The sequence below is a fragment of the Helianthus annuus genome, chromosome 5 (assembly GCF_002127325.2).
Source record: "Helianthus annuus cultivar XRQ/B chromosome 5, HanXRQr2.0-SUNRISE, whole genome shotgun sequence".
Lineage (NCBI taxonomy): Eukaryota > Viridiplantae > Streptophyta > Magnoliopsida > Asterales > Asteraceae > Helianthus > Helianthus annuus.
Window position 1 is genome coordinate 98258924 of NC_035437.2, and position 72089 is coordinate 98331012.

Here is a 72089-nt window from a genome sequence, read left to right on the forward strand (position 1 = left end):
CAAATCCATTGCTAGAGCAGCAGATGTTCAAAACAGCTGTCAAAGCTCAACCACTGCTACCTCAACAGTTGTTGACCAAAGTAGCCCTTTAACCCATGTTTCCACATCATCAAACATTGTTGATAGTCCTCAAACAGTGGATAAAAGTCAGCATGTTTCCACACCAATTCCACCTATTCCTCTACCTCCGTTTCAAGCCATTACTGGATCATCAAAGTCACCCGCAGTGGTTAGCTCAGATGATTCACATCTGCAGCCCTCACCATTAAATGCCATTGTTCCATACAAAGGAGATCTTATCTTCTTGAAGTCTCATCCACCTAACCAAATCATTGGCAACATCAGTGAAGGGGTGCTCACAAGAAGTCAATCCCAAAACATCTTTCTTTTTGCTGGTTTTCTATCTCTTCTTCAGCCAGTCAAGTACCAAGAGGCACTGAAAGACAACAGCTGGGTAGAGGCCATGCAAGAGGAGCTCCAACAGTTCAGAAGACAACAAGTATGGGAGCTTGTACCACTGCCAGAGGGTGTGAGTCCTATTGGCACAAAGTGGGTCTTCAAAAATAAAACTGATGAGAGGGGCATTGTTGTCAAGAATAAAGCAAGGCTAGTGGTTCAAGGTTTCAGACAGGAAGATGGCATTGATTATGATGAAACTTTTGCCCCTGTAGCAAGATTGGAAGCTATCAGACTGCCATGGCCTTTGCTGTCAACCACAACATAAAGGTGTTTCCAATGGATATTAAATGTGCATTCCTCTATGGTAAGATTCTAGAAGAGGTATATGTTTGTCAACCTCCTGGTTTTGAGGATCCATTTAATCCAAATCATGTCTACAAGCTAAAAAAAGCTTTGTATGGCTTGAAACAAGCACCTAGAGCCTGGTATGAAACTCTTTCCACCTTTCTACTCTGTATTGGTTTCACAAGAGGTAAAATAGACAAAACACTGTTTTTAAAATGGAGAGGGAAAGACTTGATGATTGTCCAGATTTATGTGGATTACATCATCTTTGGAAGCACATGTTCTAAAATGTGTGAAGAGTTAAGACAACTCATGACAGCTGAGTTTGAGATGAGTGGAATGGGTAAACTCCAGTGCTTTCTTGGTCTCCAAGTAAGGCAACTGCAAAATGGTACTTTCATCCATCAAGGCAAATATGCCAAAGAACTTTTAAAGAAATTTGAGATGGATGATTGCAAGCCATGTAGTACACCAATTGCAACCACAAAAATAGTCATGTCTGGTGAAAAGGATGATTTGGTTGATCAAACTCTTTATAGAAGCATGATTGGGTCTTTATTGTACCTAACTGCATCTAGGCCATACATCATGTTTGCAACATGTGTTTGTGCAAGATCCCAATCAGCCCCTAGAAAGTCAAGCCTAATTGCTGTAAGAAGGATATTCAGATACCTCAAAGGTGCTCCCACACTTGGTATCTTGTATCCAGTTGATGGAAATATGAAGCTTTCAGGTTTCTCAGATAGTGACTTTGCTGGATGTAACACAACAAGGAAGTCCACTTCAGTAGGGTGCCAATTCCTAGGTAGTTGCTTAGTGTCTTGGCAAAGCAAAAAGCAAGCAGCTGTTTCAACATCCACTGCTGAGGAAGAGTATATAGCTGCTGCAAGCTGTACAGCCCAACTTCTTTGGCTTCAAAATCAATTGCTGGATTTTGGTATCACTGCCCTAAAGACACCTCTCATGTTGGACAGTCAGGCAGTAGAAAATATCATCAAAAATCTAGTATCCCATTCAACCACCAAGCACATTGATATCAGACATCACTTTGTGAGGGATTGCTATGAAAAAGGTTTGATTTCTCTGCACCATGTTCCAACTAAAGATCAGCTGGCAGATGTGCTAACAAAAGCATTAGAGACATCCACCTTTGAAAGCTTGATCTCTAGGATTGGCATGCTGAACATGGAATAACATGCAAAATCTTGTTTTTCTATGAATAAAAGCATTAAAATGTTTTCAGAAAATCAAAAATCCATCCTTAAAAATAGCTAAAAATGAAAATTTTCATTAATCCTTAAAAGTCTGCCATAACCACTATTTTTTGTTCAAACGTCTGTTCTGTTAAATGTTGTCCACTACTGAAAGTCAACCTCTATTCTCTCATTTCCTTGTTAATCACTGTTGATCAAACATCAGTGTTTTAACCCACTGATAGGCTATCCACTGATAGTTTTAAAGTCACACACTGTTCTCATTATAACCGTTGCAACCACTGATATTGCTCCATTAGTGGTTTCCATAAACAACTGTCTTCCATTACTCATCAGGGGTTGGTACGTGGACAATACATAGCGGTCAGATCTTTGTAACCGCTGCCACGTCAACATTAACTTTTTCCCTTTATAAAACCCTGATCAAACCCCCAAATAGGGTTTTCACTGTCGAATCGAATTCAAAATTCCTTTCTCAAAACAGTTACCATCCATTTCTCTCAAATCTTTCATCGTCTTCTTCCTCTCGTAATCACCTTCAAATCACCATGGCCCTTCCATTCAAAACTCCACAAATTACCTGGGTCTACTTGAAAAACTCAGTCATACAGAAACTTTCAACTCTGTCATTGATGCTTTGTCGTCTTCAAAGTACAAAACTTTGTTGACCTGTGATGCTCCGATTTTCATGGACACCCAGCAAGAATTCTGGAAAAATGCTAAATTAGAAACTAAGGATAAAAAGCCCTTAGCCATCAATTCTTCAATAAAGGGTGTTCCTGTCAAAATAACACCTCAAACAATTTCAGAGGTCTTTGAACTCGATGATCTTCAAGGTAAAACTTCCTTCCTAAAAACAGAGTATCAAACTGATTTTCTTGAGAGAGGGTATGAAGAGGAAATGAAAAAAGATACTTTACAAAAGGCAGTTTTCCTCCTGCCATGAGGTTTTTGTTTCATACCCTTCTCATGTGTGTCTCAAATAAAACAACTGCCTTCAATGAGATCCCATTGAAGATCCAATACATGGGATATGCTATACTACAAAAAGAAAATTTCAACTATTCCCAGGAGATCTTCAATTATCATGTTATAAATGTTAATAAAAAATCATTTTTGTTATTTCCAAGGTTTTTAAGTTTCTATCTTAATAAGAAATTTTCCAAGGATAATGCTGATGTACTTATCCAAGGTAATCCTTTTTAAATAAATAGCCTTACCTCTGAAACCTTCACAAGGCTATCAAAAACTTCCAAAACACAAACAGAGGTTCCTGAGCAGACTTTAGCAGCTACCACTGCTCCTCAGGTATCTGCTGTTGAGCCCACTGCTCAAGGTGATCACAGCAGCAAAACCACTGCTGTGAAAGCCACACCTAAAACCACCAAAAGACCAAAACAGAAAAATCTCAAAAGCCCCCCGAACCGTCTAAAAAGGTAACTCTGGAAGATGAGATCCCAGAGATTATACCAGTGACAACACCAGAGTCACCAATAACCACTGTTGCTACTTCCTCACAGCAGTTGGTTGAAAGATCTCAACCTGAGCCTCAAACTCCTCCTGCTTCTTCTCAAAATGATCAGGTTGAAAGAACAGGAAAACCAAATTATGATTGACGTGATGTCGTGGTCACGCAAATTTAATCCCAATAACAACTATGTAAATAGTGGCAAGTGGGTATCGAACACAGGGAGTTTGTGGAAAATGTGCTATTTGCGATGCTTCTCTAAGTTAACTAAAATAAACTAATTGCAAGAAAAATGAAATTCACGAGTTGTTTTGATTTGATTGGTTTTAAAAACTAAGATTACTTAACTAATTTGCAAAATGAATATTTGAGGTTGTAAACAATTTGGAAATAAACGGCTATCTTTAGTATCCGGTTTGCTTCAACTTTTGTGTTGACATTCACTAGAAAGAACTACATAGACATAGTTCATGTATAACCAATTGCAGTGATGAAGGGGGACGAAGTACTCAGATTCCGAGAACGTGAGGTTATCACCCGATGATCAATCAACCCTTACCCAAACCTAACTATACCCATGATATCCCGATTGCCAACGGCACCAAGAACGTATGGTTTCTAATTAGTTTAATGTAAGAATCAACACGTTACTAACAAGCAATTATACACCATAACAATCAATTCAAACGAAGAGGAATTGTTATTCTAGAAATATAAATAAAAACACAAAAGTTTACCACAACCTTCAACATAAGATAACCATTCAAAGTATCTAGCCACTCATGGCTTTGACTAACATCACACAAGAAATGGAAATATTGTTCACCACAAAGACAAGACAAGAATTTTAGTGAAAAGATTGTTCCAAGATGATTCTAGTGAAAAGATTATTCAAGAGATGATTTTCCTAGCTTCCAAGTGCTCCTTATATCACCTTCCATTCGTTTTCTTCAAGTAATAACCGACCAAACATGATTACCCTCCATAAATCTCCATAAAATGGTCAATTAATATGTAAGTTACAAAATAGGTTCAGTCGGCGCCGTAAGCTACGGCCCCCTGCCGTAGCTTACGGTGAGCAGTGGCTTCCGGGACTCAACTCAGCGCCGTACGCTACGGCACCATGCCATAGCTTACGGCGACCAGTGTACTTTACGGGGCATATCTCCTGTCTTACGGTGCACACTTTTGGCCTTTATCAAAGTGCCGTAGCCTACGGCAGTGGCCGTAGGTTACGGTGATGAGTGAACTTTTGCTCTTATTTTCTTCATTTCCCTTGGTTTCCACACATCGTGATCATGCCAGCTTCTAGCATCCGTTTAAGCTCCTTAAAACCCGCATCTTGCACATTTTAACACCTGCATTAACATCATCTTGTGATTACCTAATTCACGCAAATAAACGGGTAAAATGTAGAATGTGCATTATGTTAAGCCTTTTAAGGGTTGTCCTACGGACCACTCGTCACATCCCCACACTTACCCGTTGCTTGTCCCAAGCAACCACTTCAAAAACTGTTTTTAACCATAAGCGACCAATCATGCAAACCAAACCAAAGTGCCGTTCTTTTACTAGCTTTTTATCGAACCACAAGCCACACCCCTCACAAAACTCTCGGTGACAAGAAAAATTAGCAAATTATGCTAAACCACTCAATGCGTATATGTGTGTGTGTGCGACAATAAGCTTGTATGAAAATCAAGTTGCCTCCTAACCAATATCTAACATGCTTTTGAATCAAAGGAACTTACGGGTTGTAACGGGGCTAGGTGCAAGGGTAGGAAAAGGAATATATATGTGGTAGCGAAAAACTTAACCGGTCTTTTATTACATCACGAAATAAACAAACAAACAACTTAAACTTATATACAAGACAACTCAATCATCACTTCTTTTTTTTTTTCTTTTTTTTTTCATTTTTTTTTTCAAATATTCAACATAACACTATAACATATCTACATGCTACTAAAACAACTACTACCACTATAAGACCGGGTTAAGTCGGGTAAATTTTTGGGAAACTAGCTAGGGGGTAACAAATGATCGGCTTTTAGGCACAAAATGGGCAATTAAATGTCCAAACCCCCGCCCCTCTCGCAACCATGCTCATATATATAATTTATGAGGTCCAACCCCCCAAATCCCACACTCGCACTCACCTAGACGAGGCATCCTAGAAGTCCCCTATCATCTTCAAAAGCATGTTGACTATAAGATTTAACAAGTATTCACACACAAGTTCTATTAACACACAACACACACCGCCACTCTAACAATGAAATATCAAAAACAATCATGCGTGGCTCAATTCTCACCATGAAAAGATTAGAGATGGGTGTCGGTGTGTCAAATGGAACAATATCAAATTTTCAAATTTTTACACTTTCGCTTGGATTTGCAAAAATTTTTGAATTCTCAAAAATTTCCCCCATCCCCACACTTGGGATACATTGTCCCAATGTATGGTTTTGAAGGAAAGATCGCTTTCAACAAGAACATCCCCAATTGCTTATATTCTCAAACCCAATTTTTTTTTTTTTTTTTTTTTTTAGAAACACCACTAACTCTCACAACCCATCAACATATTAACACAAACACCACCCAACCTCCCAACCGCAACATAAACATAAACACATAGACATATATACAAAAATGTACAAAGGAGCGAAATACGACCTGGCTAGTAATACTTCGGCTGTGGAGGCCCAAAGATGGACGTCATCATATCCGTCCACTCAAACCAAATGCTCCACCGCTACTACTGCTTCCTTGATCACTGCTTGGATTTGCTTGTTGATAACTCATGGCATGCGGGTCCACCCATTGAGAATGGTGTAATGGCGGGGTGGGGTATGACACACTACCATCATAGGGTGGCAATGTGGTGTAGTCCACGATGGGTGGATCTCCTACAACTGGCTGCCTCGCATGCCATTGGTCATGCATGCGTCTTTGACGATCATCCAAGTAACGGTTGTTCGTGTCTTCTTCACGGGCATATCTATGAGCACGGTTCCATTGCTCATTTCTATCGTAACTTCTTTTAATAGCCCTCTCCAAACTAGCACCCGTAAATGTTTGTTGATCAAATAGCACTTGATTTTGTTCACTCCAATTACCGAATGTGGGTGGTCGCCTTTGTTGAATGATTTGACCCATATCCCCCGAATGGGCCCAATACGGGTCATAAGCCTGTTGTGCATAATCAAATGCACTACCCACATACCAGATTGCATGCCGGCTCCTTGAACCCCCGCTTGACCGACACCTCCTCCTTGAACATCTACCGTGAAAGTGTCTTCACGATAATCATCATCCCCACTCACTTCCTCATCCATTGATTCGGGTTCCTCTTCCTCTCCCGGCCTCAACGGTCTCGCATCCACTTTTAAGGCTCTCCACCTTCTACCATCCGTCTTCAATTTATGAAACCTTTCCGATTCTGTGTAGGTCCAATCCGACCCAAGATTATTAAGGTCGAATGGTCTAAACCTCTTGTAGGACCCTTTTTCATCTCCTTTGATTGCCCCGTACTTCTTGAGCAATGCCGTAATCAACCGGCAATGAGGTATAATCTTCTTTTCCCTACTATTCTTGCTCAACCAAATGTTGTTTAGTACCAAAAATCGGAAAGGAACCTTAGGTGACCCACGCATCATCATATACAAGATTGGCACTTCTTGAAACCGTACCTCCATCTTGTCACCTCGCCTTGGCATGACATTGTACATGCACAACGTCAATAACAACTTCGCTTCCATTCTTAAATTTCTTCTATATAATTTCCCATGTGTTGTGCCCGGAAGAAAGAGGTAATCAAGCATGTTTTGCCATTGTGGATGTTTAGCGGGCTCGTGGTAAAGATCCTTAAGACTTGGGTAGATGTACTCATTGGCCGGCCCATCATCAAACTTTGCTACCCGGCGCAAAGAGTCATATGACATCTCTACCTTAACACCATTACACTTTCCAACCAACCGCATCTTATTTGGAGCTTTGAATGGGGGGCATTCAAGTGATGCCACCCACTCTTGAATCTGCGTGTCATACATTTTCTTCTTCTCGCCATCATAACACTTTGTGACCGCCCCCCAACCCAACGCGTTAAACTTTGCTATGATCCCGAATGGGGCAAAATCAGCCTCCCGGATTTCTTTTTCACAAATAAAAGCTTCTCCCCTTTGTTTAAGCTTGTTCATTTGTTCGTGAAATAAATCCGCTCTCCATTCCGCGGGTTGGTCTAACAATGAGCCGGCTGTCCAATCCGGCTTTGGCCCCCTTGGCGGTGCATCCTCCTCCGAGTCCGGGTCACCAATCCGAGCCAATCTTCTCCTTTTTTGTTGTACCGCATCCCCTTGGGAAGAACTTGCAACTCCCTTTCCTTTCCTAGAAGCCATACCTACACACATTCAAAAACAAAGCAAACAATTCAAGTTAGTTATTTTTATCCCATCTTCCCCACACTTGCTTCATGTTATAGGTATAAATGTGCAAAAACCCAAAATTTTTATTTTTTCAAACAAAATTTTGGCATGATGTCCCCTAAAATCAGAATTTTTCCAACAAAGTTTCATAAAACGTCAACACATTTATACCAACAACAATCAATGGTTTACAAAGTTCTATCATCTATCTCATACAAGCAAGTGTGTAAGTAAAAACATAATGGAAACTTACAAACCTCAATGTGATTCAAAGAATGAACAGAAATTGCATACCTTGGTGTTGTAGAAGATGAGAATCACTAAAGCTTGAAGTTCACACAAAAACCCACAAAAAGACCCAAAATTTCGACACCTAGGGCTTGATATTCGGACCAGAAAACGTGATTTTCTTCCAAAAATTTACCCACAATCGGAATGCTTGTGAAATTTTAGTCACAAACGACCCAAAAATCACTGAAATCGGGCTTGTTTTGAGGGATTTATGAAGGTGTGAAGGTTAGGGTTCTTAGGGTTCTTAGAAGTTAGAAGTGAAGAAGAAGAAGAAAAGGTGTGGTTGGGGATTAATGGAAGAAGTGTGTGGTTGGGGTTTTTAGATAATTGTTTTATTATTATTATTAATAAATTTTCGGATTTATAATTTTTTTTTTTATATATACATGAACGACGGACAGATCAAGGCCTCAAAATCCACTCGGTGCCGTAAGCTACGGCCCACCGCCGTAGCATACGGCAATATCTGGGCAAAAATTCTTCGCCGTAGGACAGGGGGCACTTGGCGTAAGCTTCTTTTGTTTTTGATGGTGCCGTAAGCTACGGCCCCCCCACCGTAGCTTACGGCGAGCACTGATCTTAAGGGGGCCTTGAAAAATCTTTTATTCATCATTTTTTTTTATATAATTTATAATTTTAAGGAAAAACGTAAAATATTACCCTACCCCCCGTTAAAAACCCGTGTTGTCCTCAACACTATGTTCGGGAAATTCGTAAAAATTTCCCCACACTTGTTTCGAACACCGGTTTAAACGGAACTTATTCAAACACACTAAGGGGCTGTTTGGTAGCCTCTGAATGGTCATTAAGAGGCTACCTCTTAATGGAACCATTAAGAATTTTACCAATGAGAATGTAGAAAAATGTGACATGCGATGATTTACCATTCAGAGGTTACCTCTTAACCATTCAGACTTGAGGTTACCTCTTATTCATTCAGAGGTTTTAATCCATTAAGAGGTAGCATCTGAATGGTCATTAAGAGGCTACCAAACAGCCCCTAAATTAAATTTAATATTTACAAGTACCAAACCTGGGCCTCTTTCACATTTCCTCGTCATCCACCGGGCATAAAATGTAGCCCACTTTATCTAGCTCGAGATTGTTGATATCATTACCTTCCAAGTACGGTTTGAGCCGATGCCCGTTCACCGTTTGTTGCTTGTTTGTTCGTTCGTCTTGAATATCAACATCACCGAACCTTCCCACTCGTCGGACAACGTAAGGACCCATCCATTTGCTTTTGAGTTTCCCCGCAAACAGTTTCAACCTTGAATTGTACAACCACACCTTTTGACCCACTTCAAAGTTCTTTTTCTTTATCTTCGCATCATGAACCTTTTTCAGTTTGTCTTTATATGCAGATGCACACTCATAGGCTTGATCCCTTATTTCCTCTATTTCATTCAATTGAAGCTTTCTCGCCCGACCCGCTTCATCGTAGTTTGCGTTTACCGTTTTAATTGCCCAATACGCCCGGTGTGCCAACTCCATAGGCAAATGACATCCTTTCCCATAAACCATCCGATAAGGAGTGGTATCAAGTGGAGTTTTGTAAGCCGTTCGGTAGGCCCACAACGCATCGTCAAGCTTGCTTGACCAATCCTTCCGATCCGTTCTCACCGTCTTCATTAAAATCTCTTTAATTTGCCGGTTAGAAACTTCGACTTGACCACTCGTTTGCGGGTGGTATGGTGTAGCAACGCGGTGGTTCACATTGTATCTCTTGAGCAACTTTCCAAAATTGAAATTCTTGAAGTGCGACCCACCATCACTTATTATCACCATAGGCACACCAAAACGAGCAAAAATGTTAGATTGCACAAACTTACATACAACGGAGTGATCATTGGTCCTCGTGGCAATAGCTTCAATCCACTTCGACACGTAATCGACCGCCACCAAGATGTATAAAAACCCATTTGAGTTTGGGAAAGGACCCATGAAGTCAATTCCCCAAACATCAAATACTTCTACTACCAAAATCGGGTGTAACGGCATTTCATCACGTTTCGAAATACTTCCCATTCTTTGACAATTGATGCAATTCCGGGCATACTCACAAGAATCCTTGAAAATCGTAGGCCAATAAAACCCACTAGCTAACACCCGATAACCCGTCTTGTTCCCACTAAAATGCCCACCACACGCCGATGAATGAGCATGAATCAAAATCTCTAGAACTTCCGTTTCGGGAACACATCTTCGTATCACTTGATCGGCCCCGATTTTGAACAAGTCGGGTTCGTCCCATATGTATTGCTTCACTTGACTAAGAAATTGTTGTCGTCTCTTCCTAGTCCAATGATTTGGCATTGCACCCTTAGCCAAATAATTAACGTAATGGGCATACCAAGGTGCAACATAAGTAGAGACGGCCAACAAGTGCTCATCGGGAAACCGTTCATTGATTTCACTTGGGTCATCAACACCTTCCAAAGGAATTCGGGACAAATGATCCGCAACAACATTTTCACATCCCTTTTTATCCCGAATCTCAAGATCGAATTCTTGTAGCAAAAGCACCCAACGAATCAACCGGGGCTTCGCATCCTTCTTTTCCATCAAATATCGGACCGCGCTATGATCCGAATACACTATTACCTTGCTCCCCCAAATGTAAGATCTAAACTTGTCTAAGGCATACACCACCGCTAATAATTCTTTTTCGGTTGTGGTGTAGTTGAGCTGCGCCTCGGACAAAGTTTTGCTTGCATAGTATATCACCACCGGCTTCTTATCGACCCTTTGACCCAAAACCGCTCCAATGGTCGTGTCACTAGCATCACACATAATCTAGAACGGCTTTGACCAATCCGGTGGTTGCAAAATAGGAGCCTTCACCAACTGTTCCTTCAAAACATGAAACGCTTGCAAACATTCGTCAGTAAAATCAAAAGGAACATCTTTTAATAACAAGTTACATAAAGGTTTTGTAATTACACTAAAACCTTTAATAAACCTTCGATAAAATCCCGCGTGTCCCAAAAAAGATCTCACCCCCTTAACATTCTTTGGTGGGGGGGGGGTAAAGATGAGATTACCCGAATTTTTGCTTTATCTACCTCCATTCCCCGGTCCGAAATGACATGCCCCAAAACAATACCCTCTTGAACCATAAAATGGCTCTTTTCCCAACTTAGTACCAAGTTTGTCTCAACACACCTTTTTAAAACTTTTTCTAATTCATTAAGACAAGAGTCAAAACTTGGACCAAAAATGGAAAAATCGTCCATAAACACTTCAAGAGATTCCCCAACCATGTCCGAAAATATACTCATCATACATCTTTGGAACGTGGCGGGGGCATTACATAGTCCAAATGGCATTCGCCGAAAAGCAAATGTACCATATGGACATGTAAACGTGGTTTTGTGTTGGTCGTCCGGGTGAATAGCAATTTGGTTATATCCCGAATACCCATCCAAAAAACAATAATATTTTTGACCGGAAAGTTTCTCAATTATTTGGTCAATGAAGGGTAACGGGAAATGGTCTTTTGAGGTAGCCGCGTTTAATTTCCGATAATCAATACACACTCGCCACCAGGTTACCGGGCGGGTGGCGATTTGCTCACCTTGTTCATCTTTCACTACTTGGATGCCGGATTTTTTAGGCACTACCTGTGTCGGACTTACCCATGCACTATCCGAAATGGGGTAAATGATCCCCGCATCCAACCACTTGATGACTTCTTTCTTCACCACCTCTCTCAAATTCGGATTTAACCTTCTTTGTGTTTCACGGGTCGGCTTTGCATCCTCACTTGTAATAATCTTGTGCATCACAATGGATGGACTAATGCCTTTTAAATCGGCTATCGTCCACCCAATTGCCGCCTTATGAGCCTTCAACACCCGCATCAATTCTTCCTCTTGAGCTACCTCCAAGTTGGAAGCAATGATTACCGGTAAAGTGTCATTCTCCCCCAAAAATGCATACTTTAGGTGCTTTGGTAGCTCCTTCAACTCCACACTTGGTGGACTTTCCAAAGAAGGCTTGGTGCCCGAATCGATTTCCACCGGTAATGTATCCGTTTGGTAAGTCCATGGTGGACTTCCTTCCTTCACCGCGAGAACTTCTTGCTCTTTCTCTTCAACCTCTAACTCGCATGTGTGAACCTGCAAAGACATATCACAAACACAAGAACCCAAAATTTCTTCTTCGAACACCTTCGGGTCATAACCATCTATAAAATCTGCTAAGAAACACTCATCACCATACACATTAGTACCGTTAGTAAAAACATTCAACCTCATTTTTCTATTACCGAATGTCATGTCAACTGTGCCATAACGACAATCAATAATAGCATGTGCGGTGTTCAAAAATGGCCGACCCAAAATAACATTTTGTTGTTGAATTGGGTCCGCGGATGAGTAATCTAGCACAAGGAAATCAACGGGATAATAAAATTCATCAACTTTAACTATAACATCCCGTACGATACCCCGGGGAAGTTTATGAGACAAGTCGGCTAATACAACCGTTGTCTCAACCCGCTTCAATGGACCAAAATCATATTGGTCATATAACCCCCCCGGTAGGATACTTACTCCGGCTCCAAGATCCAATAACGCCCTCGTGGTTTGAAAATTTCCAACTTGAATATTTATTAAGGGCGTTCCCGGATCTTGTAACTTAGGAGGAAGGTCTCCTTTCAATACCGCACTTACCCGCTCCGTCAAATCTACCAATTTAGGCACTTTTTGTTGCCTCTTTTGAGTACACAATTCCTTTAGAAATTTGGCGTAAGCGGGTACCTGTTTAATAGCTTCAAGTAAAGGAAGATTAATTTTAACCTGTTTGAAGACCTCCCACATTTCCTCTTTTTGAGGACCCCGTTTTGAAATAAAATTTTTTCTACCCGGGTCTAATAAAGCCGAAGGAAACGTTACTTCACTAGACCCCTCACCCTCATTTACTTTTTCTTTAATAATTTCGGGTTTTTCAAAATTGGGTTTTTTAGAAGAAACAACGGGTGGTTCGTTTTCCTCCTCACTTTCTTGACCCGTTATATCCTCAACCACCCCTTCAACCAAATCCGGTGAAGGATTGGTTTTATACTCTTTCCCACTTCTCAAAACACTCACATGATGAATATTAACATTGTTACCTCTTGACGTACCATGGGATGGATTTACCTTAGTGTCGCTTGGTAATTGACCTTTACCCTTCTTCAATTCGGACACTTCGGTTGCAAGTTGACCCATTTGAGTGGTCAAAGTTTGGATTGCTTTGTCTCGCGCCTCATCCTTTTGTATGCGTGCGTCATCCATTTGGTTCCTCTTTTGCATCTCCGCTTGCATACTCTTCAACATTTCCATCATTTCATTTCCACCCGAAGACCCCCCTTGTTCTTGACCCGCTTGGTATTGCCTTTGGTATCCTTGGTTGTTCCCACCTCTATATCCACCTTGATTATTGTAAGGTTGGCGCGAACCATAATTTCCTTGGTTACCTTGAAAGTTCGGGTTTGATTGATTCGAAGGGTTCCCATACCGAAAATTTGGATGATTTCTCAACCCGGGGTGATAAGTGTTAGAATTCATATTGTAATTTCTACCACCCCCTCCTTGACCTTGAATGGCATGAACTTCTTCAAATTGCCCTTCCACCATTCCTTGGCAATTTTCCGCCGCATGACCTATTTCATTACACAATGCACAAACATCATAAATTTTATTAGAAGTTTGTATGTTACCATCATCAACCGCATGCACTTGTGTTCGGGTAACGGCCGGTCGTGCTCTCCTTGAAGCTTGAGCCTTTCTCTTTGAGGTGATCGCCATTTGTTCCAAAAATTCCCAATCCTCATGCTCATAATTTGTGCCAAATGTTCCATTTGTAATGGACATTAAATCTCGTGCATCTTCGGCACACAACCCTTCATGAAAAGCGTTCATTAACTCCCAAAGCTCAATCCCATGGTGTGGACAATTTTTAATCATCATGTTCAAACGCTCGAAAGCTTCATGGAACATTTCGCCTTGTTGTTGCTGAAAGCTCCTCAACCCTTTTCTTGCATCATTGGTCTTTTGGGCGGTATAGAATTCGTCTAAGAATGTTTGTTGCATCTCCGCCCAAGTATAAATAGATGCCGAAGGCAAAGTGTAGAACCACTTCTTTGCCTTGTCCTCCAAAGAAAATTGAAATAGTACCAACTTGATATCATCGGCCGAAAATCCTTGACTCCCAAGAGTGTTGCAAATTGAGTCATACGCCTCCAAATGGAAATAAGGCTCCTCCGTTGCTAACCCCTTGTATTTCGGCAAACTTTGTAAAGAATTGGTTCTTACTTCAAAAGTTCTCCCTTGGTTGTTATGAGGAATAACCACCGGTGAAGGATTGTGCGTTATCACCGGTCTAAAATGTGCTTCAATTCCCCTTGCATTTTCCCTAAGATGCCTCCTTGGCACACCAAATCGACCTCTTGGACGAACTTGACCCATTGGCCTTTGCATGGGCCCTTGTGGTACCATTGGTTGTTGAATTGGCCTTTGAATTTGCGGTTGCACCTGTTGTGGTCGAACTTGTTGCAAAGGAACCGGACGTTGCATTTGCGGCCCTTGTGGCCTTGGCCTAATATGTTGAGGTATGAGTTGTTGTTGTTGAACCCCACCAACATTTGGAATCACTTGTACTTGGCCTTGCGTATAACCGTACTCCCCTTGCTCTCCATCACCCCCATAACCATATCCTTCTTCATCAAAACCTTCAAATTCCTCATAACCTTCATCATACCCATCTCCTTGAATTCCCGATGATTGCCCAAATGGAATAGTCGAGTATTGGAAACCCGATTGATTTGGTGGTCGATACGGTGTAGCATCGACAATAGACGAAATTGGTGCCATAGTATGGCTCGAATATGATGGACCCGCACCCGGAAAAAAATGGGATAATGGTGGTATAGTAGTGGAAGGGTTAAATGTGACGGTTGGTTCTTCTTGGGTAGTAATGGGTTGTGTGGTGTTGGTTGGTGTAACCTGTTGAAGTATGGTGGGTTCGGTAGTATTTGGTGGAATAGTAGTATTTGGTGAGGGTTGAGTGGATGTTGGTATGAATGATGAGGTAAATTCACCCGTAGTGGGTGGTGGTGGTGGATCCATAATGTATCGAAGTGGTGTAATCGGTGTAATTGGTGTTGTTGGTGAACTATTGATTGTATTTTCCCTTAGCAAAATTTTGTTTGCTCGCAAAGTTCGCTCGATTTCCGGATCAAACGCCAATGGTGATAGCTTGTGAGAGCTCCTAGTACGCATGCACCTGTAAATACCTGCACACTAACACACCTCGCGTAAACCAGAAAAATAACAAACTTAAAGCAAAGACAAAAGTAACACACGTTGCGCACTACTCCCCGGCAACGGCGCCAAAATTTGACGTGATGTCGTGGTCACGCAAATTTAATCCCAATAACAACTATGTAAATAGTGGCAAGTGGGTATCGAACACAGGGAGTTTGTGGAAAATGTGCTATTTGCGATGCTTCTCTAAGTTAACTAAAATAAACTAATTGCAAGAAAAATGAAATTCACGAGTTGTTTTGATTTGATTGGTTTTAAAAACTAAGATTACTTAACTAATTTGCAAAATGAAGATTTGAGGTTGTAAACAATTTGGAAATAAACGGCTATCTTTAGTATCCGGTTTGCTTCAACTTTTGTGTTGACATTCACTAGAAAGAACTACATAGACATAGTTCATGTATAACCAATTGCAGTGATGAAGGGGGACGAAGTACTCAGATTCCGAGAACGTGAGGTTATCACCCGATGATCAATCAACCCTTACCCAAACCTAACTATACCCATGATATCCCGATTGCCAACGGCACCAAGAACGTATGGTTTCTAATTAGTTTAATGTAAGAATCAACACGTTACTAACAAGCAATTATACACCATAACAATCAATTCAAACGAAGAGGAATTGTTATTCTAGAAATATAAATAAAAACACAAAAGTTTACCACAACCTTCAACATAAGATAACCATTCAAAGTATCTAGCCACTCATGGCTTTGACTAACATCACACAAGAAATGGAAATATTGTTCACCACAAAGACAAGACAAGAATTTTAGTGAAAAGATTGTTCCAAGATGATTCTAGTGAAAAGATTATTCAAGAGATGATTTTCCTAGCTTCCAAGTGCTCCTTATATCACCTTCCATTCGTTTTCTTCAAGTAATAACCGACCAAACATGATTACCCTCCATAAATCTCCATAAAATGGTCAATTAATATGTAAGTTAAAAAATAGGTTCAGTCGGCGCCGTATGCTACGGCCCCCTGCCGTAGCTTACGGTGAGCAGTGGCTTCCGGGACTCAACTCAGCGCCGTACGCTACGGCACCATGCCGTAGCTTACGGCGACCAGTGTACTTTACGGGGCATATCTCCTGTCTTACGGTGCACACTTTTGGCCTTTATCAAAGTGCCGTAGCCTACGGCAGTGGCCGTAGGTTACGGTGATGAGTGAACTTTTGCTCTTATTTTCTTCATTTCCCTTGGTTTCCACACATCGTGATCATGCCAGCTTCTAGCATCCGTTTAAGCTCCTTAAAACCCGCATCTTGCACATTTTAACACCTGCATTAACATCATCTTGTGATTACCTAATTCAAGCAAATAAACGGGTAAAATGTAGAATGTGCATTATGTTAAGCCTTTTAAGGGTTGTCCTACGGACCACCCGTCAATGATGCTCTGGAATCACTTGATTCCATCATCCACAGCCCACTGCCCGGGGCAAATTCTTTTTCCACTCCTACCCTCACTGCACAAATTCCACCTACCATATTACCTCTATTGGATGCAGTTGATTTAGCCCAGACACAAATCAGTTCTTCTCAATCACCTATCACTGAGAATATGCCACAACAAGTGACTGAGTCTAGTGTCTCAATCTCTGTTAACCCACCAATAGTTGAGGAGGTTACACTGCAGTACTTCCTGTCAGTAGTTCAAGTGGAGCAGCTACTACAAGTGTTGAACCCACTGGTTTACATTTGGGCAGTAGTTTCATAAGTGAGACTCCCTTGAAGGCAATTTCTTCTTGGGGTAGCACCCTAACCACTGGTGTCTATCCTGTATTCAATGGTGAGCTTAGAATGGTAACGCTTACTGAAGGAAGAAGTCCCTAGTACCAAGAAAAAGGGGCATCAGTGGATGATTTTTGGGAATATTTCCCTAAGTCAACCACTGATACAACCACCTCTGGTGGGAAATTAGATGATCCCATTAATTTGGGTGATGGTGTAAAATATCAAGAATTGACGGAGAGGGTTGACAAATTGGATACATCTGTTGCAGAAATAAAAGATATGCTGCAACAGTTGTTAAAAGCTCAAAAGGCACCACCCACTGCTGCAACATCATCAACAGCTGCTCCATCTTTTTTTTAACAAAAAAGACAATATGCTGATCAGCAACATGAAATTCAAGTTCAAACGATCAGAAATTTAATGGAAGCTAGGTTTAAGGAAACACAAGCCGACATCAAGGCAATCAAGGCCCATCTGTTGCAAACCACTGGCTTTGCTCCTCCTACAATAGTTTTTGTTGATAATCCTCCACCCAATGATGCCAAAAAGGGGGAGAAAATGAAGCAGTTAAAGAAAAAGAGATATGAAGATGGTCTGTACATTGCACCAGATAATTCTAGTATGCTTGCAGATCTCCCTAGGCCAGATGGTTCCAAAAAGGTTGATGTAACCTTAAATGCTTTTGCTGATGAAAAAGCAAGGCTGAAAAAGGATATGGAGGCAAAGGGTAAATCAAGATTTGAGCAGGAGAAGAAAGTTTTTATAGAGATGGAAGAACAGGGTATTTCTGAGCCCAAGGATGAAGAAAGTCCTAAGCCTAAAAGAAAACAGCGCACTAGAAAAGTGAGGCAACCCAAATCTATACCTTCTAGACTCACAAAACACACTCCCCAAACTCCTAAAAGCTCCTCACATCAAACTTCCAAACCAACAGATGTTAGAACACCTGTTGTATCAACAATTGTTGGTACTTCAGCTGTTTCAACAGATGTTACCCAAACAACTGCCACCACTACCACTTCAACACACACTCAATCCACTACCTTACCAAAAATCACATCACCACCAAAAACATCCTCATTACCACCAACACCACCTGCCAAAAAGCAGAAGACATCAGATGACACATCATCTGTTGTAATGACAACAGTGGTTGAAACACTAGTTGTTTCAACAGCTGTTAGTCAGCCACCTACCACTCAAATCACCACCACTAAACCCACCAAAACACCACCAACCTCTCGTAAACCTAAAAGGAGAAGGATAATTTTGAATGATGAACCTGCACCACCTCCAACATCTTCACAATCACTGACCCTTGTTACCATTCCAAACCCTGTTCCGCTCTCTTCAACACAAGTTCAAAAACCAATCACTGGCATTGTTCCTGCAGGAGTCCAGTATCCATTAGAGCTTCTAGCAGTTAGAGAGGAGATCAAATCCTTCTACTCTGAAGATGACCCTGCTAAAAGGAACCTGCCATCTCTTCAAGGATATCCTAAGCCTAATAACATAGAAGAATATCTGAAATTAAAGGCTTAACAAGCAGAGGATATCTCTAAAAGAAATTCACAGGGAAAATCTGACAAGGAGATTCAAAGATACTATCAATACCTGCTCACTCAAGTCAGTACTTTGGAAAGGTTTTCAAAAGATCTTTGTCAGAAATTATCAGAAAGAGATGATGTAAGCCTAAGAAAAGATTACATTGAACACATTATGGCATTCAAGAAATACAAGGGTGACAAGGCTCAATATAAAGAATGGACCCTTGGTGAGCTCAAAGAGGAGTTAGAAAGAATTGAAAAGATGAACAAAGACAAAGTAAAACACACTCCTCCTGTTTGGTCAAAGTACAAGAAAAATGTACCAGAAAAGACTTTAAAGCTGAAGAGAATGAAAGAGGAATTGATAACAGCTGATTTTGGGTCAAGGAATCAGGTCACAAGATGGTCAGAAGATAAAGTCATGGTCAGTTACAAAAAGTTGGAAGAATTGAGAAAGAAAAATCCAAATGTTCCTCAAAAGTCTGATTATCCTGAAGTAGTGGTTCCAGTTAAACCACAAAAACTACAAATCAGGAGATCCACTGCTCCACCTACTGCAATCCTTTATCAAAGAAGGAAATAAAAGCAGATGGAGGCAGAAACAACAGAAGATGTAGCACAAGGGGATTACATTATAAAAATTGTCCTGCAACAGATGATAGCAGAAAATCCTGAATTGGCTAAAGTTGCAAACACTGCCCAACCAGTCATCACCAGGCCACAATCTCCAAACTCATCTGCAATAAAACTATCCCAAGAAACCCACTGGATTCTAAAATACTAAAGTGGAAATCTGACAAACAGACCCACGTATTGACTTTCTCAAATCCAGTGGTGAGGTGAAGAACATATCAAGGGAACAAGCACTGGGCCTGGGTGTTGAAGATCTGCAAGATCTCCTTGATCTTACACTGTGCAGGGATAAGGATCATACAGATTCCTTGAACTTTGAACTACAATTCAAAGGGCAAGTCAGGAAACAGTTGATGAGGCATAAAAATCCACAATAATGAAGGGTTTTGGCATCATCTGTTCCAGGGGGAAATTGTTGGGATTGAACCCTATCAAAGGAACAGTTGATTAAAGCCAAAACTGGATCAGATCAGTGGATTCAGAATAAGAAGATGTTTGTATTCAATCTTGCCCCTTAGAAGTGGCCCTAACAACTGATGTCGTCTATCTACTGTCCATCTACAACAACTGCTGATCACTCAACACCTGATGAAGACCTAAAGACTGTTGAAGACAAACACTGATGCTCAATCTACTGTCATAATTCAAGTACTACTAAGAAGACAAAGCACTGCTAGGAGTATAATAGTGGAATGGGATGCAGTAGTTTAGCTTATCTTTGTATTGTATTGTAATCAGTAGTTTGTAATAGCAGTAGTTGTATTAGATCAGTAGTTACAGGTTGTTAGGAGGTTAGATGTCACTTTCATGGTGACGTCAGCAAAGATGCCACAGTGGTTTGCTTCATACTATAAATAGAACAGTACCCTGTACTGTTCTATTAGCTCTTTCATCCCAAGTCATTCTGTACGAACAAACTCTGTAAGCTCAGGCTGAGGGGGAGATTGTAATACATGCATGCATTTGTAATTGAAGATTGAAATAAATTTAATCATTCGGTTCAATGTTAAACATGTGTGTTGAAAGCATTTCTTCCATTTGATTGTGTAAAAGTTTATTTCCATCTATTTCCACTGCAATTACTTATTCATATTCATAATTATAAAACAAAAACACAATCATAAGAAACTCAGATCCTAACACTTTTAATTCAAGAAGTCCTTGGCTACTTATGTGACCAAGTCTTGTGTGTAATAATAAAGCTATAGAGTTACCATGTTCAGTTGCAACAGATGTTGAACCATAGATAATAACTTTGCCATCCAACAAATAAGTATTATTCTCTTTTCTGGTTCCTCATAACATCACCATGGACCCCTTTACAATTATGGGTTTGCCATTGACTCACATGTTAACCACTTTTCTCAAAAGTCCCAAAAGTCATAAGAGTTCTTTTGAGATCAGGAAAATATCTCACATCTGTGAGATCAAACTCAATTCAGTTATCCAATTTCAATGAAATTGTTCCATGACCAAGATTCTAACATAATCTATCATCACCAAGTTTAATTGATCAAAGATCTTCCATCTTCAAGATTTTGAAAAACTCCTTCACTGGTGTGATATGAAAAGAACACCCTAAATCCATAACCCACTTTTCATTCAATCCTTGACTTATTACACACGATACATCAGAACCCTAATAGACTCTCCTTTCTTCCTTTTCATTTCTGGACAATCTCTCTTCAAATGCTTATGAGAATTTCACAAGAAAAACCTTCTCTTAAACTTTGACTCGGTTCTAGGCTATTTCTTTTGATTGAAACTCCTCTGGTCAGCCCCTTACGAACAATCCATCTCCACCTTCTTCTTTGAATCTATTATCTTCTTTTATTCTATTGAATTAAGAGTTGTTAACACTTCTTTCATGGTTAGTTTCCCTCCCATACATAAGTGTATCCACAAAATGCTCATAAAAAGATAGTAAGGATGTAAGGAAGATAATTGCTTGATCTTCATCATCTAACTCCACTTCAATGTTTTCAAGATCCAACATTAATTTATTGAATTCATTATTGTGGTTTTCAATAGACTTTCCAAAAAGTCATATGAAAGGTATAGAGTTTCTTCTTCAAATACAAATGATTGGCTAATGGTGTATAGAACCTCTAACTTTTCCCAAACACTAGTTGTAGATGATTCTTTTGACACTTCTCTCAATAGTTTATCACCATGACTAAATATGATTGCATTGTGATCCTTTTCGAGTATATCTTCCTTTTCTATCTTAGTAAGATCGCCAAGAAAGTTTACTTCACCCAACAAAGCATCACTAATGCTTTGATGAACTAGTAGCTCACTCATTATCACTCTCCACAAATTGAAATCGTGTCTTTCATCGAATTTTTTTTGTTTAAACTTAGCAGACACCATCTTGATCTTTAGTTTCAGAATTCATGAACAAATTTATGTGAACTGAGCCAACAAGGCTCTAATACCAATTGTTAATCAAACACCAAAGAAACAGACTGAAATTAGTACAACTTAATGACTATATATTGAATCAAAACCATAACAATCATACATAGTCGAAATTGAAAGAGAATTGTAGGATCGTTTTCGGCCCTGATTAAGTCGGTCAGAAGAATTCCTATCCAAAACAAGAGGCGGAAACTAATGTCTTGGTGCAATTACAGCTGGATTCACTTTAAACTGTTGTTGTATTGATTACTGAAGCAATTACAAGCTCTGACAACACTTCGGCAGCACTTCGTGGCTCACCGGAAGAAAACACCTTAAACTATGTCTTTGATTTCGCTCATGATACCCTTTATATAGGGTTCTGATTTCGCTCCTACATACCATGTCCATAAGAGCGAAATCATATGGTTACCATATGAGCGAAATTAGTTCTTTGACACATGGGCGAAATCAGGTTTATGAGATTTTGCTCCAAATGACAACATGTCATTTGGGGCGAAATCACTATCTAATACAAATCTCTTGGATTTCGTGCCCGGTTCTATCCTAAACAACGCAAGACTCGATACAAGACGTAGTCGACAAAAGGATGCACCAACAAACTCCCCTCGGATGTTGACAGAGTCTTCGGTGTCGAGTCTTCAGTTGTCAACTTTCAGTCTTTATCAGTCTTCGATCATTCTCTGAAGTATTTGTTATTGCAAGAATCCTCATTCTCTCTCTTTATCATCAACAAACTCTTCTCCCTCGGATGTTGAATCTTTAAACTTTATCAGCATCAGCAAATCCAGAATCAATACTGGCTTTCCCTGCTTTATCAACATTGTCTTCAGACTCCCCCTCTCAATCTGCTGGGATTGTCTGGAATTCACGATTTCAAGATTCATTTCAAGATCGTTCCCAGGCTCTCTTTTTGGTTCAGTATCGTCACCTGACTCAAATTACCTTCACAATCTCTACCCAACATATAAGTTTCTTTAAAAGATTAAACCTTTAAACTTTAAGAAACTATCGTAAGAAGCATTTAATAGTAATTTTCCGTTCAGGATCTTTTCTTAGCTCTTATCATGCAAACTTAACAACTTCACATAATCTCTTCCAAACCTGTTCTTCATGTTTAGCACTTGGAATTTCAAAAATTAGCTTCTCAACACCAGTTGTCAAAAATCTTTTTGGATTTTCTGAAAGAAAATAAATGTAGAAACGGAATATTTACAGACAATATTTTTGTGCGTTCGTGCAAGAGGATCATATCAGTTTTTGAGACAAATCACTAACACCGTTAAGCTAGATTTCATTTTAAGCTCTAAACAATTCACCTAGATTGTCAGTATGTTTGTCCACCTAAATTTTCACACAAAGTTCAACTGTTTCGAGATATGCGATTAATGTCTTAATGACTTAAACTTATTCGTGTGTCCTACTACTTGAATATACTCCCGTATCCAGATCCCAATATTCAGTCTTACAGGTGAGTATACCACAAATGATATCTGTAAAGGGGTTAAATGCGAGGGCCATGAGAGCTCAGGTCGATACTTCCGTATACGCAAAGAGATGACGGCTTCGACTTTCGGTGTGTCCCCTTTAGAGGATCTTTTTATTACAACAGCAGCGACTATCAATTTTATTGTTTCATCAGCTTGCTGAGGGTGATGCTATGTTTCAAGCATTTGCGAAAAGCATTATCCGGGGACTAGGTCAGTATTTCTATACAGCAGAAGTCCCGGGATAATACCCCAGATATCACTGAGCATAAAGACCTAGTATCTCAGAATACGGGACCTTTCAAACAAGATTTCAGGGTTACCTATATATCCAAGAAGTTGTTAACCCACAGAATAAGCAAGTTTGTATTTAGGTTTATATCTCGTTACAGTTTACTAAATGTGTAAAAACCTACTGACACATCCACAGTGAAATTGTTTATCACATTTTATCTTTACATATCTTTAGCGTGTAATGATAGTCCACTGATGTACTATCATTTCCTCTTTTATGCAGCAAAAACTCATTTTTCAGTTTTATCATGTTTTTTGGCTTTTTCAAATTTTCTAATGTTTTTGGATTTTCTGAAAATTTCTTACTCCCCCTAAAATACAAAAACATCTAAAGAAAATTGAAAACAAACTGTATAGAACATGACAACTGATATCGAATCGCCTCAATTCTCCATTCGCTTGGCATAAACAATAAGAACTCCCCCTCACAACAAACTACTTTCCCATTAAGATTTCAAAACACTTAAGTTTGTTTTAATCAGAATGGTTTTTCCGGAAAATAAGTTTTGTTGATTTTACCACTTGTAAAATTTTGGGGACCAAATCATCACTTTGTTTGCCAATATTTTGAATGATAGTTAACTCAAGTTCAATTTAATGACCTTGAATAACCACTTGTAGTATCAACCTGATTCAAATTCTGAACCACTTGTATCAATCACAAACATACCACTCAAACCTGCTTTTCAACCAATTACCATCTGTTGGTTGAATTCTCAAGGTGCCGATTCCTACTCCACGCTTACAAACCTGAGAGTTCCGGCAATTCCTTCTTTCAAAACAAATTTTGTAAGTATTTTAAAGACTGATGCCGATTCATGCTCCACGATTACCAACTTGGGAGCTCCAGCAAGTCAGGTTTTTACTCTTTGAAAAATATATCCACCCAAGCCTGACCTTCCTTGGGTGTAACAACATTTTCTTCTTCATCTTTTCTTTCAACAGACTTGTGAACACGTCTTTTAGAAGCATAAAAGTCTTTGACACTTTTGGCCTTACCATTGACCATTTGCCCAAAGATACGTTTCACATTTCCATTGAAAGTCTTTTCAACATCAAATTTCTTCTTGTCAGAATAAAATTGATTTGAAATTTCTACTTTTCCAACTTTCTTCATAAAATTTTCAGCACGCAAGGTGGAAAATTTTCATTATTCATAGTTGAAACTGATCTTTCAACCTTTCTTTCAACACATGGCTCCTCTGATTTTGTGGAATCAGATTCATCACCAGAATTATTACCTGAACCTTTCACAACCCATTTTTGATTTGATATATTTTCTTTTCTTTTCAAAGCACTCTTTGAACATTCTCCCTTCTCAAAGGTTGAATTTTCAAAGCCAGTAAACTTTCGGGTTGAAAGTTCAGTTTTCTCGACAACTTTCTCTTTCAATTTACCAGAAACTTCCTGTTTTGGTTTGAATGTCTTCGGACAATTCCTAGCAACGTGACCAACAGTTTTACACTGAAAACAGGTTCTCTTTTCAATCTTTTTCTGAACATCATTCTTCTTCAACTCTTCTTGCTTCTTGGCAAGGAATTCTCGATTTGTCTGTTTTCTGAATATTTGTTCTTTCTCAGCCTCTGATGTTTTCCCCGAAACAAACACAATTTTTGGTTTATAAATTTTTTCATTTTTATAATTTTTCGGTTGAATAAAATCAAGACCTTTCTTTTCGAAATTACGATTATGGTTTGGTTTCTTTTGGAAACTGTAACCACAATTGTAACCCATTTTCTTGTTAATTCTTTGTTGTTCTCTTGAATGTATTGTTTAGGTTTTCCAATAAGATTTAAATCTTTTATTTCAGAAATATTAATCTCTGTAATTTTGAAAACCTTTTGAATCATTTCGAATCTGACACTTCTTATTTGAAAAGCTTTATCAGAATATAATTTGTCAGAATCTTTCAAAGTATATGCCACTTTGAATGATTCATCATTCAAATTAGATTTTGATAGCAAAAACTCTTTATCATAAACCCGTTTGTCCTTTTTTATTGTTGACTTTGACGTATCGGACCCAGACTTTGACTTGGATTTGGACTCAGGTTTTGACTCCTCTATGTCATCTTTATCTAACACCTGATCGACCACACTTTTTATCAACTTTGACTCATGATCAGTGTCGGATGACGTGTATGTGACATCAATATTTTCTGGCAAATTATCCAACGGTCCAGACTCCCATTGTAAGTTATTGCTTTTTCGACTCTTTCGGAATTTGGATTTCGAGGTGAATATCCATTTTCGATCGGGGGCGGACATTTGTGATAGACAACACTTGGTTTCTTACCAGAAATCTTCACTTTATCTCTATCTTCTGTCACGGATTCCTCTTCTTCCGAAACCTCCATTCCTTCAAACGTCTTCAATTCCTCCACGATCGGATAAATCCTGTCAACAACAAAAGTAGAACATGAGTAACTTTCTAATAACTTGTTGACTCTTTCAGTTTCGATTCTTTGTGTTTCCAGCTTTAGTTCCAGCTCAGCACACTTCTTTATATGAAAATTGACATTATCAAGTTGTCCTATGTAAGCTCTCTTCAGTGTATTCATTGCCACTGCTTGTTCACCATTTGAATCAGTATACTTGTTGATTTCTCTGTTCATTGTATCATAGGATTCTTTTAATCTGTTTATATTGTGCAGCAACTCATTGTTCTGCTTGATTAAAGAATCACAGTTCATGCACTTTTCAGGAACTTTGACAGGTTCTGCATCAAATTTGACTTAAAATTCAGGAACATCCTTGACTGTTCTGTTTGATCGTAAAAATTCAGCTCTTCTCTTTTTCTCGGCTTCAGCTTCAACTTTTAATCTCTCTTCCTCTTCTTCAAGCTTTCTCCGTTTTTCCTCTGTAGCTTCCATGACTTTTCTGCACTTTTCTACCCATTTCAGATCGTAGGCATTTGCAATGAAAGCTTTAACATTTGAAGTGTCTTTGGACATCTCTTTGGCCATGAGTTCTTGATCTGGGCAAAAATTGTCCCAACAGAAACCTTCAGCCAATTTTTCATCATCTTGTTCTGCCAAACACACTTTGCTGTTTGTTGGAAGATATTTATCCCAGCTAAAATTATCATATTTGCCCTGATTAACTAGACACGCTCTTTTTGAACCTTCAATAACATCTCTCCCGTGTGCAGTTTGTGCCTGATGTGATGCTTGTGGTGTGATTTGATGATAAATCGCCTTTTTGTGATAATCGTTGTTTCCGAAAGGATTCTGAGCTCTACTTGCTTCTCGATTAGTGCACTCTCTCTTGAAATGCCCCTTTTCCCTACAACGAAAACACGTAACTTTACTCTTATCAAAACCTAAAGGTGAAACATGAGCCTCACAAAAATCATCTCGGCCTGTAATTTGTTTAAACTTTTCGGCTCGTCTCAAAACACTGGCTATGCACCATTTAATATCCATAAGTTCCATTTCTTCAGCATCAATTTGATCGTAATCCTCTTTCGTGAGCATTGGATTACCGATCTTTCCGGCCACAAAACTACTATAGGATTCTAACACCATTCCCAACAAAGACATTTGATTTTTAGCAACTTCTTCAGAATAATCTTGATCACTCTCAAGATTTAATACAATATTGCATTGTAGTTTTCTTCCATTCTTTGTTGCAGAAATGTTTGGATCGAATGATGAAAATCTTGTGCTGCTTGATCCCTGAGATTTCTTTTCAGAGGAGTCTTTCACACTGAAAGCAGTTTCAATTTTTGGAGAATGATTTGTTATTCCAGTAACACCACTCTTGTAGTACAAGCTGATGTCCTGTTCTCCATCATAGTTCTTCATCCTGGCGATCTTCCTCTACTCCATCTTTTGAGCTTCCAGATGTTTGATGAAATCTCCCAGTGTCATACTTTTATAGTCTTTTCTGTTGGATCTCAGCATCATCAGAAACGTTCCCCAGATTTCATGAGGTAGCGCATCTGCAAGTTTTTCAATCAATTCATCAGTATCTTTTTTAATACCAAGTTTTGACATATTTCTCACCAAGTTACAATATCTCTCGATAATTTGCTTGGTGTTCTCGGATTTCAAACCACGAAACAGATCAAATTCTTTCTTCATGAGAGACATTTTGTTTTGTGCATATCATCACTTCCAACTAATTTTGCTTCCAATTCTGTCCAAATTGAATAAGCAGTTCCATCATGTTGAAGCAGTATCGGGATATCTTCTTTTATCGCTTGCTGAAGCAGACTCACCATCAATTTCTCATCCCTATATTTCTTTTTATCTTCAGTACTCATTTCTCTAATTGTTAACTGAGTATTATTTCTTGTGGGCCTAACATACGGCTCTTCAGTGTGTTCCCAAGCATCCAAATGATACGCCTCAACCCAGTTTCCAAACCGTTCAGACCATGCATTATAATCATCAATATCCATGAGCTTAGGTGGTTTTTGAGATGTCCCGGTTTCGTTTTCTAGTAAAGCATTCTGTGTGATTGAAATCGGACTAACAAAGGCATTATAGAATTCGTTATCCATTGTTCAAATGTCCAAAAATTCACAAATTTCCAAGCTTAGGCAAAATTAGGGTTTTGATCGAAATTCCAAAGTGACCTTAGAGCGAAATTAAGCTTGATGGTCACAAGAGCGAAATCAGGTTTGATGGTCACAAGAGCGAAATCAACAATTAGTCTTATAAGTGAAATCACCTAGTTTCTTTTGAGCGAAATCAATCCTTAAACCCTTTGAGCAAAATCAACACTTAACCTTGGAGCGAAATCAGACATAGCTTGGAGCGAAATCTGATGTAAGATGACTGTATGAGCGAAATCAAGTGTGAACTCTGAGCGAAATCAGCATGATGTCACCATTTTCACGAGTCACTATGAGCGAAATTTCAAAAATACTAAGATTTAGGTCGATTTTAACTTTGAAACTTTCAAGGGTTTATTAATGTATGATTACGAGTGCTGTGTGTGAAATTGAGCTGGTTTTACAGTGAAAAATTTTCAACAAATGATAAAGAAGGTGTAGAAAAACAGAATATGCAGCTGAAATAGCAAGAACTCTTCCTCCTGAGCTCTGATACCACTTGTAGGATCGTTTTCGGCCCTGATTGAGTCGGTCAGAAGAATTCTTATCCAAAACAAGAGGCGAAACTAATGTCTTGGTGCAATTACAGCTGGATTCACTTTAAACTATTGTTGTATTGATTACTGAAACAATTACAAGCTCTGACAACACTTCGGCAGCACTTCGTGGCTCACCGAAAGAAAACACCTTAAACTATGTCTCTGATTTCGCTCATGATACCCTTTATATAGGGTTCTGATTTCGCTCCTACATACCATGTCCATAAGAAGCGAAATCATATGGTTACCATAGGAGCGAAATTAGTTCTTTGACACATGGGCGAAATCAGGTTTATGAGATTTCGCTCCAAATGACAACATGTCATTTGGGGCGAAATCACTATCTAATACAAATCTCTTGGATTTCGTGCCCGGTTCTATCCTAAACAACGCAAGACTTGATATAAGACGTAGTCGACAGACGGATGAACCAACAAGAATTACAAGTGATAACCTAATCAATTTGATCTAAATAGCTATACAAGCAAAAGCCCCAAATCTGTTCATCCAACTAACATTTAACAAACTCTACTTCTAATGTGACACTTCTAGTCCCTAAAGAAAGGAACATTATTCACTTGCAGCTAAAACATATAAACTCTACAGAAATGACTAGTAGGTCCCCCAGCTTTCACTGTGTTGACTATGAACCAATTTTGATTTTATTTTTAACACATACTATAATATTTTATTTGTTAGATTCGGCACCCAGCAAGGACCTTAACATAACATATGATTTATAATAATGCAACCCTCATATGAAAAAAAAAAAAAAAAAAAAAAAAAAAAAAAAAAAAAAAAAACTATCAAATTATACAACTCTATTCCACATGGAAATTAAATCAACGTCACTGAAAATCATGTACATCTTGACATTATCAAAATTAAATTAGGTTATGCTTAAAGTAGTTAAAAATAAATACAGGTATTTAGTTATAAATTATTGTATCCCTTACATCGTTGTAGGTGGATCATGGATCCAACGTAGTTCAATATCAACTTCACCGGTTTCAACATTTCGTAATCGAAGAGAGAGTTGTTGAACAACCTCTTTATCTTTCCATATAATGCAACTTTCTTCTGCAAGATAGTTTGTCCTCACAGGTGGTATCCTCTTTAGAACGGTCCCATTTGGATGCCTCTCTAAACGAGGTAACTTCAGCGCATCCACAAATGATTTTATTTCAAATTCTGCATCTCCCATCGGGTCATCTTTTGATAGCATATCATGGTCATACACGGTCTGCAATCAAAACCACTATAAAAAGTTACATATTTTTGTCTAAATTATATATTAGTTACCATAAAAGTTTAGGTTTTTCATTTGTTTATATTATTTATAAGCTACTCATTTTTTTGTAACGGGGAGCCATACTATTTGTGGAGCATATTTTTATATCACAATACTTATACTTATAATCAATATTTCAATTACTGTAACTTATATATATATATATATATAGAGAGAGAGAGAAACTTAAAACTACAAAATTCCCTTAACATGCGAAGCGTACGTGACCACAAAATAACGTGTGTAATTATGAAAATAATATGCGGAATTAGGTTATACTCATGCGTGATTTCTGTTTTTACCACATGCGTGATTTCTCTGTTTTGCACATGCGTGATTTTATGTTTACCCTATGCGTGATTAGGGTTTGAATTTTATAACGTGCGTAATTTAGTCACGTATGTTTCGTTCGTTAAGGAACTATTGTACGATAACCTTCCCATATATATATATATATATATATATATATATATATATAGGGTAAGGTTTTTGCGAGAACCACCTTTATTGCGAGAACCGCGAGAACCAATGTGAACACAAACTAAAAAAACCTAAACCCCCCACCCCCCCAAGCTAAATGCTAAAAACTAAAACCCCCAAAAAACCTAAAAAAACTTAACCCCCCCCCCCCACAAGCTAAAATGCTAAAAACTAAACCCCCAAAAAACCTAAAAAATCTAAAAAAATCAAAAAAAAAATCTAAATTTTTATTAATATTTTTTATGTTAAAATCGCAACTTTTAGTAGCCAAAAAAAAATTTTAAATTTTCTTTTTTTGGCTACTAAAAGTAGCGATTTTTTTTTATAAAAAATATTAAAAAAAAATTTGTGTGTTTTTTTAGCTATTTTTAGGCATTTTTTGTTGTATTCACATTGGTTCTCACGGTTCTCGCAATAAAGGGTGGTTCCTAACGGATCTTTGTCATATATATATATATATATATATATATATATATATATATATATATATATATATATATATATATAGCAGATGGATCATGAGAAAACTAGTTTAAATGAGAAAACCAAAAAACTAACTAAAAATGCCTAAAAAATATACCAAATTTTTTTTTACAATTTTTTATAAAAAAATCGCTATTTTTTATGTATGGAAAAAATTTAAAAAAAAATTGTTGTAGTGCACATGTGCACTAATACGGATATAATGCACATGTGCAGTACAAGTTTTTTTTTTGAAAATTTTTTTATATATAAAAAATGGCGATTCTTTTATAAAAATTAGTAAAAAAATAAAATTTTGGTATGTTTTTTAGCTTTTTTTAGGCTTTTTCCAGGCTTTTTTTAGTTAGTTTTCTAGTTTTCTCATTTAGATATAGTGTTTTCATGATCCTCTTCCTATATATATATATATTTCGGGAAAACGTCTAAAAGTGTGAAAACGGTGAGAACGATTTTGGTGTTGACATGTGGCGTTGATGCTAGCTTACACTAAGGGTAATATTGTCACAAAGCTCATGCACATGCCACTCACATGCATATTCCACCATCTTTTTTAAACTCCCGTAACTTTTCTATACGTGATTATATAAAAAAAATACACCACAAAATTGAGTGTTTTATTATCTTTCTAACGAGTATACTATTGCAATAGTTTTGAAATTAAAAAAATAACATGAACTAGGTGTTCAAATAAAAACGCCATAAAAACACGAAGTTCAAAAAACTCTATGAAAAATACCTAGTTGAAAACGCTATAAAACACCTGGTTTAAAAAAACACCATAAAAACTCAGTTGAAAGAAAATGCCATAAAAACACCTAGTTCAGAAAAACGCTATGAAAATACTCAGTTGAAAACGACATAAAACACCTAGTTCAGAAAAATACACCATGAAAAACTCAGTAAAAAACGTCATAAAAACACTTAGTTCAGAAAACGCCATAAAAACTGGTTGAAAAACGCCATAAAAACACCCACTTTAGAAAAACGCCATAAAAACCTAGTTGAAAACGCCGTAAAAAACAAAGTTTAAAACGCCATAATAAAACCCACCCTTCGTTTTTTTCGAAAAAAATATACTAATAGTATACCCACTGGAAAGATAAAAAAACGTTGAACTTTATGGTGTGATTTTTTTGAAAAAATAATCGCGTATAAAAAGGTTATTGGCGTTTAAATATGTCGGGGGGGGGGGATGACGACATGTGATTAGCATTTGCACCCTTGTTTGGATCTTCCTATTTTACCCCTCTGGGTAGTTCCAAGGCCCCTAGTATTAACAAAAATGCCATCGCATCAATCTCAGCCACAAACCACTAAGATCTTGTGGCTGAGAATCGTTGTCACCGTTTTCACACTTTAAGGCGTTTTCTCCCGATCCTGTTCCTGTATATAATAGATATTAGAGAGAGAATGTGGAGATGTTGAAAACTTAAGGGATGCAGTCAATGTCAATTAAGCATAGATGTACTAAGGCATTGATGCACACGTTTGACCCAATTGCATCTTCATGGGCTAATTGACCTGTTACGTGTAGAATCATAAAGTAATAGGAGTTCTCTCCATACAGTTTTTCACTTTGAATCCGAATGGCAAAAACCTTTTCATTAGTAATCCATGTGCAAGATGTTGATTGGATCTCTATATCTATGAATCTCCCAAAAAAGAAGCTTGGGTTTTGACATCTAAGATTCTCATAACGATGTTTTCAGTTTCAATTATGAAATCACTATGCTTAGCTCAAATCTGTATTCAGCTAATTGACTTTGAAATCTTGAAATCTCTCCCATAAAGTTACTTCTCCATCTCACTTTCAACCTACATTTCATTTTCAATTTCTCTAGCTGGCTAAGTCTTGATTGGTTTTTGAATTTTTGGAATCTTAGAACCCTAGATGATTTCAATTTGTTTCAGAGAGATTTGTTGCTGAGAGATCAAGACCACAATAAGAGCTTAGTTCAAGTTACACTGTGAGGTATAGTTTTGTTTTGTTTTGTTTTCTTTCTGAATTCATATAAGGTTAAACCTTGATTATTGGTTTTTGAATTTGTGGAATCTTAGAATCCTAAATGATTTCATTTTGTTTCAGGGAGATTTTTTGCTGAAAGATCAAGACCACAATAGGAGTTTAGTTCAGGTTACACCGTGAGGTATAGTTTTGATTTCTTTTTGAATTCATGTATGATGCTTTCTAATTCGTGCTATAATTTCTGCATATATTAAATCCTGTTTGTATGTTTTCATTTCCAAAATCTGTACTCAATATATTGTTCTTTGTAGACCCGGCTTATGGGCCGACCAAGCTAGGTAGGTGCCCAAGGCCCAAAGATGTTAGGGGCCCGACAGATATTTATAACTTTATTATGTTATGTATATAAAACAAGTCCAAACGCTGAACATTATGTCCTAAAGCTGAAGTAAAAGGTCAAAATTCCAATTGCAGTTTATCCCTTGTACGTGTGGGGCCTGTGTGCTAAAAAAACCTTCCAAACTGTCGTGCAATCGTAGTTCGTATTACTGAAGTTTCGGTGTTTTTTTGACGTTTTTCATCATCATTATCCGATCATCTATATTCTAAAACGTAGTTAAAGAATATTCAAGATTTCATCCTTGAGGTATGTAATTTTCAATTGTAAAATCGATTAATAGAATGTATTTTTCATTTTTATTTTTAGATTTATATAATTAGTCAATTACATGAAACCTTGAATCTTTGTTGTTTAGATTTATTGATTTAGAACTAGATGAAACTGTGAATCTTTAATGTTTGAAATTAAATGATTGAATCTTTTGAGACTTTAATGTATAATTGTTTATTGAGTAAACTGCTATTTTGGTCCCTGTGGTTTGGCCAGTTTTGCCACTTTAGTCCAAATCTCAAACTTATTACATCTGGGTCCCCGTGGTTTGCATTTTGTTGCCATTTTAGTCCAAATCTCAAAATGTCTGAATTTTTACTGATTTAATGACCTTTTTTGTCCTTTTCTAAAGGGGTAGTTTGGGCATTAAATTTTCATTAATGTATTTCAATAATTGAAAAAACACATAATATTAAAAAACCCCTTATTATATTACCAGACAATAAAGCATCCCTTCTTTACCACCGTTCACCATATAAAGCTTCCCTTTGCATCCAACTGCATCAATGGCTTCTCTACTAAAATTCACATCTATCCAAGATCCCATCTTTTTCCAAACCCCATTTGCATCTTGGCCTTTTTTATCAAAACGATTCGGTTCCCGGAACACCCATTTGTCAACGGACCGAGCAACGGTCTGGGTGAAGTGTGAGCCTATCCCACTCGCGACAACCACGGCGGCGCGTGAGGCTCCCGTGGCGACCAAAATGCCTCCATTTTAGTCCAAACCATGCAACTCATCAGATCTGTAAATAGGGGGTGGTTGACGATGACTGATTATGATGATGATGACTGATGATGATGATGGACGGTGATTATGATGATGATATAAGGGGGTGGTTGACGACGGCAGTGGAGGTGGTTATGGTGTGGCTCGGGTTTGAGATGGGGGCGGTGGTGGCAGATGGGGGCGGTGGTGGCAGATGGGGGCGGTAGTGGTGGTGCTATAGAGAGAAGGGGGTAAACGAGGAAGGAGTTGATCTGGGTTATGATGGCGGTGGTGAGCTTTGTTCAGAAATCGAATCCGATTTTGTTCAGAAATTAGATGTGAGCTTTGGAGAGATTAATGAGAAGGAGAATGGTAATTCATCTTGTATTTTTTGTCTATTTGTTTTTGTTCAGAAATCGTTTGTTGATTTTGTTCAGAAATTGAATCGGATTCAATTTACATTAGGTGTTGAATCCTTTTAGTTTCTGTGATTTTGAAGCACTTATGTAGTGAATCTATCAGTTGTTTGTTTGTTCTAGAGAGAGAAGAAACGTGGTGGCTGGCGATTCTTAAACAGGTTGACGGTTAGGGTTTGGAGGTGGATGATGCGGCGGTGGGTGAATGGGTGGTGATGGTGGAAACAGGTGGTTGTGGAAGGAGGTTATGGTGGTGGTGGTGCTAGAGAGAGGAGAGAGAGAGGGAGGAGGTGGCAGTGGTGGTGCTATAGAGAGAGAGAAGAGAGAGAGAGCTGTTTATTTTTGGGATGATGATGATCAGTTTATAATAAAACATAAATGACCAAAATACCCCTGCACTAAAGGACAAAATAAGCAGCTTTTAACAGTCAAAATAGGGGTTTTTTGAGATTTGAACTAAAATGGCAACAAAATGCAAACCACAGGGACTCAGATGTAATAAGTTTGAGATTTGGAGTAAAGTGGCAAAACTGGCCAAACCACAGGGACCAAAATGGCAGTTTACTCTTGTTTATTTTTTAGGTTTAGAGTTAGATGAAAATGACTAGTTTTAAACTTTGATTTTCTTTTCTTTCTTTCTTTTTTTTTTATCTAGAAATTATGCCACCCATTCCTAAATACAAACACCTATCCGGTAGTCAAAAACGTAAAAAGAAGAAGCCACAGGAAGAAAAAGCAAAGGACGAGAAAGCGCGTATACTCACTTTTTTCTCAAAACTACCACAAAGTTCTAGTACTAATGTTGATGAAGATAATGTAGATGTTCACGTGGGTGAAGATAATGCGGGTGTTAACGTGGATGAAGCTAATTTGGGTAAATATGATGTTAATGTTAGCGTGGATGAAGCTAATGCGGGTGAAGATGGTGTTAATGTTAATGTAGATGAAGCTAATGTGGGTGAAAATGATGCTAGTGTTAGTCCTAGTATTGATATTTTTTACCCTAGAAATTGGGATAGGCTTAATCCTAACTTGATAAATGAATTGGTTATGAAAGGTCCGAAAAGAGATTTGACTATTGATAAGGGTCCCTGGATATTGTTGGAAGACGATTTTCTAAATTCATATATAATAGAATTCTATCAATCATGGAGACGTATGATAGACAATGGCTTGTGTATTCGAAAGAGCTTGACAAAGTCTTTTGTTTTTGTTGTAAACTTTTTAGACAAGGGTATAAGAAAGGTGGGTTGGATAATGAAGGTTATTCGGATTGGATACATGCTTCATAGGTTCTTAAAGACCATGAAGTTAGCTTTGAACATCTCAAGCATATGCATCAATGGTTTGAATTGCGTCAAAGGTTGGAGAGCAATGAAACAATTGACAAAGAAGCATATGAGCATTTCAAAAAAAGAAAAATAATATTGGAAAGAAGTGATTTTTAGGATTATTGCTCTTATGAAATTTCTTGCTAAATTTGGCTTAGCTTTTCGTGGGTCAAATGAGAAGTTGTATCAAAAGAGCAATGGAAACTTTTTGGGATTGGTTGAGACGTTGGAAGAGTTTGATCTGATTATAAAAGAACACATGCGACGTATTTTGAATGATGAACTCCATATACACTATCTTGGGCACAATATCCAAAACGAGTTGATACAATTATTAGCTGATCAAGTTAAAACAGAAATCATCATAAGGATAAAACAAGCAAAGTAGTACTCCATCATACTCGATTGCACGCCTGATATAAGTCACCAAGAGCAAATGTCCATAATTGTGAGGTATGTGAATTTAAACTCTAATTATATGACAGTTGAGGAATCATTCTTAGGTTTTTTGGTTGTTGATGATACCACCGGTAAGGGACTTTTTGATGTTATATCTAAGGAATTGGAGTCTTTAGGTTTTGATATTGTTGATATGCATGGTCCAGGCTATAATAATGGGCGAACACGAAAGGAAAACATAGTGGAGTTCAAAGTAGATTTCTAGAAAAAAAAAACCCTAGAGCTTTGTACAGTGCTTGTGGTTGTCATAGTCTCCATCTTGTGTTGTGTGACATGGCAAACACGATTACTAAGTCTAGGGTATATTTCAGAACAGTACAACGGATATATACTATCTTTGCCAATTCTATTAATAGGTGGCAAATTTTGAAAAACAATGTTAAAGAATTGACTCTTAAATCATTGTCTGTCACTCGTTAAGAAAGTCGTGTAGATAGTATTAATGTGACAACCCTCACTAAACCAGGTATCCGTACGATTTAATTAATAATTAATTGCTGCTTAATTACTGTGCTTAACTGAAATTGCTGACGAACTGCTACTTGATTTCTAGTACTTGTATATTCCTGCATCATACTTTAATTACCGTCACTACATTATTTACACGTTGAACCTTAGTGACAAACATGATACGCTAAAGCACAGTAGCATTAGAATGGATAACCTATTGAACATGCTGATAAAGCCAGCATCAGGCAGACACTGCCTCTAAGGGCCTGTATGAGCCAGAAATATTTACTACACCCATAGTGAGTGTAGGGATACAAGGGTTGTAGAACTGCGTCTCTAGGAATAAGATATAATGACTGGATGTGCCTAAAACGTACTCTAAGCACAAGCCACAGCACTTTTATTAACATACTAGCTTCTGGCTAACTAATAAAGTGCCAAAACATAAGGAAAATATTCCTGACACTTTGTAGAATAAGTTGTGTCACTAAAAGTATTATTTACGACACTTAAAAGCTTACTTAAGCACTTTAACGGATTACTATCCAACCGAACAACCGGACTATACCCGGAACATAAAAATATTGACAATAATACTATTGGTCTTTTTCTGAGCCAGTTAGGGTCCCTGAATACCCTAACACCCGCGTTAAAGCACAACATGTGACTAACCGAGTTAACCCCTAATCTAACCTAGTTAAATAAACTAAACACCAACCAACTTGTTGGAATCGAACTAGACCCCCCCCCCCCATGACCGATTTCGGTCCCAGTGTAACTAAGCTTGTACCAAGTTTGATTATTTTAAACACATATGTTGGATATCTAGGTGACATTAAACCCAATGGATTAAGGACTTGATAATGCCTATAAGTATCATCATCTACACAAGAGTTCTTACACTCCACATTCACCAACACACCTCTCCCTCTCTTGTTCCCAACTCTCGGCCGAACCCCCTCCCCCTTCTACATCCATTTTCGGCTTTTGATCCATACATTCCAAGCACATACAAGTCTTTCGGGTCACGCATAAGGAGTCTTGGAGCTAACGGAAGGCGAAGGACCTCGTTATCTTGCTTTTATCCACCACATTTTCGCATAGATTCTTCCCTAGCCCCGAGCTAGAGGTATAACACTTAAAACTCATACTCGAATCATTCTAAGGTGGTTAATAAGATTTGTAACGGTTAAAACTCGGAAACTTGCATTTTGAATCTTTAAAGTCTACTAAAATATGAATATTGTTGGATAAAAGCTTAATACTTGTGTAAAAGTTGTAGTATTTGAAAGTTGTGAATATTGAGGCCCGATCTACGTTGTGGTAGCTCGGATCATCGTTTAACCCGACTTTGTTAAGATCATAGATCTTGACATAAGCTTGTTTCTATCGGTACAAGGGTTAAAAGGTGAAACTCTACCACACGAGAAACATGAACTTGTGTAAAAGTATTTTTACTTGTAAAATAGTGTTTAAAACTAGCGGATCTACGTATCTGCAAGTGGTATTTTCAAAGGACCAAGTGTCGAGAAAATCATGTTTTCTAAAAGACGGATAACACACTAACAAGTGTGATTTTTACAAACCACAAGTGTATAAACACTTGTGAAATGAAAGATCCGACAAAATAAAAATCTTTGTGAAAGATGACGGGAAGTTGTAAAGATGGATTTATTCTAAAAACGAGGTTTTTACAAGATTGAGTTACTTTATACAAAGATCCACAAAATATAACGGGATCTACACTATAGTTTTCGGAAAAACCATAAGTTCATGTGATTATGCGATTTACATGCTTGTCGACTAGTTTGATGTGTCGGGAAATTATTTGATTGAATAAAGAAGTGGTTGAAATGATTTTGTAAAAGAAAATGATACGCTTGAAAGCGTGGCCACCTCCAGTTACAGAGGAAACTCTGGCGAAATTTTTCTAAAACCTAACACTTAGAATTATTTACAAGTGTTAGAATTATTTTTGATATGTTTTCAAAATATATTTCGCCATGACTTTATTTACAAATATTCGGAGGTGGGATTTTCACAAAATTAAACGTGATAAATATATATTTGGTAAATATAATTTTTCACAACACTGTTTATGATTATTTTGTGAAAATACACAAATATTATTTTTAGAGTAAAAATAATATTTACAAACGTTGACGAATCCAAAATAATACAAACGCTTTCATGATAAACATATAAGTTACAACGGTAATTATTATTACCACACGATTACTAAAACGTAACTTACGCATTATACGGAAATGACTATGAACGTATATTTTATTAACATATTATTTTTTGGGGAAAGATTATGTGAAATGGAAATATAATATTTTTGAGAAAAATATTTATATTTGGAATGAAGATATATTAAGTGAGACTTAATATTATAAATTGAACGCACATGTATTAAATCCCCCATCTTTGGGAAGGAGATTAACTACCAAGTACATGCAAAATATAAACACGAAATAGTTGTCTAACTATTTCCCAAAAACCTAAACTATAAAGCTAAGGCACGGCCATCCGTCTAATAGAATTAGTACATGTAGGTCGTCGCACAGCTGACATTCGGAGTACTTGGTAGAGACGCACTGACTGTGAGTTCATGTCCCCCTTTTCTCTTAACTGTTTTCAGTTTTCTAAACTGCGGGGGTGAAATACATGTTACAATGTTTATGATTACTTTATACATGGTATGGTTAGCGTAAGGAGGGTTACTTTTTAGATCATGTGAATGGGTAGGCGGAAACTTGAGGTCATTAATCCTCAGGGTAGGACCGAGGGGCAGGAGCGATAGATCTATTTGGGTGTAGCGAGCCCAGTCCCAGGCCCAGCATAACGGACCTCGGGATGACTTTGTACCCGACGCATAAATCTGCTAGGTTTGAGCCTTCCTACTTGCATTTCACACATATCAATGGCCTTGCAAACCATTGGTGATCTCTTTTTCCTTATTTGCTACATACCAAGATTTTTGATAAATACAAAGGTTTATTTACTCACTTACACATGAACTCGCTCAACATTATTGTTGATTTTTCAACTTACATGTATTTCAGGGAATTAAAAGATCTGGCACGGTATGGCACGTTTTCCCGCTGCACTAGTTTCCAAGGTCATCCGGGGTTTAGGGAATGTGACTCTTTCCTGGACAAGTCACAGTCCTTAAACTGTGTGTATGTTATGTTTAAGTTGTTTTGGTTGGGAAACAATGTTATGGGTATTAGAGTGTTGTTCCGTTTAAACAATGATACTATGTTTGGTTTTAAAATTTAATGGATGATCCTTGCATGTTTTAATTCATATAGCTTTGTTATGATTAAGCTATGGTATTAAGAAGTCACACCAAATTAACCACGCTTCCGCAAAGCCAGGGTGTGACAATTAAGCCAATTAGAATTAAACTTGTAGAAAACTTGTAGAAGTAAGAAAAACTTTGAACTAAGTTAGTGACTTGGATAAAGATCCTAAAATTCAAAGCGAAGCTAAATCACTTGAAAAGCATGAGTTTGTGACTATGAATTTTTGGTACAAATTGTCATTTGGTATGAAATATTATCAAATGTGAATGTGGTGAGCAAAAAGTTGAAATCAAAGGATGTGATTCTTGATGTTTCTATTGATGAAGTGGACAAATTGATTAAATACTTCAAAAATTATATAGAAGTGGGGTTTTCTAAGGCGATGGATGAAGCAATAGAAATTGCCAATGAATTAGGTATTAATGTGAAATTCCCTAAAAAAATGTGTGATACGTAGGAAAAAACGGTTTGATGAGAATTCAAGTGTATAAGAAGTTATATTTTCACTCGATGATGATTTTAAAGTCAACTACTTTCTATGTATTGTTGATCAAGCTATAAGTTCTCCTGAAACAAGATTCGATCAATACCAAAAATTCAAAAAAAAAAATATTTGGGTTTTGGTTTCCTAAAAAGTTGAATCACTTGATGAAAAAGATCTTAAGGCTCGTTGTTATCGTCTTCAAGATGCATTAACAAATAAAGAAGAATTGGACGTTGATGCTAAAGAACTTCATTTGGAGTTGAAGTTGATTAGGACCTTCTTACCGAGTTATATTGTTAGCCGTATTGATGCTTTAAATGATATCATGCGGCTCGGTCATTGTCCTAATGCTATAAATGCGTATCATGTGCTTTTGACATTTCCGGTAACAATTGCATCAGCAGAGAGAAGCTTTTCTGAATTGAAGTTGTTGAAGTCTTATTTGCGATTGTCAGTGTCTCAAGAAAGACTTAATGGATTGGCGATGATATCTCTTGAAAACAAAATATTAGAAGGTATGGAATATAAAGACTTGATCGAGAGCTCTGCTTCCAAAAACGCTAGAAGAGCCTCACGATTTGCTTAAGTAAGTTAGTTTGATCATCTAGCTACACTAGTATTATTTTGTTTATTTTATAACAAGCAATTACCGTTGTATCGTGGTTTTTGGAGCTTCTAAAAACACTAGGAGAGCCTCACGATTTGCTTAAGTAAGTTAGTTTGATCATCTAGCTACACTAGTATTATTTTGTTTATTTTATAACAAGCAATTATCGTTGTATCGTAGTTTTTGGATACATAAATAAAATGATAAGTTTATATTATATAAAGGGAGCCCAACTTTTTTGTCTCGCACAAGGTCCAAAAGTATTTTATTATTCTCGGGGACGGCTCTGATACTAAGTGTAAACTTTTAGATAGGTATTGTCCAAAATTTATAAGAGAAGTAGTTTGCAGGTTTTGTTATATACATTACACTTGTATATATCTCTCTTCATTGTTTGTAGTGTGTGTTCGTGTTGTTTATTTTTGTGCTAAGGTTATTACTTTCCTTACACAGATTTTGTCTTAAAATCGATTCGTAGTTTAGAAAGTCGTACTTTCCTTACATTCTATTGCACTACAGTCGCATAAGTTATATAAAAGCACCGAGTAAAGATCTCGTTACATTTATGGGGTTTGTCCATAACTCGTCAAGTCCAAAACTGAAATGTCCAACTCTTGAATCATTGTCGTTCCTTGCACTAACTATATTAGATATTTCTACCAAGAAGAATAGCATTTTAGTCATTTTGCTTTAGAGACTAGTTATGTATTAAACTATTTTGAAACGTAGAGGGCTGGTTTATGCAATTTACTTAAAATATAATATTATAAGTTGAGAACCATTCTTCAAATCATTCATATTAAAGCCACTATTTATATGATATAGAAAAAAAAAGAGAAAAAAAGCACTATCACATTGAAATGGAAATACAATTGAGAAAATATAAAGAAACTAAAGTACACCTCTATATTTAGAGGTTTATATTCATCTATCTATATTTTTATTGTGTGTATAAGAAAAAGAAAAAATGATAAAATAAGTGTTTGTGACTAAGAAATAGATAGAGACAAAGAATTGGATGTGTGATTTTTTTTTAAAAAAATTAATGAAATTTAGAGAAAAGTTTGTTCTTATATAGATGGGGATAAAGGCTTCAACGTGAATGCACTCCAACTCCCAGTGGCGGATCTAGAAAAGACGTCAAAGAACAACGTTTCAAAATTTTCTTTTCTATATGGGCAGCGAAATCGAAAAAACCTCAAATTTTCCCAAAATTTACACCACCTCTGGAGTGTCAAGGGGTAGTATAAAGCTACATCCGCCCCAGCCAACTCCTATTAATTTACACATCTTTAAATCCCAGATTTCTAAAACGTACAACAATGGTTCTTTTGTTATGAACACCAATTCGGCCATGGCACTAAAAAACGACTAACGCCATGTTCCCAAGTTTACTAATCTAAAGAAGTGAAAGGAAGTGGAAAATATTAGTGTTTTAGAGTTTTTTTTAATGGGATGAAGTTAAAGAAGTGGAAGGAAGATCTTCGATCATAACATTCCTTTCAAAACAGAAGGTAGTGGAAGGAAGACAAATATAAGGTTTTACTATTTACCATTATACCCTCTCATTTAACCTATTATACAACTCGACAAGAGTATATTCATAAAGTTATGCATTGATTTTCTCTTCTTTTCAACTCATGAACACATAAAATCTTTAATTTCTTTTGCTTTTCTTTGAACTCGGGAATACAAAATGAAATTATAAATGCTTAAAGTGTTAACATTTTAGTTACATATGCTTATGTTATGTACACAACACCCGTTATATTAATTTGTTCATATATTATTATAACGTTTTATTTTTTCCTACAAATTTGTTAGGTTTTATGTAGGTAACATTTTCTTAGAAAGAACTTGCACATGTTTTGGTTTGTATAAATAAATGAAATATGTTCGTATTTTATTTCAAGATATATGAATAAACATTGCAATTTAAAAATTTTCTTATATTTTACAAATTTTTATGATTGAAAAAAGTAATTATTCATATATTCTTCGCCTCTTCTCGTATTAATTACTCATATGTGTGTGTTTGTGTGTGAGTCCGTATGTGAAGGGTGAAAATCAAATGGAAAAATTGACACGATTGTGATATTGATACTAACTTGACACAATCTCAATCCATACACACATGTCAAGTACTTACTAGTTTAATTGGGAGATTAGCATCCTCTACGGAAAGAGTCAAGTCTTCATCCCACACAGGGTTGACATCCTTGTTGACAACTCGTGTCTTTTGTTTCTGCAGCAAGTAATTGACATTAGGTTAATCAAGGAGAGGATTTATATGCGTGAATTATGTTAATAAGGGTAAAACAATATGAACGTAGCATACTCATAGCGAGAGAAAAATTGTCTTATTGCATGAAATGTGAGAAAGTGTAGATTTCAATAGCTATTCTAATCTACCATTCGATGTACTTAAAAAACTTTTAGTTTGTTTCCAACAATGTAGTTTTACACCTACAAATGTTAATTTTGATCTAATAAAACATATACTGCATCTTATATCTGTGGGTGAACCCTTGTGACACTACACGAAAATAAATAGTTTTTGATTGTTATATTTAACATGTTTGCCGTGTTTAGGTTAATTAATTTGTTGTTTAACCTATTAGTTATAACCCACCAACACGATTAACACATTTGTTACTTGATGCTACTTGTTAAACCGTCGACCTAGTTGCCACATTTAGATAAATGAGAGCTGAGTGGAAAGATTTTAGCTATGACCACTCGTTATGCACTAATGTACTCATTAGGGGTGTTCAATTCAGAGGTTGAACACAATACATGAGGGGACAAGACTAGAAACCTAACTAAAATGATGGATTTATTGAATCCAAGACCAGACTGTAGGGGCGTTAGTCAATCTTGGGTTGATCCACTAGTCCAAAAAGAACAGTTTTCGGACCCAAACGTTGTGATGGAAAGGTTTTCAAGTCTTTTTAACCATCAAGGACTTCAACAAGTATCATTACCATATACATATGTTTATGACTAATTTAGTTATAACCTGTTCTCAAATAAATGAATATTCAGATGGCGATAAAAATGCAAATTTGTTTTTAAGATGAGAAAATGGTCATAATGTGTTGTTTTTTGCATACAATGATTGAAAAACATGAAACAATCTTAAAATTAGAAGCAGATTACCTGATCACCCATCTTGATGACAACGTAAGGATCACTGTCTGTAATATCACGAACCGCAAGACTAAGGCCTCTCTTGATTTTAACTTTCAAATGACCCAACAAATTGTCACCTCCTCCTCCTCCTTTTCCGCTACCGCAACGGCCACCACTACAACAACGTGCTTTTGGTGATGCCATGTCTATCTTCCAAAACAGCTCTTGGTTTCAGACTTCCTGTTAATGAATGAAATTTGTTGGTGTGGAGAAATGCATGGCTTGAAATTCTCCATCTCCATTAAAAACTCTTAGCAAAAGACTTTTTAATTTTGATTATATTTTTAGATACTTTATAAAAAACATACATAGTTACGAAAAACTTCATTTTCGTAATCATCATGTTAAATAAAGGAATTCGTTTTTATGTATATAACAAAAACACAAATTAAGTTAACCGGCGAGAAGAATAAAAAAAGCACAATTTAAGATTCACGAAATTAATTCGATTTTTAGTTAATCAAATGTTTAACCATTTTTAGAACCGGATCGAACAACGAACATGTCGTCTTATGGGTCCATTGGTTGGGTGCTTCAACCGGTTTAATTGGGTTTAAGAACTAGATGTTGTTATAAATGACACACAGTTGCAAAACTCACTAGGTGCTCCCTGGTCGGTCAACTGGGAAGTTGCGTGTATGTCACACCCTGACTTTTGCGGAAGCATATGATGTGTGACTGGTTTAATATCATTGCATTCAATCATAATAAACAACTATATGATCAAAACGATGTTCATCCATTCATAAAATTTGAGTATTACAAACACTTGTCATTTAAGTTTTAAAACACAACCTTCGACTAGGTTATAGACCAACAAAAGTGGATGATATCTAAACTTGAAGTCTATTTCTAGATATGACACCCGCACCCATGATCCATCCTGTCACCTGAAATACATGTAATTTTGGAAAAACATCAACAAAAGTTGAGCGAGTTCATGCGTTTTGTGTGAGTACTGTATTCTTGTAAATCTTTAAGAGACTCCTTTGTAAACAGGTATGAAAAGCATGTATGAACATGAATGTTTTACAAGGATTTTAAGGCATGTGAGGACATAGGGAGCACTCGTAATGAGTGGACTTATACACTTGTCGATTTTCCTCGACTGTGTCGATTAACCTCGACTGTGTCAATTTCCCTTGACTATGTCGATTACCCTCGACTGTGTCGATTACCCTTGACTGTGTCGATTACCCTCGACTGTGTCGATTACCCTCGACTGTGTCGATTAACCTCGACTGTGTCGATTAACCTCGACTGGGACTCCGAAGCACTACTTGGTACTAGTTGTGACCATGAGTGGGGTTCGGCCGTACCCGTTAGATCTAACCCTCGTCCCTAATTAAGTATTAATGGCATTTCAATATCTTGTCTATGCTCACATGATCTAGTATTTCATAGGCCTTTCATAGGCATTTCATAGGCATTTCATACCGTTTAAGCATTCGTAACATGTATTTCACCCCCAAGAGTTATAAAACCAAAAACAGTTAAGAAAAGGGGGAGCATGAACCACTGTTTTGCGTCTTCAGTACTCGTAACTCAAATTTCGTTAGCAAACACGTCTACCTACAATGTGCTAGGGTCTATTAGACGAGCGGTTCGTGCCTTGCCTTATTATTCATGTTTTGAGTTACGTTTCCTTTATGTCTTTAACATTATCCAAAGTCATAATACTTTTCAAGTATTTATTTTCGTATTTCCTTCCCAAGGTTGGGAGCATTTCATGCATGTATTCTCGTATTCTTGTATTTGTAGTTTTTGAAATAATATATTTTCAAGTCTTACTTTAGAAAATATATTTAAACTCGTTTTGTCAAAACAATGTATTCCGAGAAAATATATATTTTTATCTCCCAAAAATAATATATTTTCTTCTTGTTGAAAATATAACATAACTTGGTAAGATGTACAAAAATCATATTTTCACTTCTTGTATCCAAAATAATATTTTCCAAAAATAATATTTTCCAAAAATATATTTGTAAGAGTATTTTCCGGAATATTTTAGAAGTTTACGTTTTATTGTTCGGTTTCGCAATACCAAGTGTGTAACTTATATTTTATTCCTTGTGATTTCTGGTAATATTTTAGATTATAAATTTCATGGTATTGGTTAAGTTATATTATTTTACTCTAAAACAATATAGCTATTCCACAAAGTATACAAATATTCACACAAGTGTCTTTAGTATAAAATATATATTCTAAATATATATTTATCCATTTTTATTCACAAAAACCAACCTCCAATACTTGCATTTTTGTAACAAAACCTATGGCAAAATTTATATGGGAAAACCAAAGTTAAAACACACTTGTAAATACTTGTTATAAAATATTTCTTTAAGTGTTTGTATTTTTAGAAGATTTCGGCATAGTTTCCTTTGAAAATGGAGGTGTCATGCTATTTAGCATATCATTTTCTTTTCAAAAATCATTCAAACAATCAACAACAAATCACTAATCATCTTGTACTTACCAAGTGCAAAAACTATTCCATTTACAATATAACATGAACTTGATCTTTCACAAAAACGCGTAGTAACTTGGTAAAGTGTTTAGTAGCCTTAGTTACCCTCCAAAATATATTTACTACTTGGTAAACTTCTTTCTTGAAGATTTAAGATGTTTACAACTTGTAAACATATTTTACAAAAATGTTTCTTTATTAAACCTTCTTGTTTCTCTAGTGTTTATACACTTGTTTTTCCACTAAAAATGGTGCAAGTTTAGTAAAAACCATGATCTTTCAAAAATCACCTTCATAAACTTGGTTCTTTTAGAAAAATCATTCACAAATCTTGGATCTACAAGTTTACTAGTTCACTTTGTTTATTACTTTTCAAGAAATCATGTTGTTTATCAAGTTCATGTCCATATGTGAAGATGATTATCTTGTGTTGTTACATAATCATCTTCCTACTTGCTAGATTATGTGTTAAACCACCATCTAGCAAGCTTCATGTGATGATTAACATCATCATCTCAAGAAATCAACAAACAAATATCATTCATGCACTAAACAACATCATTTCAACAAGATTTCATCATATCTCATCTTATGTTTCAAGATTCAAGTGTATGTCTTTTAGTGTTCTTGTGTTAATCAACATGCTATAACTTTTAACCACTAAAAATATGAAGTAACAAGTGTTAAAAGAATCTTACTACTAGCTTCAAGCTAGGGAAGAACAATGGTGAAGATGAAGTGGATAAAAGCAAACAAAGGAGGTCCTTCAAGATCCGAGAGTTCCACACTTCCTTAGACACCTTGTAACACCTTGAGGTAACCTTGGATTGTATGAATGATGATTGAAAATGGTGGTGGTGGTGTTGCCTATTCTCGGCTGAGAGAGGGAGAGGGAAGGAGAGGGTGGTGAGTTTGGTGTTGTGAAGATTATGGTCCATCTAGCTCTCTTATAACCACTCTTGATCTATTGTCCAAAGGTTTCTATGTCCAAAAAGTACAATGCATATCTAATCAAATCATAGAGAAGGATCATGGAAGATTTAGAAAGATTATGTAATATCTTGGGTGTGGGGGCCACTTGGGCCGATTACTAGCATGGGGGGGGGGGGTAAATGTAATTTGAAATGGTAAGTTTGATAATTAGAAGGGGTTATGTGTAACAGTCTAGTGTTTTAGTGTAAGATGCTTTATGTAGTAGGTTAAAGTGTTCGGGAACCACAACTAGCTCAGAAAAAGTAAAACAATGCTTCTAGCAATATTTTGGTGTTCCGGATAATGTCCGGTTGTTTGATTAGATACCGGTTCGTTAAAGTGTCTAGTTATTCTGTATAGTTTTTTTTATGTAACTTTTTGTGACACTTTTAATTCCCGACACTTAGGAAAGCATACAGGACCATTTTGCCATATTTTTGCATGTTACTAGCATGTTAAAATGCTGATTTTTGATGATTAATGCAGAATTCTGCACTTTGAGTGGGTTTTAGGCACTTTCCGGCACTTAAACTATCACCTAGTGATGCAGTTTTCTGGTCCTTACTTGCCTACCCACTATACTAGTGTAATATGTAGTCTCTGGCTCTTTCTGGGCCTCAGACTACTGTCTGTCTATGTACTGAACTTCGTCAGCATTTTTAGTTTGTCTGGTATTGGTGCCAATTCTGTTTTGTGTATCATTTTAGTGTACGGAATGTACGGAAAAGTGACAGTTATCAAAGTCTCCCCCGTTAAAAGAATTTCGTCCCAAAATTCAAGCAATGCCATCGGTCGCAGGGGAGTTGCGATTCAAATATGGTCACTTAGGTTCAAGATTTGTCTTCATGTTCCCATGTAACTCTGGGTCTGTAACACCTCGTAAAATCATATCCAATAAAATAAAGACACGTGTCATGTAATGCAAACGTGTTATAAACACGGATCCAGATAAAGATGTGCGGTAGGATTTAAAAGTGTCGACATGTTAATTTATACCTCTGAGCGACCTATTAATAAATCCCTAACCATGATATAGTTAAATCAACATCTAAATTATGTAAATAAATCTGGTTGTCTTAAATAACAAATTGATTATAACCTAAGACACGGATCCAATGTAAGTTCTCGGTGTATTCGACATTTTAAAACCTCCCACAAGATCCAAAATGTGTAAATACATGCAAAGCATGCAAAGTCTGAGCACTTGGTCCCCACTTGGTCCCTCTACTGAAAAGGCAAGCATAAGATTCGGAATTGTAAGAAATGCATGGTCAAAGCTTGGAAGTTTGCAAATTTTTGGATTCTGGTCATCGGATACGGACCGTATGGCCCTGGGCTTACGGTCCGTAAGCTCTACAACTGGGCGACAAAATTCAGGTCGGTTACGGACCGCAAGGTCAAAGGCTTACCGTCCGTAAAGAGGCGCTTACGGTGTCACACCCCGATTTCCACACGTTTCACCGGTGGGCCCGGTGGGGGATTACCGTGACGTAGTTGGCAACAATATAGTCAAACCACAATTTATTTAAATGCACAGCGGAAGCATAAAGATAGATATATTTCAACCAACAAAAGTAATATCCAAGCATCACAAGTAGTCGAAATAATCCACAGGGGATCAAAATAAAATAGGAAAATAATGTTCAATAGATAGTGGCATCCAGGCTTGCGAGACTCTAACGATGCTAAGGAGTGGCCAGCCTATTTCGTGTAGAACCTACATTTAATCTTTTTGAGGAAAATACGTCAGTTTACACTGGTAAATACATTCAACCGACACTTTTTAAAAAAGTTTAATAAAATTGATTTGAATGCACGAGGCACAAACTTTTATAACTTGGGATAATTAATCAAATTTAATCTTCTAAAGAATTACATGTCGTTATGCGTTCAGTCGCCCGGTTCATGCCGGGTTTAAGGTTAATTGACACACCACATAGTACAAAACCGCGGCGGGAATACCAACGGTTATACCTTTATAAGTATGAACACATTGTCGGGTGTACGCCTACACCCGTGTGTCAAGGTCGTGGCAATTTCGTAAAATGATGCCAAGGATATCCGGGACATGGTCATTAAACTCCCAAAGGCGTAAAACAAACAAAACCAATTTTTAAGCGGGTCACATTGATAATACCCAACTACTAATGAGTTAGGGTCAATTGCCCGACCAAGCGGTATTTTATATACCGTACCCCAAGCCCGTATAAGAGAAAAATAAGTTAAAAGTATTTACCTAAGCAAGTAATAATCACAACAATCAAATGCAAGTATCTTTTACTGGTCTCCTATTCTGGAACGAAGGTTTAATAACCTATTAGAAACTTAACGGGTCTTTAATTTAGCCTAAGCTTAGACCGGTTAGTTTTCAAAGGATAAATACGGTTTAATCTCATGAAAGGCGAAAACCGGGAATGGAATGTGGTTTGAACCCAACAAGTTTGGAGACTTGTATATTATGGGTAAACTAAACACATTCTGGATTTTGAGGTAAAAACGACAAGGTTGGACCCGTTTCGGCTAATTTATGCAAACTAGTTACATAAACCGGACCGAACGCGTAAATGGCGTGACGGGTAACCGTAAGAGTCTTGCACAGGTTTCCTAAGTTAATATGCTCAAAAGAGGTTGTGATATCAGTAGGATACCTTCCATTATGCCCATAACGAGTTTAATCCCAATATACGCCCCGAAGGGGTAATTTGGTCATTTTAAAGGTTATAAAAGAGATTTCCTGGTTCTACAGGAAATCAGAGTTTTCTGAACAGGTTATAAAGTTCAAAATACTTTATTTATCATATGAAATCAGTAGCAATTGGATTCGGGTCAAAATACCATGTAGAACTCATTCTATGTTCGAAAAGGGTATATTCGGTATTTACCGAATCAACGCCATAACTGTAGGTTATGAGCAGGTTAAAAATAATTAAAAATCTTTAAAAATCCCAAAATATTATTTTACATCAGGGTGTAAAAGTTTTGTTGTCGAAATTTGGGTTTAGATAGGCTTTATGCTAATTGCGCCGTTTAATTACAAAAGTTTTCTTAATTGCGCTAATTAGCATAACTCCTATTCTAGACCTCGGATTGAAATGAAATTTTAGGGACATATTTAGAAATCAGTAACAAAGATTTTTGCTCTCTCACATTTCCAAAATTCTCGTTTTACGAACAAAAGGGCATTATGGTCAACTTTAAGCATATAACGGAAATGTGCAAAAGACTCGGACAAACAACGAACCAGCCACAGCCACAGAGGGTTATACCATCATGTAACCTGGTCCTAAGAGAGTCCTAAGGCATATCTAAAACATACTAAATCGGGTCAGAACTGAAGTCAAAGCAAAAGTCAAAGTTTTGCGACTTTCGGTTCCGGACCGGGTCAAAACAGTAAATGGTCGGATCAAACAAGCATAGACCAGTTATAATACTTATTATCAAGTTATATGAGTAATAAAACAGGTTACAAGCCATCTACATTGTTAATTATGCATTAAATCGAAAATTAGCATTCTGTTGACTTTTTCTAAGCAACTTTGACCCGTCATTTGAACTAGTTAGAGTGGGAATCAGAGGTGCCCTTTTAGGGGTTTAATGCCCACATAATTACCAACATATAACTACCTTGGATTTGACTAATCACTGGACCATTTGTGATTAATCGTTAAGTCAATCGTTAATTACGACGGATTGACTTTTAATCAACAACTAAGCGAAAACTTAACTAAGAAGGGTTAGGCACACTTACTGAAGTCTAGAGAACGACCAGAGATGCTTAGAGAGGACTCTTGTGCTCTAGAAAGCTCCAGGAGTGAAGAAATGAGGTGTGATCACTTTTACAACATGAGTGGCCTTTTATAGCAATCTTGGATGAATTAGATCATGACAACAAGGTCTACAAGGGTTCCTAGATCACCAACAAGTGTCCCTGAGTGCTAGGGGTCGTTTAGGGGGCGCCCATGCTGCTCATAATGGCTCCTAAGTCGGTTAAAACAGCAAACAGTGCTTCTGTCCGCATTTTCTGTATCTGGGAGGCTGACGCGGCCCGCATCAATGATCCTCCAACTCTTACGCGGCCCGCTTGAATCTTCCTGTCAGAGCCCATATCTTCTACTGTCAGCACGGCCCGCGTAAAGCCCTTTGCAACCTTTATGCGGCCCGCCTGAGACCTGCTGTAAGATTTTCAAATCTTTTTCAATTATTACCGTCGGCTCTTGGCGTTTCGAAGGGGTAACTTTGCATTTTGGGCCTTTCTTATTTACGTATAAGGGCCTCGGAACTTTCACCCAACTTATTAACCCTCGGTTAATTTATGATTACCCGAAAAGTCATAACTTTCAATGTTTGACGCTTTTAACCCTTCTTAAACGAATTTGGTCGTAACCTTCTCATATTATAACGGAACGTGATGAAATTTATATCGCGTATTCTAGTGAGTACAATTTACCGTTACAAAGCCTTGGGTATGCCTAAGGGTCACTCAGAGGTATAACTTAAACATGTTGACACATTTGGCCCCTGTAGTTTGTAATTCCTCACTTTCTTCCACATTTCGTTCCGTATGATCCATGATTCATTCGTTTGAAGGTACGAGCATCATTAAGGGTTACTGTGAAGTATATTTATCCCTTGTTGACGTTTTGAACTCTTGAATTCACATACTTTCTATGTTTGTCAACTTTAGTTCCTCTATAGTAATTATTGCCACGTGCAGACTTATGACACGTGTCAACATATTATAGGACGCAAATTTTCGAGGTGTTACATCCTCACCCCCTTAAAAGAAATCTCGACCTCGAGATTTATTGAAACAAATGAGGGTACTTTTCTTTCATCGTGGACTCTACGTCCCACGTGTACTCAGGACCTCTTCGGGCATCCCATTTTACCTTTACAATCGGTATATACTTCCTTCGAAGCTTCTTAAGCTGTCGATCCTCGATCGACACCGGTTTTTCAACAAACTTCAAGCTTTCATCGATGTGTATATCTGTATGCGGTATAACCAGTGATTCATCAGCGAAACACTTCTTTAGATTACAGATGTGGAACACATTGTGGATACCACTGAGCTCTTCCGGTAAGTTTAACTTATAGGCAACCGATCCGACACGTTCGATTACCTCGAATGGTCCAATGTATCTCGGGCTCAACTTGCCTTTCTTACCGAATCGCATCACTCCTTTCCAGGGTGATACTTTAAGCAATACCTTGTCACCTACTTCGAAGTTAAAAGGTTTACGCTTCAAATCTGCATAGCACTTCTGCCTATCTCGGGCAGCTTTCAATCGGTCACGGATCTGGACAATCTTGTCCGTCATTTCAAAAATTATATCAGGTCCTGTCATCTGGACATCTCCAACTTCTGCCCAACAAACGGGCGATCTACACTTTCTACCATACAAGGCTTCGAAAGGAGCAGCTTTAATGCTCGTATGGTAGCTATTGTTATATGAGAACTCGACTAATGGTAGGTGGTTATCCCAACTACCACCTAAATCGATCACGCATGCACAAAGCATGTCTTCCAACGTTTGGATTGTACGCTCACTCTGACCGTCCGTCTGAGGGTGGTAAGTCGTACTGAAGTTTAACTGCGTGCCCAAAGATTGTTGGAAACTTTTCCAAAAGTGTGACGTGTACCTGGTATCCCTGTCAGAGATAATAGACACAGGCACTCCATGAAGGGATACAATCTTATCTACGAACAACTGGGCTAACATATCGGAGCTATGAATCTCCTTAATGGGTAGGAAATGTGCAGACTTAGTCAGTCTATCAACTATTACCCATATTGTATCGTTTCCCTTCCTTGTCTTTGGCAACTTGGTGATGAAATCCATCGTCACCATTTCCCACTTTCACTCGGGAAGTTCAGGCTGTTGCAGCAAGCCTGACGGCTTTTGATGTTCAGCTTTTACTTGCGCACAAGTCAAACACTTTGCCACATAGGTGGCTATAGACTTCTTCAAGCCTATCCACCAGAAGTTTGCCTTCAAATCCTGGTACATCTTGTCCGCTCCAGGATGAACGGAATATCTGGAACTATGGGCTTCCTGAAGGATAACGTCCAAACAGGAACCCATATCCTTCCATTTAATCTCAGAATTCCATCTTTGCCATAGGATAACTGTTCTTCAGTTACTCCTAGCTTTTCGTTAGGATAGTTAGCTTCTGACACAGCTTCCTTCTGTGCAGCTAACAATCTTTCATTCAGGCTGTTCTTGATTTCAATGCTCTTGGCATTGATCCTTATTGGTTTCACTCTTTCTTTTCTGCTCAAGGCATCTGCGACTACGTTGGCTTTGCCTGGATGGTATCTTATTTCGCAGTCATAATCGTTCAGAGTTTCCATCCAACGTCGCTGCCTCATATTCAAATCTTTCTGATTGAACAGGTGATGGAGGCTCTTGTGATCAGAATAGATCACGAATTTAATGCCATACAAATAGTGCCTCCATAGTTTTAGTGCAAATACAATGGCACCCAACTCCAAGTCATGGGTGGTGTAATTCTTTTCATGCACTTTTAATTGCCGTGAAGCATAGGCAATGACCTTGCCCTTCTGCATAAGCACACATCCCATCCCGGTGTGTGATGCATCACAGTATACTACGAATTCTTCCATTCCGTCTGGCAATGTCAACACAGGAGCATTGCTCAGCTTCTGCTTAAGGATATCAAAAGCTTCTTGCTGTTTAGGGCCCCAATTAAACTTTATATTCTTTCTAGTTAGAGAAGTTAGGGGTGCATCAATTCTTGAGAAATTTTCGATGAAGCGCCTGTAGTATCCCGCTAGCCCTAAGAAGCTGCGAATCTCCGTAGGCATCTTCGGCTCCTGCCAATTCATGACGGCTTCAACCTTGGCGGGATCCACTTGGATACCACGCTCACTGACTACATGTCCAAGGAATTGAACTTCTCGTAGCCAAAATTCACATTTAGAGAATTTGGCATAAAGCTTTTCTTGGTGAAGCAATTTAAGAATACCTCGAAGATTTTTCTCGTGGTCAGCTTGACTTTTTGAGTATATGAGGATGTCATCGATGAAGACAATGACAAATTTATCCAAATAAGGCTTACAAACGCTATTCATGAGATCCATGAACGCGGCAGGTGCATTAGTGAGCCCAAAAGGGATCACTAGGAACTCAAAATGACCATAACGAGTCCTAAATGCTATTTTGTGCACATCTTCGTCCTTGACCTTCAATTAATGGTAGCCTGACCTTAGATCAATATTGGAAAAGTAGCTTGCTCCTTGCAACTGATCGAACAAATCATCGATCCTGGGCAAAGGATACCTATTCTTGATAGTAACTTTATTAAGCTCACGGTAATCGATGCATAGATGCATCGAACCATCTTTCTTTTTGACGAACAAAATTGGTGCTCCCCATGGAGATGAACTAGGTCTAACAAAATCTTTGGCTAGCAGATCATCTAGCTGCGTTCTCAATTCTTTCATTTCTGTCGGTGCCAATCTATAAGGTGCTCCTGCAATAGGCACTGCTCCTGGAATGATGTCGATACTGAATTCCACTTGCCTATCTGGTGGCAAACCAGGCAGTTATTCCGGGAAAACTTCAGGGTAGTCAGAGATGACTGGGATGTCTTCAATCTTGGGTTTCTCCTCACCATTGGTCACCTGTGCCATATAAATGACACATCCCTTCTTCAAACATCTGGATGCCTTTAGCATAGACACTTGCGCAGGCAATCCATGCCGAGTATCTCCCTGAATGGTAAGTGGTTCTCCAGACGGAGTCTTGATCACCACTTGTTTCTTGTTGCACACAATCTGAGCTTGGTTATGCGATAACCAATCCATACCCAACACTATATCGAAACCAGCTTGCTTGAAGGGTAACAGGGATAAAGGAAATGAGTGGTTCCTAATGGATATAACACATCTATCTAACATAGTTGAGACTGTTTCCATAGTCCCATCAGCTAACTCTACCTCATAATTCACCTTTAAGGCTTTAACAGGTAATTTTAACAACTCACAAAACTTACTATCCACAAAGGATTTATCTGCCCCAGAATCAAATAATACTCTTGCGAATACATCATTAATGAGAAACGTACCGGTTATAACGTTGTCGTTCTGGATAGCCTCTTGAATATTCATCTGAAAGACCCTGACATTGGTCTTTTTCCCTTCTTCAGCCTTCTTTACCAGCTTTGGGCAGTTAGTCTTGATGTGCCCTTTTTCATTGCAACTATAACAAGTTACATCCTTTAATTTCTTGCACTCAAGAGTCCTATGCTTAGAGGACTTGCAAATCCCACATGCCTTCGGCTGGGATTTCTGTTCATACCTGCACCTCCCGAAATGGTGCTTCTTGCAAACATTGCACTTGGGCTTATCGCTCGACTGTTGGTCATTCTTCTTGTTCTCAGACCCCTTCTTGTGATCACGGTTCCCTCGATGCTTCTTGCTTGACCTACGTGAATTATCATCTTCACGTTTCCTCTTCTCAGTGTCAGCATTCCTCAATGATCTCTGTCTCACTGCATCCAGTGTGAGAGACAGAGATATATCTGCCACGGATCTAAATGTAGCGGGCCGAGAGGCCTTCACGCTAGCTTTGATTTCTGGGGCCAGACCCCCAATGAAACGCGCGATCCGTTTGGGTTCCGGGGTCACAAGGTACGGAACCAATCTGGACAGGGTGTTGAAACTTGTGAGATATGCCTGGCAATCCAAGTTCTTCATGACCAGTGATAGGAAATCAGATTCTATCTTCTCGACCTCATGTTGAGGGCAGTAGTTTTCTTTAATGAGAGCAACAAATTGCTCCCATGTCATGCTGTACAAAACAGCCTTTCCTGAGGCTTGAACCAATGACCTCCACTACGCTAGAGCTTCACCCTTAAATGACTGGGATACAAACTTCACCACATCCCTCTCAGCACAACCACTAATGTCCACAACAGTGTCCATTTCGTCCAGCCAGGTTATGCAATCCACAGTGCCTTTTTCCCCAGTAAAATCTCGGGGCTTGCAGGAAACAAAATACTTATATGTGCAACCCTTGGCGCGAGGTACATTATCGAACACTATCTTTTTAGGACGGACACTATTCTCATTTGATGAGTGACGATCATCATCCTTCTTAGGTTTAGAGGGTGGTTTGCTATGAGATTGAGAATGGGTTCTTGGTTTAGAGTTTGGTGCAGATCGGGTCCTACTTCGAGACTCGCTATACTCTTCATACTGCCGCTCTAAGGCTTCTTTAACAGCGTTGTCTACTAACGCTTTTAATTCAGCAGTCGTTATATTAACTTGGGCGTTATTGTTCTCATTCTCGATTGGATGACTGTTATTTTCGTCCGAGTCAGCCATTGAAATCTTGATCTGCTATAAAAGATAATAACAGAAGTCTTATTTGGGAGTTTATTATGGAATTACCCTTATTGGGAAATTCATCAACCAAGGTAGACATAGACCATATCTTGTTAATTTGCTACTCACATTCATCTAGGATTTTAATATAACTTATCCTAATTACAAATAATATTGTTAGTGGCACAGAAGCCTAGTCACAGGGACATTTTATATTATAAGCCAGGATTTCGGAGAATCAAGGCATGCAGGTTTGAACATAGTTCCATACCTTTCTGATAGGGAGTCATAAACTACAGCTGTCTTTTGTCTTATATGACAATGAGTATAGCCCGTACGCACTACATCACTAATGGATGTTTGATAAGTAATCATCTTACTTGATGATGTAAACCCATCATTTATAAATCATTAATTTAGGTTTTGGAATCCTTAGAAGGATCCTTGTGCGAAATGACACATGTGATTTTAATGAATCACGTCTGCCAGGAGGGTTAACACGTTTACAGAGGTTAACCAGAATCTGAATCTTTTAATCAGGTCTTACCATCTTGGCCGGGTCTTATAATGACACCAGGCTAGGTTTCACCATTAAGATTCTTTATTTAACAACTGGTAGGCAGATTAATTTAAAAGGAATGATTTTCGATTTATTTATTTCATATAATTATGCATATATTGACAGAGATGAAATTTATAAACTTAACATTCCAATACATATAAAAAGTTACACACTGCCCTAAACGGGACTTTTAAAAGACGAAATACCTACGCAGAGGTTATACAGAAAACAAGTCCTCGCAGGGACCAAATACTAGGATAGATGTCCTCGCAGGGACTGAAGGGCAAGTCCACGCAGGGACTAAATACACAATAAATGTCCACGTAGGGAATAAAACAAATAAATGTCCACACATGGACTTGATTAAACTAGGAAATACAATAGTACATCTAGAGACTAATGATCTCGCTTCTTCTTCCCTTTTAACAGGTTTGCTAGGCCTTTGAGGAATCCACGATTGTTCTTGCGCTCTTGCTCAAAGTCTCGTTCCACTCTGTTCAAACGGTGGAGGATTTCTTCCTGTTCTGGTGGGGAAAAACACGGCTGCTGCGATAAGTGCTGAGCCGGAGTTCTAGCGGGTATTGGATACCCATGAGTTGAGTATCCCATTCCCCAAGGTGTTTCATAAGGTACTTATGGATGAAGGGCGTGGTAATTTGCCGCCGCTTCTATGTATGGGTCGCCACCCATATAGTTATAGTGGGTGTGAGCTGGCTACTCAAATGGGTTGTACGCTGTGGAACCGGCGTACGCAGGTATCGGGTTATCATATCCAAATGGTGGCAGAGGTGGTGCAACTGGTGCAGAAGTCACCTCTGCAGGGTGACTCGAAGGTCCACCCATTTGTGGGTCTTCTGGTAGTGGCGGAAAATGACTGCCACTGGAGTGTCGAGGGGTGCTGAAATGAAAATCCCCTCTTCGTGCGGATATCCGCGCGCCTGATCTCCTACGCCTTGGCGAATCCGGAGGTGCTTGTTGAACTGGTGGCGGCGGAGGTGGTGGCGTAACTGCCACGAAACGCGAATCCTCGGAAGGATCCTGTTGCTGCTGTTGTTGCTGCTCATGAGGCGATGAATGGTGAGAGGGTGTAAAGTACCACTCGCACTGGTTGAACCTCGCCTGATAACTGTCTGGACCCTGATAGGGTGTTCCATGGAAGGATGACCCATCAGAGATCTCGATAGGATGGTTGGGGGTACCTCTTGCAGGTTCGATGGGATCCGTGTCCTCGACCATGTCTACCGCATTGTCTTCGGAGAAATGGTCCTCTGGTCCTAGAGGGTTAAAACCTACTGGTTCTTGGACATAGTCTGCCGGGTTGAACTGGCCTTGGAAGTAAGGAGTGGGATCGCCATAGGAACGGTGCGAAACAGAACGCTGGAGAGGTATGAACGAAGGTTGAGGGTTACTGGGCTCGTTCTCCGAATTCGGCCCAAAAGAGTGACGGTATGAAGGCGTCGAACTATGAGAGGTAGACCGTCTAGCGGGCTCAAAGAGGTTCCTCCTACGCCTATGAGGTTCTTCACTCCTTGTGTTGGAAGGAGCTCGCATGTGTGAAGGTCCGGCGTCGTGATCATTGTGGGTAGTGATCGGCCCTTTGCCTCTTCCTCCTCTTCCGATTGCTGGTGGCATATTTCCTTCTTAAGAAATTTTAAATCAACAACAAACAATAAAAGACAAACTAGAACCACAATTGAATTTGTCCTATGTTCTTGTCTAGACTCGAGTATGTGCAATTGTGTCATTGAGATTAAACACATAAGGGTAGTGTTTAATTCACTCAACGTTGGCTCTGATACCAACCTGTCACACCCCGATTTCCACACGTTTCACCGGTGGGCCCGGTGGGGGATTACCGTGACGTAGTTGGCAACAATATAGTCAAACCACACAATATTTAAATGCACAGCGGAAGCATAAAGATAGATATATTTCAACCAACAAAAGTAATATCCAGGTATCACAAGTAGTCGAAATAATCCACAGGGGATCAAAATAAAATAGGAAAATAATGTTCAACAGATAGTGGCATCCAGGCTTGCGAGACTCTAACGATGCTAAGGAGTGCCCAGCCTATTTCGTGTAGAACCTGCATTTAATCTTTTTGAGGAAAATACGTCAGTTTACACTGGTAAATACATTCAACCGACACTTTTTAAAAAGCTTAATAAAATTGATTTGAATGCACGAGGCATAAACTTTTATAACTTGGGATAATTAATCAAATTTAATCTTATAAAAGAATTACATGTCGTTATGCGTTCAGTCGCCCGGTTCGTGCCGGGTTTAAGGTTAATTGACACACCACATAGTACAAAACCGCGGCGGGAATACCAACAGTTATACCTTTATAAGTATGGACACATTGTCGGGTGTACGCCTACACCCGCGTGTCAAGGTCGTGGCCATTTCGTAAAATGATGCCAAGGATATCCGGGACATGGTCATTAAACTCCCAAAGGCGTAAAATAAACAAAACCAATTTTTAAGCGGGTCACATTGATAATGCCCAACTACTAATGAGTTAGGGTCAATTGCCTGACCAAGCGGTATTTTATATACCGTACCCCAAGCCCGTATAAGGGAAAATAAGTTAAAAGTATTTACCTGAGCAAGTAATAACCACAACAATCAAATGCAAGTATCTTTTACTGGTCTCCTATTCTGGAACGAAGGTTTAATGACCTATTAGAAACCTAACGGGTCTTTAATTTAGCCTAAGCTTAGACCGGTTAGTTTTCAAAGGATAAATACGGTTTAATCCCATGAAAGGCGAAAACCGGGAATGGAATGTGGTTTGGACCCAACAAGTTCGGAGACTTGTATATTATGGGTAAACTAAACACATTCTGGATTTTGAGGTAAAAACGACAAGGTTGGACCCGTTTCGGCTAATTTATGCAAACTAGTTACATAAACCGGACCGAACGCGTAAATGGCGTGACGGGTAACCATAAGAGTCTTGCACAGGTTTCCTAAGTTAATATGCTCAAAAGAGGTTGTGATATTAGTAGGATACCTTTCATTATGCCCATAACGAGTTTAATCCCAATATACGCCCCGAAGGGGTAATTTGGTCATTTTAAAGGTTATAAAAGAGATTTCCTGGTTCTACAGGAAATCTGAGTTTTCTGAACAGGTTATAAAGTTCAAAATACTTTATTTATCATATGAAATCAGTAGCAATTGGATTCGGGTCAAAATACCATGTAGAACTCATTTTATGTTCGAAAAGGGTATATTCGGTATTTACCGAATCAACGCCATAACCGTAGGTTATAAGCAGGTTAAAAATAATTAAAAATCTTTAAAAATCCCAAAATATTATTTTACATCAGGGTGTAAAAGGTTTGGTGTCGAAATTTGGGTTTAGATAGGCTTTATGCTAATTGCGCCGTTTAATTACAAAAGTTTTCTTAATTGCGCTAATTAATAACTCCTATTCTAGACCTCGGATTGACATGACATTTTAGGGACATGTTTAGAAATCAGTAACAAATATTTTTGCTCTTTCACATTTCCAAATTGGGTCAGAACTGAAGTCAAAGCAAAAGTCAAAGTTTTGCGACTTTCGGTTCCGGACCGGGTCAAAACAGTAAATGGTCGGATCAAACAAGCTTAAACCAGTTATAATACTTATTATCAAGTTATATGAGTGATAAAACAGGTTACAAGCCATCTACATTGTTAATTATGCATTAAATCGAAAATTAGCATTCTGTTGACTTTTTCTAAGCAACTTTGACCCGTCATTTGAACTAGTTAGAGTGGGAATAAGAGGGTGCCCTTTTAGGGGTTTAATGCCCACATAATTACCAACATATAACTACCTTTGATTTGACTAATCACTGGACCATTTGTGATTAATCGTTAAGTCAATCGTTAATTACGATGGATTGACTTTTAAGCAATAACTAAGCGAAAACTTAACTAAGAAGGGTTAGGCACACTTACTGAAGTCTAGAGAACGACCAGAGATGCTTAGAGAGGACTCTTGTGCTCCAGAAAGCTCCAGGAGTGAAGAAATGAGGTGTGATCACTTGTTACAACATGAGTGGCCTTTTATAGCAATCTTGGATGAATTAGATCATAACAACAAGGTCTACTGATGTGTGTAAAATGCAACATATAAATTACATCAACTGAGGCATAAAACTAACCCTTTTTAAGTACTAATGTTGGAAAAAGAGTGTTTTTGTCTTCCTTTTGTATTTTCAGGATAAAATGAGCTCAAATTCACAAAAGAAGCAAAAAGACAGCTAAATCTAACATAAATACAAGAAAAGGAACAACAGTGGATTGCCCGACCCCTCAACGGCATCTTCCCAAGCAGAAAAGAGAAGTCACAAGACTAAACACGCCCCGTGCTCAGCCAGCACGGGGCCGTGCCCAAGAAGCAGCAGAAAAGACAAACCTATAGAAGCTTCTATTGCCCACCACGGGGCCGCGTCCAGTGAGCACGGGGGCGTGGCAAAAGTACAGCAGGCGCATTAATTGTAATTGCGAATTACAATTAATGAAGAGAGAGAGTGTCAGACAGGCACGGGGGCGTGTCCAGCGGACACGGGGCCGTGCCCAGCCTTCTGTTCAGCCTATAAATAGGAGTGCTTGGTTTCATTTCAACTCATCCCTTGGCACACCACCTCTCTCACACTTCATCCACCACCCACCACCATCACAACACCATCATCCACCACCATCATCCAGTGTCCATCATAGAGTGTGTGAGTCGTCTCGGGATCCAAGATTGATCGTAAAAGTTCTTGACAATCAAGGCCATGTTTGCCTAAGTCTCTTACATCACTTGGTGAAGACAAGTGTTTAGTATAATACTTTTTATTTTTAATCTTTTGCACTTTTTATTTGGTTTTGTATTAATGACTTTAATAACTAGTTGCTTATGTTGAAGGTGATCTTTCCTTATCGTTTGTCTGTGGTGTCTTGGCATTATTTTACTGTCTATATAAAATAAAAGATTTTCACCATTCATATCTCCACGGTCTATATGGAGGTATGTTGGCTACCTGGTCGGGGGTTAAGGGAACGGTTTGGTAAGGGTCTTGCCCTTGTTCAGCGTATAGAGGTCCTGCAAGGGACCTGGGTCAAATTTAGTAGGATCTCCTTCAATGCCCATTGGTATTGGATGGCGGGGATCCAAACTCTTTGGACCCCCTCATAAGTTAACTACTATTAATACTATAACCCGGCTATTTAGGACTGTATCCATGCTGACTCAGACTACTTAGCCGAGGGTAACGTCACCGCCAAAAGCGGGGCCTACCATAATTTGCATTAATAACTTAATTCATTATCTTCCAATAATCCAACCCTTTAGGATTGTATCCTTGCTAACTCAAACTACTGGGTTGAGGGTAACGTCGCCTTCAAAAGAGGGGCCTACTACAATAACTAAGATAATCTCTTAAACAAGTGCAAAAGTGCGAAAATAATCAAAGGTTATACTAATACACGAGTCGGATCCAAGTGATTCATCTTGTCTATCTTTTTTTTTTATTTTAATTTTCAGCATTTAGTTAGTTTTTATTTTCTTAGTTTAAAAATCTTTTCTAACTTCTTTTTGATTTGATTAGACGTTGAGGATAAACCGGTACTAAAAGCTCTTGTGTCCTTGGACGACCTCGGTATCTTACCAACACTATACTACGTCCACGATGGGTGCACTTGCCCATATGTGTGTTTAGTGTTAGTAAATATCGTGTTTTGTAAATTTAAAACTTGGCTAAAAGTGTAAAAAGGGCTTAAATATACATCTAAATTATATCACACCTAACGCACATCAAGTTTTTGGGGCCGTTGCCGGGGACACAAGGATTTTAAGAAAGTTAGGAATCAACGGCCTAATCATATTTTTATCTTTCTTTTTATTTTTTTTTAGGATTTTTCTTAATTTTTCAGCTTCTGCAGAGCTCAGCACGGGTCGTGCCCGCTGAACACGCCCCCGTGCACAATCATTGGAACTGGCAATCCTGTTTTAAGTCAGACAGTAAGCTGAACACGGGGTCGTGCTCACTCAACACGCCCTCGTGCCCAAGATTCACTTACTGAAAACAGAACCGTTAGATCCCGGCGGTTGGTAATTTCTGACATAAACATGAGTGATAGTAATTCTTTTTTACTTTCGGCACTCTTATGGTACGTGGTGTCAATTATGTGGAGGCGAACATTGTTGGGATTGAACCCTAACAGAGGAACAGATAATGTAAAGCCAAAACCGGATCCCATCAGTGGACACTTAATAAGCAGCAGTATACCCTAATCTCTCCCCTTGACAGTGGTTATCCAATAACTGATGAATCTTAAAGTGCTGCTCAAATACAACAACTGATAAACCAAACTCTGATGATTATCCAACAACTGCTAAAGACAAACTCTGTTGCTCTATCTACTGCCGTCTCCTAAGTACTGCTGAAGATTCAAGCACTGCCCTCTCAAAGACTTATCACCTTTGAAGAAAGCACTAAAGACTCAACATCTGTGCTAAGGCTACAACAGTAGAACGTGAAGCAGTAGTTTCCTTATGTTTTGTACTTTAGTGATTATCAGATGTTACATAACAGTAGTTTGTATAGAATAGTATTTGTAGTTTGTTAGGTCGTTAGATGTCACTATCATGGTGACGTCAGCTGAAGCATATAAGTAGTTTGGTTTGCCTATAAGTATGACAGTACTCTGTACTGTTACACTTGATCGTTTTGAGTGAGTTTTTCTCCTCAATTCATCCTTTCATCTTGTGCAACCAACTCTGGTGTGTCAGGCTGAGGGGGAGTTTAGATTGTAAGCTTGCTGTAATCATTTGCTTTCTATTGCAAATCTTTTGACTCAATGAAATAGCAATTGTTTATCAATCTATACTTTCCTTTGTTTGTGTTTACAAAGTTTGCTACTCATTTCCGCTGTACTTATTCGTTTTTTGCAAACAAACACAATCATAATGGCCCCTAGATCCTAACAATTGGTATCAGAGCCTGGACAGTCAAATTCGATCTTACAATCAATTTGACATAACAGTTCAGCTCAAAACTTATTGATACTAAAGGGTTGGTTGTATCCAGTTGAAAAACAGAGTAACGAGTGAATCATGGTCAAAATGGTTATTCAGAAACTCTGTATATCAACCAAGATGTCATATGACACACAAATCTCACACAACAAGTGGTCTCATGCATATGTCACTCATAGTTTTCAGATCTGTAAAATATCTGATAACCTATGGGATCATTCGATGTTTTCAAAATTGATTTCAGTTGTTGTTCTGATATTTGTGATGTTTTTCAATAAACAACTAAAGTATGTACCTCAGTTCAGCAAAACTAGTGTTCATCTAAAAACACTAGAATACTGCTGACAAAGAAAAGAGGGAATAAAACTTTGGTCAAAATCTCTCATGTGCTCAAAGGCAAGTTGAGTACCTTCAAAAGGACCAAATCGACTTTGTCAAAACACATTGAGAAAATAAGGTGTCAAAACAGTCCTAATCATAGGTAATGTGAGATCTGAAATGAAACATGATCAAATATGGTCAGATCTCTCAAAACATTGCTTCAAAGTGATTATGGACAAAGCATGTTCAAAATATAATCTCCTAGTGAGTATTTCTGAACATGTAAATAAACAGGGTAAAAAGGGAAAATGAACAAATCTCAAAGTGTAGCTATCTCAAAACTTTTGAAATCAAAAGAAAAGAGCATAAGCAAAAAACACTTTTGAGGTTAAAGTTAGGTCATCAGTGGTCATCATGCAACTGTGTGCATTTATCAATACAGAAATTGTTCGGGTAACAATGGCATCTCAAGTGATTGTGCTTAAAATGTATTTACAATCAATTGACAAGAAAATGACCCAAACAATGGTCAAAATAACTTGAGAATAATATGACCATGAATTTACTGGAAAACTGTCGGATCCTTTTGATTTTTTTTTTGTTAAAAAATTCCTTTGATTTTTGTTAAGGTGTTTTCTTCTATAATAAAAACCAGATGTATTTTATTTATCTTAAAATATATTATGATCTTTTTACTCATTTTTTATAGTAAAAGTTCATTTCTGGTCTGGATGTAATTACCTTATTTTTTGTGTGTAATTACTATCCTTAAATTTAATAAAAAGGAAATGGCACACATATCGAGATCATATTAAGCTCAAGTTAGGTTTCCACTGATCATAAATTGATTGCAAATTGACTTAGACTACTGAGATACTCATGTTCTAGTTCCAGTAATTAGACACAAAATGAGCAGCTCAAGTAGAAATGTCTTCATCATCTGAGATGCTTAACCACTGTCTGAAAAATAGACAGATGGCAAAACCTTGAACAAAATTTCTGAGAATCACTGCTAACAATTTAATCTTGATATTATGCATCTAAAATGTGTATTGTTAAGAATAGCATTTCTAGTACTCAACAGATGATAGACAAGAGATTGGGCTTTTACAAGAACAAATCATTTTCTACATCTGAACAAACAGGTGCTAAAAGAATTTGTCAAAAGTCAAAACACTGCCGCACAAACAGTTGTTAAACATATGATCCTCATTGGTTTTTATCCACTGTTGTTCCTAAAATGTTGTTGTGCCATAACATCTGCTCTCTAAAGTCTGTCCACTGCTATAGTGTCAACCTCTGCTCTTCAAAAACACTGATGTTTAAAATCTTTGTTCCATCCACTGTTACACCCACCATTTCATTTTATTACCGTTGTAACTACTGATACTTGATTCATCAGTAGTTGTCAAAACAACTGTCCTCCATTATTTACCATTCCATCAGATGTTTGACACGTGGTCAGTTTTTAGCCTTCAGATAAAAAATAACCGCTGTCACATCAGCAATCACTTTTTCCCTAAATAAAACCCTGATTATATCCAAACAGGGTTTTACTGTCGAATTGAATTCCAAAAGTTCTCTTCTCATAACAGTTTCCCTCTCATAACTCCAAAACTTCTTCGATCTTCTTCATCCAAAATGACGAAACCAAAATCGAAGTCAATATCAAAACCAACATCTTCTTCCACAACAGCAGATGCCACTCAAATGGCTGCTGAAACACCGGAGATTCGCTACAAATCTCCACACAACTATGTAGGTATACTCACAAAACCTACCGATAACCACACCTTCGATTCCATCCTTGACATCCTTTCTGCATCAAAGTACAAAACTTTGATAACAGCAGACGCTCCTATTTACCTTGACACCCAGAGAGAGTTCTGGAAAAATGCCACCCTTGAAAAACAAGGAGATATCATCGCCGCAATCAACTCCTCGATACAGGGTAAGAAGGTAAATATCTCACCAAAATCCATCTCTGAAACCTTTAAACTCGATGATTTAAATGGAAAAACCTCTTTTACAAAAGACGAGTTGGTAAAGGATTTCATGAAAAGGGGCTATGCAGAACAACCAAACAGGGACACCCTACAAAAGGGTTACTTCCCTTCTGCACCCAGATTTTTGTTCCACACACTGCTCATGTGTGTTTCTAATAAAACAACGTCCTTCAATGAGATACCAACAAAAATCCAATGCCTGGGGTATGCAATTTTGAACAATGAAAACTATAACTACTCCTAGGAAATATTTGATGATTTGGTAAAGAATGTTGATAATAAGGCATTTCTGCTCTTTCCAAGGTTTCTAAGTTACTATTTTGAACAAAAATTTGTCGAGAAAGAGGCAGAAGTGCCCAAACAAGGTGTCTCATTCAAAATAAACAGTTTAACAATAGAAACTTTTTTCTAGAATGATGGCACCAATAAAATAAAAAACAAAAGAGGGTGAGCAGGTCTTAGAAACTGCCACTGAAGAAACCACTGCTGAGCCCACTGCTCCAGGTGATCAGAGTAGCAGACCCACTGCTCTGAAACCCACACCTGCCACCACCAAAAAGACCAAAAGAAAACCATCCAGAAAACCCACCAAACCCAAAACAAAGGCAACTCTGGAAGATGAGATCCCAGAGCAACTGCCAGTGACAACACAAAAGTCACCAGAAACCACTGTTGCTACTTCCTCACAGCAGTTGGTAGAAAGATCTCAACCCCAGCCTCAAACTCCTCTTGCATCCTCACAAAAGGATCAAGTTGTAAGCACAGGGACGCCACAATATGAAGCTCTAGGTCCACTCAGATCTATCTTCCACGGTCCTGATCCCAAGGACATGTCTCTTTCAACACCCATACCCTCACCAATAATAATGCCACAATCAATAATACCCCTGTTGCATGCAGTTGATATTGCACAGACAAAAACCAGTTCCTCTCAATCACCCATTACTGAGAGCATACCTCCACAAGTGACTGGGTCTGATGTTAATACCTCTGTTATCCAAGCAACAGCTGAGGAGGTTACACCCCCTGAGTTACAAGTAACTCTCGGTGGTAGTTCAAGTGAAGCAGCAACTACAACTGATGGATCAACAGATCTTCAGTTGGACAGTTGTTACATTACTAAGACTCCCTTGAAGGCAATTTCTTCTATGGCAACATCGGTAACCACCAGCTAGTTATCTTTAGCTGCTGGTAACATCAAAGGTTCATCGGTTGCTGAAGAAAGAAGTCCCCAGTACCAAGAAAAAGAGGCATCAATGGATGACTTTTGGGCTACAGCTCCTAGGTCACACATTGATACAACCACTACTGGTGGGGATTCAGATGATCCTGTTAATTCAGGTGATGATTCAAAATACAATGAATTGACGGCCAGAGTTGAAAATCTAGAATCTACTGTTGCAGAAATAAAAGATATGGTGCAGCAGCTGTTAGAAGCTCAAATAGCCCAATCTTCTGCTCCTCCTGCTCAAGCACCTGCTCCACAAGCATTTGCTGCAAATGAGCTATGGAATATTCTCCAACCATTGCTTGAACATCAGCAACAAATGGCTGCTAAACAACACGCAAATCAAGTACAAATGCTGACCAACATGGTGGAATCAAGGTTCAAAGACACTCAAGCAGATATCAAAGCTATAAAGGCTAGTATCCAAAAGACTGCTCAGAGTGAAAAAGCTCCAATCTACCATTTTCTTCATGGATACACCCCTGGCAGATAATGCCAAAAAGGGGGAGAAAACCAAGCTGAAAAAGAAAGGTATAGAAGATGGGATATACTTTGAACCAGAAAAACCCAAAACCACAAAGACTTCAACAGCTGATACAACAGTAGTTACAAAAACTGCTGTCTGTAGCCAAACAGTTGCCATCACATCAACACACACACACCTCCAACACACACAACTACTGTTTTAACACACACCACCACAACTACTGCTCCACCTCCATCGCCATCTGTGTCTATAACACAAAAACCACCACTGTCATCATCTACAATCACATCACCACCACTGCCTCCTGCCATAAAGCAGAAGACAGCAGATGTCATAACATCTGTTGTAATGACAATAGTGGTTGAAACACCAGTTGTTTCAACTACTGTCAGTCAGTAACTGTCACAAACCACTGATCCACCCAAAACATCATCAGCCTCCCCTCCATTAAAAAGGAGAAGGGTTTTCATTCCTGATGATGAGTCACCACCACCATCACATCCTCCATCCCCTGCTCAAAAGCAGAAGACAACTACTGATACATCAGTAGTTGTAATGACAACAGCAGTTGAGACACCAGTTGTTTCAACCACTGTTAGACAGACATCCACCACTGCCCTAATTCTTCCCATATCACAACCACAGCTTCTAAAAAGAAAAAGAAAGCCAATCACTGATGATGAAGGTAGTCATGATCCTAATGCTGCTAAATATCCACTTGAACTTGAAGCCATCAAAAATGAGATGAGGCAGTTTTATACAGAAGCAGATTCCTCAAAAAGAAAATTCTCCTCTCTCATTGGCTACATGTCTCCAGAAGATATAAATGACTATCTCAGAATCAAGGCAAGGCAGGCTAAAGTAAAAGTTAAGGTTGATAGTGAAAATGAAAGCTTAAGCGAAGAAGCCACTGCTCAAAGACTGGAGTTCTACCTTATAAAGGTAAAGCAGATAGAAGACTTTGCACAAGAGCTAGAAAGGGAAAAGGTTGATCAAAAGAAGAAATTAAGAGAACAACTTCTAGCCTTCATTATGAAAGAAAAGTTCTATCCTGCAGAAGAACAACAGTTTGAAGAATGGCCTTTGGTAGCTTTAAAGCGTGAGGCAGAGAGGATTCAAAAGGTGAAGAATGATCCTACAAAGAAGAAAACTGCTCCAAACTGGAGTAAGTACAAAAGGCTCATTGCTGATCTCACTGCTGAGTATAAAAGAAAGAAAAGGGAGTTGGTGGATGCCAAGATAGACACTGCTGAAGTCATATCAAAATGGTCTAGGCAGCAAACAGATGAAGCCTATGAAAGGCTGAAGAATAGAAAAACTGCTGAGTCAAGGGCTGCACAGAAACGAGAACAAATGTTGAAACTTGAACAGCAGTTAGACAACCTCAAAACAGTGTTGAAAACAGCAGACAACCTTACTCTTGAGACAAACCAAGAAGAAGGTAAACAGCTGACTGAGGCAGAGGTTAAAGAAAAAGAAGCAGAGTACTTCAAAGACATCATCATGAAAATGGGTCTGAAAGAAGGCAACTCAACAAAGCTTCAGAGCCTGTTTGAAAAGGCATTAAACAAATCTGCATCACCAAACACTGCAACAGACACTTCAGAGATTGACAGGCAAGAACTCATTGAACAAGAAACTGCAGATGACATAGCTGTAGCAAACAAAGTCATTGAAGAAGCCTTCAAAAGAATGTCTGATAATTTGCATGTGTTTTCAAGGCCATCATCTCTCAACTCATCAGGAAATAAATCTCTCTCAAGAAACCCATTAGGCTTTAAAATACTAAAGTGGATGTCTGATCAAAAGACCCACGTATTGACTTTGGTCAGAGCCAATGGTGAGGTGAAGCATATATCAAGGAAAGAAGCACTAGGCCTTAGTGTTCAAGATTTGCAGGATCTCCTTGGGCTCTCACTGTGCAGGGATGAAGATGACCAGAGTGCCAAAGAATCTGAAGTTGAATTCAAAGTACAAGCTAAGGCACTCTTGATGAGTAATAAAGGTCCTGAATAAGGAAGGGTTTTGGCATTATCTGTTCCAGGGGGAGATTGTTGGGATTGAACCCTAACAGAGGAACAGATAATGTAAAGCCAAAACCGGATCCCATCAGTGGACACTTAGTAAGCAGCAGTATACCCTAATCTCTCCCCTTGACACTGGTTATCCAACAACTGATGAATCTTAAAGTGCTGCTCAAATACAACAACTGATAAACCAAACTCTGATGATTATCCAACAACTGCTAAAGACAAACTCTGTTGCTCTATCTACTGCCGTCTCCTAAGTACTGCTGAAGATTCAAGCACTGCCCTCTCAAAGACTGATCACCTTTGAAGAAAGCACTGAAGACTCAACATCTGTGCTAAGGCTACAACAGTAGAACGTGAAGCAGTAGTTTCCTTATGTTTTGTACTTTAGTGATTATCAGATGTTACATAACAGTAGTTTGTATAGAACAGTATTTGTAGTTTGTTAGGTCGTTAGATGTCACTATCATGGTGACGTCAGCTGAAGCATATCAGTAGTTTGGTTTGCCTATAAGTATGACAGTACTCTGTACTGTTACACTTGATCGTTTTGAGTGAGTTTTTCTCCTCAATTCATCCTTTCATCTTGTGCAACCAACTCTGGTGTGTCAGGCTGAGGGGGAGTTTAGATTGTAAGCTTGCTGTAATCATTTGCTTTCTATTGCAAATCTTTTGACTCAATGAAATAGCAATTGTTTATCAATCTATACTTTCCTTTGTTTGTGTTTACAAAGTTTGCTACTCATTTCCGCTGCACTTATTCGTTTTATGCAAACAAACACAATCATAATGGCCCCTAGATCCTAACAAACATAAAGAATTAAAATGTTACTTTCTAAATTATAGGCCCCACTACATAGACCCACCAATTCCTTATAACCTTAAGAGGGGCGAAAGTAAAAATAAGCATTATCTCTCCCTCGAATGCGCCCAGCCAGATATTCTAGGGGAAATGCTCCTTGACGAGTTATTTCAACTAGAAGAGCTAATTCTAAATTGGTCAAAAGAACTTAGGAAGGATTTTATCGATCCGCCCCAAGACGATGACCATGAAGAAATGTTGGAACCGCATTCTGACAACCTCGTTGCTCCCAAAAATACCTTCATACCTA

At 38.2% G+C, this 72089-nt stretch overlaps 1 protein-coding gene across 1 annotated transcript; it reads right to left on the reverse strand.

Moving 5' to 3' along the window:
* Positions 1-22503: 22503 nt before the first annotated feature.
* Positions 22504-44666, reverse strand: LOC110938951 (protein C2-DOMAIN ABA-RELATED 4). Its single transcript, XM_022180907.2, has 5 exons — positions 44490-44666; positions 43480-43575; positions 29630-29916; positions 25870-25970; positions 22504-22724 (listed from the first exon to the last, which is right to left on the reverse strand). Exons 1-5 carry the CDS (start codon positions 44664-44666, stop codon positions 22504-22506), a joined length of 882 nt encoding a protein of 293 aa, XP_022036599.2.
* Positions 44667-72089: the final 27423 nt, after the last annotated feature.

Excerpts from the sequence above, each read along its gene's own strand:
- LOC110938951 (XM_022180907.2), bottom strand. The coding sequence starts at position 44,666 with ATGGCATCACCAAAAGCACGTTGTTGTAGTGGTGGCCGTTGCGGTAGC. Across the intron at positions 29,917-43,479 it reads CTAATCTCCCAATTAAACTA|ACCGTGTATGACCATGATAT; the intron begins GTAAGTACTTGA and ends TTTTGATTGCAG. Across the intron at positions 22,725-25,869 it reads AGATAAAGTGAAGATTTCTG|GTGACGATACTGAACCAAAA; the intron begins GTAAGAAACCAA and ends AATTTGAGTCAG.